Source organism: Podarcis vaucheri, assembly GCF_965113315.1.
Source record: "Podarcis vaucheri genome assembly, chromosome: 4".
NCBI lineage: Eukaryota > Metazoa > Chordata > Lepidosauria > Squamata > Lacertidae > Podarcis > Podarcis vaucheri.
Window position 1 is genome coordinate 31,161,491 of NC_138762.1, and position 54,745 is coordinate 31,216,235.

Consider the following 54,745-nt stretch of genomic DNA (forward strand, 5'->3'; position numbering starts at 1 on the left):
TGTCAAATCTGTGTCCAGGGCAGCTGTTTACCAGCTCCATCTGGTACGTAGGCTGAGACCCTATCTGCCTGCGGACTGTCTCGCCAGAGTAGTGCATGCTCTGGTTATCTCCCGCTTGGACTACTGCAATGCGCTCTACGTGGGGCTACCTTTGAAGGTGACTCGGAAACTACAACTAATCCAGAATGTGGCAGCTAGACTGGTGACTGGGGGCGGCTGCCGAGACCTACATTGGCTCCCAGTATGTTTCTGAGCACAATTCAAAGTGTTGGTGCTGACCTTTAAAGCCCTAAACGGCCTCGGTCCAGTATACCTGAAGGAGCGTCTCCACCCCCATCGTTCTGCCCGGACGCTGAGGTCCAGCGCCAAGGGCCTTCTGGCGGTTCCCTCATTGCGAGAAGCAAAGCTACAGGGAACCGGGCAGAGGGCCTTCTCGGTAGTGGCGCCCGCCCTGTGGAACGCCCTTCCAGCAGATGTCAAAGCGATAAACAACTACCTGACATTCAGAAGACATCTGAAGGCAGCCCTGTTCAGGGAAGTTTTTAACGTGTGATATTTTACTGTATTTCTGTTTTCTATGGATGCCGCCCAGAGTGGCTGGGGAGGCCCAGCCAGATGGGCGGGGTATAAATAAATTATTATTATTATTATTATTATTATTATTATTATTATTATTATTATTCCAGCTAAGCGTTAACCACAAGCAGGGTGCTACAGTTTCACTCTTTCAGGATCAGACAATGTGTTGCATGATTCAAGTTTTTAAAGAAGCCTGTTTAAACTGGCTGCTTTTTATTGTGGGTGCGGGGTTGTAGCGGTGGAGCCTTAGTCCAGCTTGTGGTCCAAATCCAGACCAGGAGCCCTGTCCCAGTTTCCTGTTTGAAAGCCACCCCTTCCTTAGCAGCTCTTTGGCCCTGAGAGAGAAGCAATCTTCTCCAGGAAACTGCTACTGGGCCCCAATCCAGTTCAGGCAGAGCATAATGCCAGACTGAGGATCTGCAGTGGCTTTTCCTTCAAAATAAAGTGGCAAGTTGGAGCACACATTTAAAATGAAACACAAGAGAATGAATAATGCAGGAGTCTGGCCTTCGGTTACCCACTTTAATCGAGACTGTGTTGGAATTTGATTGAAGGTTACTCTTCTGTTAATGCTTTGGTGCATCTGCCTGATTCCTGACTTTTGAGGGCAGACGTTTAGATCTCAGTTGCATGAATATGTATGCCCCTTGGTAAGAAGCTTCTTTCAGTTGTTTTTTTAGCTGAATTGTGTGTGCTGCTCTGAAACTGATATCAAAATGGAGAATGCAATGGGTATCTGCAACACATTGTTGCATTGTGGGAGACTGTTCAAGATTCCAGGCTGCCAGCCTTGCCCTTCACAAAATGCTCCATTTCTTTCCTTCTCCCTCCAGTTTTCCACCTCACAACAGGCAGGCGGTATTCTGACTCTGTCCTGAGTGGGCTGTTCTGTTTTGGTTTCACCCTCTAGATTTCTTTCTTTCTTTTTTGGAGTTGTGTACTTTCTTTGACTTATGGAAACCATGGGGCTCCAGTAAGCCTGCTGATGCACTCATGTGCATTGATGGTGACATTTTGGCTTAACGTAAGTAAATGTACGAGTTTACCATTAGTATATAGGATATATGATGATGTGGTACAGCCCTCTAGACAACACATTGACCCAGTTGGTCATCTTATAACTTTTTTTTTAATAATAATTTTTATTGCATTTTTTTCAAATTACAGAAAGAACAAAAGAATGAACAGAATAGAAAAAAAAAAGAAAGGAAAAAAAGAACAGAAAATCACAACCATTTCAGGAACTTATTTCAAATTTCCATTGGACTTCCCCACATCTCCCGCATAATGCATTCTTGATAATAAAGTTATCAGCAACTTATACCCTTATTTCGTGTGTTTCTTTATATTTTCAGTTGCAATTTAAGTTTAAATCTCTTATTCTCCATTTACTCTAAAAATATAACATAATGTCGTTTTTACCCATTTAAACTTTGATTCTTTCATAAATGTTGTCCAATTTCATAGATAATTAAATTTCGTTGCTGGGGCTAACGTTCCAAATCATACGGCATCTTATGATTCATACAACTTATAATACTTTTGCAGATAGTCTTTAAATTTTTTCCAGTCCTCCTCCATTGCCTCTTCTCCCAGGTCTCGGATCCTTGCAGTCATCTCGGCTAGTTCCATGTAGTTCATCAATTGCGTCTGCCAATCCTCCAGTGTGGGCAAATCTTGGGTCTTCCAATGCTTGGCGATAAAAATTCTTGCTGCTGTTGTAGCATACATAAAAAAAGTTCTATCCTTTTTTAACACCTTCTGGCCGACAATGCCCAGAAGGAAGGCCTCTGGTTTCTTGGGAAAGGTGTACTTGAACACCTTTTTTAACTCGTTATAGATCATTTCCCAGAAGGCCTTCAATCTTGGACAAGTCCACCAGAGGTGAAAGAATGTCCCCTCAGCTTCCTTACATTTCCAACATTTATTATCGGACAAATGGTATATCTTAGCCAGTTTGACCGGGGTCATGTACCACCTGTATACCATTTTCATAATATTTTCTTTCAGAGCATTACATGCAGTAAATTTCATACCGGTGGTCCATAACCTCTCCCAATCTTCAGACATGATATTATAACCAATGTCCTGAGCCCATTTTATCATTGCTGATTTAACTATCTCATCCTGGGTGTTCCATTTAAGCAGCAAGTTGTACATTCTCGATAATAACTTGGTCTTTGGTTCTAGCAACTCTGTCTCAAGTTTCGATTTTTCCACCTGGAATCCTGTTTTTTTATCTAGCTTAAAAACCTCATTAATTTGGGCATAGTGTAGCCAATTTTGCACCTTATCCTTTAATTTTTCAAAGCTCTGCAACCTCCAATTACCTCCAATGTTTTCTATTATTTCCCAATATTTCGGCCAGTATGCCTCCATATTGGGTGTTTTCCGAGCTTTGGCCTCTATTGGTGAAATCCACCTCGGAGTTTTGCTTTCCAATAAGTCTTTATATTTTTTCCAGACCATATATATTGCTTTTCTGACAATATGGTTTTTAAACATTCCATGTGTTTTCCCCTTGTCATACCACAAATACGCATGCCAACCTAACGAATTATTGAAGCCTTCCAGATCTAGGACATCAGTGTTTTCCAATAAAATCCAATCTTTCATCCAGCAGAAGGCCGCAGCTTCATAATATAACCTTAAGTCTGGCAGGGCAAACCCCCCTCTCTCCTTTGCATCAGTTAGTATTTTAAACTTTATTCGGGGCTTTTTGCCCTGCCAGACAAACCTAGAAATATCCTTCTGCCACTTTCCAAAACATTCCACTCTGTCCACAACCTGCAAGGCTTGAAACAAAAACAACATCTTTGGCAAAACGTTCATTTTTATAGCTGCAATTCGGCCTAACAAGGATAGTTTCAATCTTGACCAAATTTCTAAATCTTTTTTAACTTCTGACCAACATTTCTCATAATTATCTTTAAATAGATTCAAATTCTTAGAAGACAGATTGACCCCCAGGTATTTCACTTTTTTAACAATGTTTAGTTCTGTTTCCTTCTGAAACCCCTCTGTTTCAGTAACTGTCAAGTTTTTCCCTAACACCTTAGTTTTTTGTTTGTTCAACTTAAAACCCGCCACCCGACCAAATTTCTGAATCAATTCCAAAACTCTTTTTGTACTAGGTTCTGGCTCCTGTAATGTTAAAACCAAGTCATCTGCAAATGCTTTCAGTTTATATTGTTTCGCTCCGACCCGTATTCCTTGTACCTGCCGATCCTCCCTTATCATATTCAGCAAAACCTCCAGGACTGAAATAAACAATAAAGGGGATAGGGGGCACCCCTGGCGTGTTCCTTTTTCAATATGAAGTTCTTCTGTCACCACATTGTTCACTATCAACTTAGCTTTTTGTTCTGAATAGATTGCTTCTATTCCATTCTCAAACCCCCTTCCCACTCCCATCCCTTCCAAGTTTTTCTTCATAAATTTCCAAGAAATGTTGTCAAAGGCCTTCTCCGCGTCAATAAAAATTAACACTGCTTTGGTGTTAATATTTGTTTGTAAAAGTTCCAGAATATCGATAATGTTCCTGGTGTTATCAAACAAATGTCTACCTGGGAGAAAGCCTGCTTGGTCCTTATGGATTACTTCATTTAATACTTTTTTAAATCTATTAGCCAAAATATCCGCAAATATTTTGTAATCCACATTTAGGAGTGAGATGGGACGGTAGTTCTTAAATTGAGTCTTTTCAGTTTCCACTTTAGGTATCAGTGTGATGAATGCTTCTTTCCACGTATCTGGTGCCCTCCCTCCCCCCATAATCTGGTTGCAAACCTCCATTAATGGTTGTATCAAATAGTCTTTTAACATCCTGTAGTACTTGGAGGTGAGTCCATCAGGGCCTGGAGATTTGCCTAGTTGCATATTCTGAATGGCATCCTCGATTTCCTGTTGTGTTATTTTGCAGTTCAAGATTGATCTTTTCTCTTGAGATAATTTTGGTAGGCCGTTGTCTTTCAAAAATTGTTCTATCTCAGTTGCTTCCTCGGACCCTTGTGTATACAGTTTTTTAAAATATTTCTGGAAACACTTTCTAATTTCTCCCGGTTTCTGAATGTTTTTCCCTTCAACTTCTAAGTTGGTAACATAATTTAATTTTTGTCTCTTTTTCAACTGCCAAGCTAGCAGTTTCCCACATTTATTCGCAGATTCAAAAGATCTTTGTTTCATTTGTTTGATTTTCCATTCCACTTCTTGGTTAATCAATTTCGCATATTGTGACTGGTGAAATTTGATTTCTCTTAAAGTCTCTTTTGATTTTGGATTCAATCTTAATTTTTTCTCTCCATCTCTTATCTTCTCCAATATCTTGTCTTTTTTACCATTCCAAAGTTTTTTCTTGATCGTATTCTGTTGTATCAGGAACCCTCTCATGACAGCTTTGCTTGCGTCCCAGATTATTCTTTTTTCCACCGAGGTATTCAAGTTAATTTCAAAGTAGTCCTTTAAGGCTTTTTGGGCCTTCTTTACAATCTCTTGATCTCTTAACAGGTTGTCATTCATTTTCCATCTGAAGGAGTCGGCAGTAGTAAATCTCATTTCCATTTTCAAAGCGTTATGGTCGGAGCAAGTCTTTGGGCAGATTTCTATTTTTGTAGTCTTAGGTGCCAGCCCTCTAGTTGCCCAGATTTGGTCGATTCTTGTCCATGACAGGTGGGCCTCAGAAAAGAAAGTTCCTTCTTTACCTAGGGGGTTTCTCGTCCTCCATAAATCAATTAAGTCCATATTGTCAGTTAGTTCAAAGAAAGTTTTTGGTAGTCTTCCATCTTTGGTCAGATTCTGATTCTGTGACTTATCCTTAAAAGTAGAGACGACCCCATTCATATCTCCCATCATAATGATGTTGGAATAGTCCAGATAGTCCAGTAATGTCTCATGCAGCTTCTTGTAAAATTCTGATTTCCCCTCATTTGGTGCATAAATTCCTAATATCAAAACTTTCTCTCCTTGAATCGATATTTCAATAGCCAGGATTCTTCCTTGTTCGTCTTTGAACAAAAATTTTGGTGATAAATTCTCCTTGGCGTAGATCACCACGCCTCTCTTCTTAACTCTATCTGATGAGATGAATTCTTGGCCTAATCTTTTATTTATTAACACCTTCCTGTGTAACCTGGTCACATGGGTTTCTTGCAAACAAATTATGTCCAAATTTTCTTTCTTTAGAATATGGAAGATCCTTTTGCGTTTTTCCGGGGAATTCGCGCCATTAATGTTCCAACTATACAGCTGCAGAGACATCCTGTATCAATCTGTTGTTACTCTTATTGGGCGTCTTCTTTTTTGTCCAAATCCGAGGGTGGTAACTCTTTTCCAGACTCTGGTGGTGGCCAAATAGCTGCCACTCCTTTCTGCAAGTCTTCTCCGTGGTCGTGTAAGAACTTCTGGCTGTCCTCTTTCGTTTTGATTTTTATCTTCTTTCCTTTGTATTTGAATGAGAGGCCTTGTGGAAACTCCCACCTGTATGGTATTCCGTTACCTCTCAAAAGTCCAACTAGGTCAGTGTAGTTAGATCTGAGATCCAGTAATTGTTTAGGAATATCCTTGTAGATTTGTGCTCTTCTGTCCTGGATCTCAAGTGCTTTGTTAAAATGTAGGTCAAGTAGCTTGTCTCTCTCCTGCTTAGTCCTTAAGATAATCAAACAGTCTCTAGGCCTGTCCCTCCCAGCAGCCCTTCCCAATCTAAATGCAGTTGTTATTTTAAAGTCTGTATCTTCGTTTATACCCCAGAATTTAGAAAATTCTGCTGTTAAGAAGCCAATCAAGTCCTCTTTCTCAATCTCTGGGATAGAGCGTAATCTCAAATTATTTTCCCTGTTTCGCAATTCCACCAAAGACAGGTAGGCCTGCTGGTCAGTAATATGTTTATGGAGCGGCCTTACCTCTCCTTTCAGTTCCTCCACTTCTTTAGTTGCTGCTTCTGCTTTTTCATTCGCAGCCTCGGCCAATTTTCGATTTTCAGATGCAGCGTCCTTTAGATTTCCAATATCTTGTGAATGCTTAGCCACCTGTTCAGAGAGTTTGGTAATTGAAGATGTGGCTAAGTCAATTTTTGCAGTTTGGTCGTCCACTTTTTTATTCAAAATTGCAAATTGTTGTAACATTTCCTCTAAGAGAATATTAGATCCCCCAGCTGCCATATCTTCACTTGTTAACTGTTCAGCTTCTTCAGCTGGGGTTGTTGGTGATGGTACAGCCTGTAGAACAGCAGGGACTGAAGATCTGCGAGCCTGGGAAACCAAAGTTGTTTGTACCAATTTGCCTTTCCCTGCTTTCGACGCAGCTCTTGTTTTTACTCGGTCGCTCATTCCACACCTGTCTTTGGATTCAAGGTCAAACTGTCAAAAGTTCCATGGGAAAGGCAGGCCTCAGAGTGAATAACCAGACCACAGAGAGACAAAACAAAGTTGGTTCTCAGGAAATTGTAAATCCCAAACTCCACTAGAGGGAGTATTGTTCAGTTCATGAAAGAAGAAACAAAGTTTCAGTCGCCATTAAAGTTCCTGCAGTTAAATAAATTAACCATAGTCTTTAGAGAAAACCTTTTCCCTCTGGCAGAGCCCTCTCAATTTTGCCACAATAGTTTCTTAAAAGGTGCAAAATACAGTTGCTTAATTGTATCCACCAGTGATGCCTCTAAGTATCCGTTTCAGCTTTGTAAGTGTATCCGCAAAACAACCTTTTGCCCGCTGCAAGTCCGGGACTAGGGGTTTTCAAGTCTTTAAAGTTTTTAAAGGTCCAGCAGAGGAGAAAAACCCCAAACAGAGTAAACACAATAGCAAGAAAATAAAGGTGACTTGCCTTTCCCTTCAGTTTCCGACTTCTCCAGACGTATGCTGTCTCTCATTTGAAAACCCTTTTGTACTGCTTCCAGCTTGTCAGTTCCTTTGCCTTTGATCACTAAGCACCACCGGGAGACGGACTTCCTTTTTCTCGTCTCCCGCTTTCAGCCAAATTCATAAATTTGTAATCCAATCTCAAATGAATCTTACTCACGAGTAGTTGATTTGTAATCCAATGTAAAGGAAGAAAGGTCGGCGCTCATCCGTAACAGCCGCGCGGCTTCACTCCCGCAGAAAGAGCGATGAATCCACAGCACCGCTTCCCCTCCACGCTTCCGGAGCCCCTTACGGGGTCCCTTCTTCGTTTTGGGGGTCGCTCTGGGTGCCCGCCGGATCCCACAGCCACGAGCTCACTCTGCTCGTGGTTTAACTTAATGGGTCGTCGCTTTGCCGTAGCGAACGACCCTTTTCTGCGGAGCCCCTCTTCGCTGCGCAAAGAGGACCGCCATTACTCGTTTCGCGCCGCCTCCGGAAGTGCCGGTCATCTTATAACTTTTTAACCCAAAGCAAATGGATCAAGCAATCTGAAAATGTTTAGCCAGGGAAAATGGGCCACTGCAATGCAAATCAAGCATCTTTTGGTTTCTTATATCTTATGAAGGTCTTCCTCAAGGTGACCTGCAGTGTCAGACATAAGCCATGTTCTCTCACTATGAAGTCATAGTTCAGTTTGATGGGGTTATATTCAAAAAAGGATTTCTATCTGTAAATCTTTGTTGGATTTCAAGAAGCAGCCATAAAAATGAAGATATTGTGGCACCCCTCTCTTGCTCTTTCAAACACACAAACACACACACACACAGAGAGAGAGAGAGAGAGAGAGAGAGAGAGAGAGAGAGAATAGTAATAACTGCAGCACTTGTGCCAATAAAGCTAAAGGCCCACTAAATGTTTCTGCTGACCCAGAGAAATGTGTCATAGCTAGCCTGCAATCATTTTTGCTGGGTCAAAGTATCATGTCCAGGAAAAATAAGGTTATAATTCTGTCATGAATAGATCTATCTAATTAAATCTTCAGCTTCCCGCTGTGAGTGAATGACTGATCCTATAAATGATCTGGCAATGCTGTCATGGACTGTCCGTTCTCATTTTTGTTTTGCTTGAATGATATTTTGTCAGTGGTGTGTAGGGCCTATGAAAAGGATTCAGAGAAGCCCCATTAGCCCACATAAAAGGGACTGGACTACATCCTTTTCACCACACTTGAGGGCAGCAGACTAGCTGCAGGGATCCAGGGCAGGCTGGGCTGCACACACTGTTTTGTACTCCAACAAAGGGGCTCAGGAAGAATGCCTGAGACAGCTGCCTCAATTTGTCTAATGGTAGGGCTGGCCCAGTTTGGCCTTATCATTGCATGTGTGTTTGTTTGTTTGTATATCGGAAGGATTTGGAGAGTGGTGAGGTATTTGTTCAGGCCAATGTACAACAGGGAGATTAGTTGTCATCCTTTTGTCTTAGCTCTGGTCCTTTGATTGCAGGATCTTCACCCCTTGTGGAGCTCCTGATGGCCTCCTCCATCTCACTTGCCTGCATATGCCAAGCACTCACTCACTTTATCACTGCATGTGCACACAGCAGTCGGTGATAATCATAAATCTGATCGTTAACTCTCTGAAGTGTCAAGGAATGACTGCTTTATTGGATGCCTTCTCTGTGGAATAGTGAAAGCTGGGGTCTTAAGTGTGCTGTTCAGACGCAGCTATTACTTCTTAATGAATGGGTAGGAGAAGGTCACACTGATGAAATCATTTATTTGCTTTACTTTGAGGAGGTTGGAGAGGTTTGGGTGCAATAACGATCTCGGTCCATTTATCTCATATTTCATCATTGACTGACTGACTGACCTCTCAGTGCTTCAGAATGAACATAGCTTCATAACCTGCTCTCAGAAGTCTTTCCTTGTTTTCTTTTCAGCTTCTAAATATACAGGAAATGGTCTCTGTGGGGAGGAGGTTTTAAGCAGCAAGAAAATCCTTATTTTTCCTCTGTAGTGCTAATAGCAGCTTCAGGGAAGTGACTGCTGCGTACACACACACAATACCCTTCAAGTACATTTGAAGCACACTCTTTTCCCTAAAGAATTCTGTATTTTACCCCTCACAGAGTTACAGTTCCCAGCAACCCTCAGCAAACTACAGTGACAAAATTGCTTCACATAGGCTGGACAAGTGGTAGAAAAATACTTTGTATATTGTCTCCAGGGCCAGCCTGCCCATGAAGTAAGGTGAGGCAGTGTTAGAAGCCAGAGTCAGGAGTAAGTCGGCCATAAAAAATACTGTTGTCAGTCCAGTTAACTCTTTATGCAAGCAAACTAAAACAGTGCAGGCCATGTGAGCACAGAAACTCTTCCCAGTAGGTCTTGTGCCAATGAGGTAGTTGTGAGAAGCCTGCACCTTCCCCCGGCATGACGGAGAATAGCAACAACCGGAAAAAGATAGACATAATATTTTACAAGGACAGGAAGAAACATCACGGACAGAATAATTGCCACACACAAGAAGAAGAAGGATATAGTTTGAGTGCCTCACCTGTAGTTTTATAGATCATTTAATGTGTCAATATGAATGGAGGTTGTTAATATTGCAGTTGTTGTATGAGGGATTGTTATTTTGATTGGAGTGTAATTGAAATTAATAAGATTTTGGAATGCAGAAATAAAGTAAATCATCAAACCATCATAATTCTAGCACACCGGGGAGGGGGGCACCTAAATTATATAATTCGGTATCTGAATTATAGGTGTTAGTAATTGTGTTATAATTTGGCATTGTTAGAATGAGGCTATTATTGGATTATTGTAATTGAAAACTAATAAAAATTATTATAAAAAATAAATAAATTCTCGACAGGCTTTGCTGCATCACAAGATTTTGTAGCCATGGGGGGTGGGCTTATCTTTTAGTGTGTGTTTTTTTACTTGTATGAACACTTACTCAATGGATTTCCTTGTTCCAGCTTCTGCATAAAAGTTATATGATTTTTTAAAAAATATGAATGTGTTTTAAAGGTATAGTGTGTCTCTAGCATTAGTGGACTACAGTTGGCAGGTACATGAGAGAAGACTTTTTGGGTAGTAGTGCCCCAGTTTTGGAACTCCCTCTTAAGAGCAGATAGACTGGCTTTGAAAGGGTAGACTGTGATGTATTTTTAGGAAGATAGTTTAATCTTGCCTGTTTAATCTTCCCTTTAAAAAAAATATATCATTTTTATTCTGCCTTTTTAATGCTCCCCAGTTGTGTTGAGATTTGAATTGTTGCAAACTACCCTGGAGGCCCTTTTGGGGCCGAAAAGCAGGATGGAAGCATTTGAATAAATGTTATCTATGCAAACATTCATATTCTGCCCTTCTGGAGCAAAAGCACCACCCAGGGATGCAGCTTTCAAACCATTTCAAAATTACAATTTCACAAAAACATCAATATCCACAGAGAAAGAATCATGTTGCATCCGCTTGGATCTGTTTAGAAAGGAGCACAAGAATCCTATGCTGATGAAAGAACCCTAAACTGTTTAATTAATGACTGTTTATTCTGTCAGTATCCCACAGTTTCCAAACAACCTGCTGTCTTCAAGCGATGTTGGTCTCTCCAACAGCTGCAATGCAAATTCACAGTGGGGTTCAGTGGGCTGAGTAAGGATTACAATAGGCACAAGGTGTCATGATTCATTACACAGACTGATTGTTGAGATAGATGGGGGGTCCCAGCTTGCCATTGTCTCCGCAGACTGAGAATTTTAATGAGTCCTTCATTGCTCATTGCAAAGTGTGATTGAGTAGGGGGCATTCTGCAGTCATCAAAGAGCGAAATTCAGATTCTTTCCAAAGGAAGAAGAACTGGGTTATACCATCACAATTTGACCAAGATCACAAATAATAGAAATGAAATTAAATGGTGTGAACTCTGTGGACACTTGCGTTTTTATCTTGTGAACCACTCTGAGATCTTTTGATGAAGGGTGGTATATAAAGCTAATGAATAAAAATTGCCGTATTTTTTGCACCATAACACTCACTTTTTTCCTCCTAGAAAGTAAGGGGAAATGTCTGTGCATGTTATGGAGCGAATGCCTGTGGGTGGCGGGGGGGATCTGCCGCAGTCGTGAGCAGAGGATCCATGGTTCCCCTTCCTTCCCTCCTCTGTGGTTACAAAGCATGGATCCACAGGATTTTTGCATTGGGCTACTCCAAACTCACTATCAGATCACATGTCTGTGACCACAGCATGAACCACAAAAATCATATATCCACTATTTCGTTTAGAATATTTTTTTCTTGTTTTCCTCCTCTAAAAACTACGTGCGTGTTATGGTCTGGTGCGTGTTATAGAGCGAAAAATACGGTAAATAAAATAATAGTCTTGAGTTGACTGTGGAACTCACTCTCACCAGAGGCATAGATGGCCACAAACTTGGATGCTGTTTATTTTTTAAAAAAAGGATTGGACAAATTCATGGAACGGCTACTAGCTGCAGTGGCTAAGCTTGGCCTCCATGGCTTAGTGTGAAGTGATCTACGGTAGGTGTCTGAATGTCAAGAGAAATGGAGGCAGAAAGAGTTCTGTGTTTTGGGCTCTCTAAGCACCTTAGGGTGCAGGCTATCTCCTAGAAATCAGATATGGGAACAATGGACCTTGACTGCCTGTTGGAGTGCTTAAATTGTGCCTCGGCTCAACCTATATATTTGCAAATAACATATATGCAAATATTATAAAACGTCAAAATTGCCTTTGGAAATTCTTACTGCTTGGAGAAGTTCTATGTGTGCAACAATGTGGTGAAAACTCACATTATAAATACCGGTATTCAACAGGTTAGGCATGTAGATTTTGAGACATGGACTTTATATATATTTTTTTATCCAATGGTTATCAGAATGTTCTGCAGAGAAAGCTATTACTTAAAAGGTGAATCTATTCTGTCTGGTGACTTGAGGTTTTATTCACGTATTGTCACCTCAGGATCTGAGCATGACTCAAAAGCTCGGTGCTTGAGGAAATTGTCCTTTCCTTGGGCCAGCTTCTGTCTTACATACACACTCTCTCTGTTGTTTACCTTTAAAGCACAGAATCGTTCTGGGATCAAATCAGAAAACAGGATGGCTTCTGTAATTCTGGGACTGTCTCTGGAAAATAGGGACACTTGGCAGGGGTAAAATGAGGCTTTATTTCACCTGGGTCAAAGACCCAGTTTGGCACACACCCAGGCAGAGGGCCTTCTCGGTAGTGGCACCCGTCCTGTGGAATGCCCTCCCATCAGATGTCAAGGAAATAAACAACTACCTGACATTTAGAAGACATCTGAAGGCAACCCTGTTTAGGGAAGTTTTTGATGTTTGATATTTTATTGCATTTTTAATATTATGTTGGGAGCAGCCAGATGGGCAGGGTATATTATATTATTATTATTATTATTATTATTTATTTCCACATTTGCATACACACACACAGAGGTTGGGAGCCTCAAGGCGCCCCTGTGGAGGCTTCACCTGGGGCAAAAAAACTTGGCTAGCCCTCCCCCCCCCATTATGGCTCTGTGCCCAAGTGAATGAATTGAGCCTGTGTACAGGACGAGTAACCCAGTGACACAAAGGGAAGGTAGGAAGTGACTTGGCAAACAGTGGAGGGACCAAGCAGGAGGGACACGGCACGTATAAAGTTTGAGGCTGGCATGTTAAGTAAAAGAATTTGGTTTACAGAAACACTGCCTGATTCTTTAGTGGCTGCCAGCAACACCACTTGGAAGCACCTGGGCTCAGCATGCTTTTGCGCATGGCTCCTGTTGATGGATCTTAGGATTTTATATATACACATATAAAAACAAAGTTGAACCTGGAAGCCTGGAGCCTGGACTATAATCATTAGGCAGGCTGGTGTCTGGTGTCTGCCCTGGGTCCCCAGGGCCTCCCAGCCGCTATTTAACTTTCCCTCAGGGTCCCCAGTGTAACATTGTTCCAGAGTATTGTGAGGAATTAAAATAGCAGCTCCCACTCTGTGCTCTGATGAGGCCTCCCGCCACCAGGTAAGCTCAAGGGTGTCAACCAAAGATAAGAACATAAAGCAAGCCTCTGACAAGGCCATCCCATTCTCCCAGTGGCCAACCAGTCGCCTGTGGGAAACCAGCAAGCAGGACACAAGCCAGCGCCAGATTTACGTATAAGCTAAACAAGCTACAGCTTAGGGCCCCACTCCCTTGGGACACCCCCCCAAAAAAAAAATTAACGGGGGGAAAACTGGATGTACATTTCCAAAAGATAAGATTAAAAAACAAATAAAAAACCTATATACAGCAACAGTGTTTTGTGTTGTGTAGGCTCCTACAGTGGTACCTCGGGTTCCAGACGCTTCAGGTTACAGACTCCGCTAACCCAGAAATAGTAACTTGGGTTAAGAACTTTCAGGAGGAGAACAGAAATCGCACAGCGGCGGCAGTGGGAGGCCCCATTAGCTAAAGTGGTGCCTCAGGTTAAGAACAGTTTCAGGTTAAGAACGGACCTCCAGAACGAATTAAGTTCTTAACCTGAGGTACCACTGTATTTGTTATGTGCAAATGGCTTTAGAAACCTATTAGGACCATAAATTACCATATAGCATATATTCATACCTCATGTTGTGAATGCTGCGGGTTACGTCTTTTCAGGTTGTGTCCTGCGGCGACCCGGAAGTACCGGAAAGGGTTACTTCTGGGTTTTGCCGCTCGCACATGCAGAGAGGCGCAAAATGATGTCACGTGCATGCACAGAAGCAACAAATCATGACGCAGGTTGCGTTCCATTCAGGTTGCGAACGGGGCTTCGGAACGTAACCCTTTCACAACTAGATGTACCACTGTATATTCAACACAAAAAGCAGCGACAATTTGTTGTTGACAAAGGACAGCTGGACATATAAAGGGCCCCATTACCTTCAGTAGCTTAGGGCCTCCTCAAACCTAAATCCGGTCCTGACTTGAGCACAACGGCACTCTCCCCTGCTGTGGGTTCAAGCAACTGGCATTCAGGAACATTACTACCTCTGATCAGGAAAGGTCTTGCTCAAACCTGGAAACGACCCAGAACAGTGGCCTGGAGATGGTAGATGGGTGCCTGGAGCCCTAGGAGCAAGGGAGCTGTAAGGTCTCCAGGAACACAAGTATGTTTCATCAGCACCTTCTTTCTTTCTACTGTCTGTGGTTGCAGGATTTGTGCAAAGTGCTTCCTTTGTTCAAAGTGCTCCATCATCAAAATCCTCCTGAGCCCCTTTGTTTTAAAAAAAAACAAACAAACTCCTGGCATGCCTCCAGGCTTTCCATTTTACTGTCAAGATATAGAGCCATCATTGTCTGCTGATTGGACCCGAACCTCTCATCGTGGTGTGAGAACTAATATTAAAAATACATAAGCCAAGTCTGGGAGGGAGAGGACTTTGAGAGACACTTAATACCACCCCCAGTTTCCTTTCTCTGTGCTGCAGAACTATTATGATGTGCCATCTAATTGAGCTGGCTATGCAAGGTGTTGGCATACTTCCAAGTTACCGTAAATGTCATATATATTTGCATAACCCAGCTGGCAGCATTATAATTGGGAGAAAAATAGCCATTTTGTTTGAGCAAGATTGCTGCAAACAAAATATGGGAAATAGGTTTCTCCACCACCACTTTTATGAAGATATCCTCTATGTTTGCTCCACAGAATAACTATTATACTCTCCTGTCTCTTTGCAGGGCTCCACACATCATCCTAAAGTTGTTATTTCTGCTGATTCATGGATCACCAGTGACTATAATGTACGGAAATGAGTTTAAGAGAGGTATAAATTCCAACTATGGTGGGGAGCTGGTAAAGTTACATCCATTAGATCTTCTGAGTACAAAACTGAAAGGTCCTAGGCCCTTTTGTACCATAGCCTTTTTGTGCAGACTAAGGGAAATCACGTTATCTTAGCAACCAAGGTTGTAAACCTATGCGCTAGGAATATGCCTCATATTTGGATTAATCCCAAATCCAAATTGGGGAGCTTTGGAGGGATTAAGGACTTGTCAGAAGAGAAAGGTGATCTGCACAAGGCAGTGTGAGTTGAAGTGACTACCTCTAAATCTCTTTGTGATACCTTGACAATTAAGATGCTTAAAAAATGCAAAATGGGAATAACTCCAGGGTTGGGGGGAGGGGGGAACAATACCAGCAAGAAAAGAGAGTAGATAGATAGCTCAGTTGTGCCTGACAAGTCAACCTTGTAATTAGAGGGAATTATTTCACCTGAAAAGCAAATCTTTTTTTTAAAAAAAAAACTCCTCCCAGTCAACTTTGAAGGTGTGTTGCACAAGAGCCCTGATGTCGCCTTTCTATTAATTACAAACCCCTATTATTACTTAGAGGCCAATTTCCTACCAAAGGTTAAGTGGGGAAAGCATTGCAGCTAACCTTTTGTAATTTGATAGGATTAGCATCCTTAGAAGGAGTGACTTTGTAATTTCTATAATTTCCTGCCCCCAAATCAAAAAGTTATAGATGTTTCCTTTAAATTAAGGGGGGGCATTTAATTGCCCAGCACAAAAAACCATTAGAGGTATTTTCTTGTAATAGCCCAAGAATAGGTTTTATCTACTCTAGAGGGGAAGCCATGCCTGCAAATTTCAGTCACTTTTGTCAAAAGGAAGAAAATGCTACAACCATTTTTTAATTTCCTGGTTGTGAATTGGGGGTGGGCGTGGATAATGTGGACTCAGGCGGACCCAGATCTGAACTGGACAGCCTTCAAAGTGCTCAGCTTTTCCAAAGCACTGAATTGGAGTCTGAACTGAATCGTATAGTTGGTGTCACACCCACATTTGCGTGGGAGTAAGCTTCATAGAAGTAGGGCCTGCTTAGTTCGGATTCAACCCACAAAGACAGTGCACTGTTGAGTCCCAACTTAGCATGTTCTCAGAGTGGCTTTGCACATGTGGCGATTTTGCCTTTGCCGTGTTCCTCTACATCAACCCTTCTCAACCTGTGGGTCCCCAGATGTTGTACTACAACTCCCATCACCCCTAGCTAGCAAGGCCAGAGCTTAGGAATGATGGGAGTTGTAGTCCAACAACATCTGGGGACCCACAGGTTGAGAACCGCTGTTCTACATGTACACACAAAGAGGTACGCATGCAAAGGACAGTAACACATCTATTTTTAGCAGCTCCAATAAAAAGTGTCCATAGGCCTGTTTTCATTGGCATGGTACCTGACGATGTGTTGCGTGGTGTTCCATGCAGGGTACAAGTTGGGAAAAAAACCCAAAGTCCTTTGCCAAGCTGCCTAGTGGTGTCCTGTTTGCTGTTCCTTCCAAGGTGATGGCGGTCCTGGTTCCATAAGGTTTCCTGACAGAAACTTCCTGCAATCTCAGCTCACGTAATTGTTGGCAATGTGGGAAGGAGCAGGCACTTTGAGAAGTAGGCATCTGATTTATTTTATGGACTCGGAGAAAAGCTGCAAATCTGCTGACTGCGGGTCTACACTGTGATCACAACCCCCTGCAGTGTGGACAGAAGAGAAATGGACCGAGTGTGCAAAGTGGTTGCAGGTGCTCTGTGAACTGTAGGAGACACAGATGTACTACTCCTTTCAGAGCCCCCGTGGGCAAGAACACGACAAATTGGGGAATTTTCATTTCAGGACTTAACTTCCAGGCAGTTTCTTGCTTCTTAACCTTTATGTTCTAATTTATCTTAAAGACTCAAACTGCAAGATGGGTGCTATTACCTTTCTGTGCTTCTGCTAAGGGCTACATGTACGAGGCAAAGTGACAGAATCAGGGCAAAGCTCGCAGAAGCACTTGATGATGAAGCTTCCTCTAGGAAAGAGCTGAAAAAGCAATATATATATATATATTCCAACTTGCTACCTGGGAAGCTTTTAGCAAGGCTTCCAGAGAAATGTGCTCCCCCCCCCCCGCTTGCAGTGGTAATGCTGAGATAGAAGCCCTACTTCTTTTGAATCCTGTGGGTCTCTGTGGCAAGTCTATTCCTGTTATCTTGGGTCAGCCTGAAGGGAGAAAAGGTAACAGAACATTGAGGGCAAAGAGAAGAGGAGGAGCAATGTGGCCATCAGCACAAAGTCACCAAAGTTCTTAAAATGATAGAATTGTATAGTTGGAAGGTGCCACGAGGGTCATCTATTCCAACCCCTTGCAATTCAGGAATCTTTGGCCCAACATAGGGCTCAAACCCACAACCCTGAGATGAAGAGTTTCATGCTCTGCCGACTAAACTATCCCCATAGCTGTCAACTTACAGATTTGAAAATAAGGGACCAGCAGCCTCGAAAATAAGAGATCAGCAGCCAAAATAAGGGATCAACAATTACTTTAATAAAATACATATTTTGTTGCGTGCAAATGGCTTTAGATACCTATTAGGTCCACAAATTACTATATAGCATATATTCAACACAAAAAACAGCAACAATTTGTTGTTGACAAAGGACAGCTGGACATAGAAAGGGCCCCATTACCTTCAGTAGCTTATTTAAGGGACATCATCAATAAGGGACAGCAGCGGGACATGGCGCTGGGATAAGGGACTGTCCCGCCAAATAAGGGACACTTGACAGCTATGACTATCCCACAGGTGAGAGCCACGCTGAGAACCATTTCCCACAATAAGCAGAGGACCAGGTTGAATTCCAGTTGATTCCCAAGGCCAGGGCTCAACATAAAGTTAAAATTTTGAGAGGGAGAGAAAATGTTTGTTTGAAGTGCATTTTAAAAGTTGGGTTAAATAACTTGCAAGTTTGAATGTCGCATGTTGAGTTGATAAGAACAGGTTAATGAAAAACCTACATATTCATCCCCTTAAAAAAAAAAAACACCTCCCTCCTTTAATTGTTGAACTATCACTGCGTTTCACACAGTTTCACTTCTGGTGCTTCACAGGCTTTATAATTAATCAAGTTACAGGCTAGCATATTTGCAGTGCATAAAGCTATTTTTTAATGTATTAGCCCAGTTGAGATATCCGGAGGTTTCTCACATTCAAAAAACATTCCTGTCTTGCACGTCATTCTAAAGATAGTGAGAAATAATAATTTCCTTCTAGGGTAAAAGAACACACACACACACACACACACACACCAGTATAATTTAATTCAAAATATGGTTCTAGTAAAATACCCCTGAATGGAGTAGTTTTGCTGGTGGTGTTTTCCTCTGTGTGCTCACATTCATTCTTGATCTTTTGCTGCTATGCCCCTTGAGCAAAGCAGTCCCCTTCTACCAACTTATATTACATCATCATCATCATATATATATATATATATATATATATATATATACACACACACACACACACACACACACTGCTATGTACTTTACATGGGGCTACCTTTGGAGGTGACTCGGAAACTACAGTTAATCCAGAATGCAGCAGTTAGACGTGTGCCTGGGAGTGGCTGCTGGGACTATATAACACCAGTCCTTAAGAATCTACACTCATACCCTCCAAAATTTATCCGATGAGAATAGGGACATCTTCTTCTTCTTCTTCTTCTTCTTCTTCTTATTATTATTATTATTATTATTATTATCATTATCATCATCATCATTAATTATGTATACCCTGCCCATTTGACTAGGTTGCCCCAGCCACTATGGGCAGCTTCCAACATATATAAAAGCACTAAACATTAAATACTTTTTTAAAAAAACTATACAGGGCTGCCTTCAGATGTCTGTTTAGGATTGCTGTTCTGAAAAAATGGAAGGCCACAGCCACATTGCTTTTGATTGCTTTCCATATTACAATAGATGTGATTCCTTCGGAGACAGCAGCCTTTCACTCTTCCTGTTTCCACAAACCGTAAGTTCAAAAAATCATCAAATAGCACCAGCCATACCACTGAATGCAACACTGCATAATACGTACATAAACTAAAAATGAAGAATAACACTGATTTGCACATAAGGAAACTCTTCAAAATATTTCTTTCTTAATAGTCTAATAACCCTTCCACCACTCATTACAATATAGGCTAGGAAAGTCTCCTTTTTATTCAGTGTTTTAATCGATTTTGGGATCGAAAGGGAGGACTGAATTTCAACTGTGGAAACTCAACAAGGCTGTGCGTGAAGAATGTTCCCTCTGGATTATTTGCTTTTAGTGGCCAAATATTATTCCTTGTACACAGAAAATCATTTCAGCTCCCCTAAGGCTGCAGGTTAAAGGGCTTGGGTTATGAAATTTACTGGTACAGACTGAGCTAGATGCTATAATTGGTGCTCAGGCTGTGAAACTTCACTGATGGATGATCCAGAGAGAGAGTTTAAGGAACCCTCAAAACAACTTTCTCCCTCAATATATTAGAACCACTTACATAGTAGGTGGTCCTGTTCATGCCACATCCTCCAGATAGTAAAGACAAGACAACCTATGTTTCTGACCTCACCATCCAAGCTCAGCTTTTCTCTGTGTACCCAGTACGTTTCCAAGCACAATTCAAAGTGTTGGTGCTGACCTTTAAAGTCCTAAACGGCCTCGGTCCAGTATACCTGAAGGAGCGTCTCCACCTCCATCGTTCTACCCGGACACTGAGGTCCAGCTCCGAGGGCCTTCTGGCGGTTCCCTCACTGCGAGAAGCCAAGTTACAGGGAACCAGGCAGAGGGCCTTCTCGGTAGTGGCACCCGCCCTGTGGAACGCCCTCCCACCAGATGTCAAAGAGAACAACAACTACCAGACTTTTAGAAGACATCTGAAGGCAGCCCTGTTTAGGGAAGCTTTTAATGTTTGATGTATCACAGTATTTTAATATTCTTTTGGAAGCTGCCCAGAGTGGCTGGGGAAACCCAGCAAGATGGGCGGGGTATAAATAATAAACTATTATTATTATTCTGTGGGTTGAACCACACCCATTGCTTCCCATGTTGCTTGTGTTTGCCCTCTGGAACTCATTCAGCCATCTGTGGCAGTAGCTTGAATTTGAAGTCCAGAGGAGTATAGAAGGGAAGGTGCCAGGGCTTCACCTGAGATAGAAGTAATTAAGAATGACAGGAGAAGCTTGGAAGCAAGTCATTAAGTCATCAGTGGAAGCCATCAACCAGGCTGGTGAGGGGATGAGGTTGCCAGGGTGAGAGGGGCATGATGTCACACAGGAAAAAAATGTTGTCTTTAAAAAAAACAAAAAACAGAGGTCTGGATAAGGGGGCAAGCAGACAGCAGACAGATGGGGAAGAGTTGCTCAAGGCAGGGGTTCTTGAGAAGAAGAAAGGAAATGGACAGAACTTCATGAGTGGCTAAGAAGGCCAGAACATCTTGCCAGGCTGGGACAAAAGCCCAGAGATGGCGTGCAGGATGATGATGATGATGATTTATTGAATTTATATACTGCCCTATACCCAGGGGTCTCAGGGCAGTTCACAGAATAAAATCAATATATAAAGCCACAAAATGCCTAATAAAGACAACAACCCAATAGCCCCCCCCCCAAAAAAACCCCACATTTTAAAAGGGCATAGGATGTAAATCAGATCAACCAAAGGCCTGGTTAAAAAGGAATGTTTTTGCCTGGTGCCTAAAGGTGTATAATGAAGGCGCCAGGTGAACTTCCCTGGGGAGAGAATTCACAGATGGGGAGCCACTGCAGAGAAGGCAGTGTTGCCACCCTCTGGACCTCTCGAGGAGGAGGCACACGAAGAAGGGCCTCAGAAGATGATCTCAGGGTCTGGGTAGGTTCATATGGAAAGAGGCAGATGCCTTGGACTCCAATGCTGCACAGCGGTGGGGAACAATCCCCCATTGAAATGTAATGCTCTGAACTCTCACCAAAGCAGACCCAGGTGTAAATATGCATACAACAAGCCATATTTCTTAAAGGCCCTAGTTGCCACAGTGCTTTGATTTCCCAACAGAAACACAACCCTGGGCGAGTGTCTGCAACCCCCTGGAATCTAATTACCACTCGGCAGAGATTGGGGGTGGCACACAACCTTTGAAACAATGCCATCACCCAACTCCTCCAGACTTTCTTTGACAAACAGGGAGGGCTAATCTGTTGCCCTCCAGATATTGCTGGACTACAACTCCCAACACCCCTGACTATTGGCCATGGGGCTGATAGGAGTCCAACAACATCTGGATGGCCATAGGTTATAGCCATCCCATAGTATTTTATAGGCCCCCTCTCCATATTTGTCACCCTTCTCTGGGCATGGCCCAGTTTGTTTATATCAGGGTTTCCCAAACTCGGGTCTCCAGCTGGTTTTGGACTACAATCTCCATCATCTCTGACCACTGTCCTGCTATTTAGGGATGTTGGGAGTTGTTGCCCAAAATAAGCTGCAGACCCAAGTTTGGGAAACCCTGGTCTATATCTTTAAACTATGGAGCATCTTACCTGCCCACTGCCCTGCTCACCCCTTTCATGCCCTGGCCCTGTCCTTGCCCAACTTTGTTGCTGCTAATAAACATGGATGCTGGAAAAAGCCAGGAGAACTATTTCTAACATTGAGACATATGGCAGTACATCCCATGGCCATATATTTTTTTTAAGAAAGGTACAAGGTTGCTATCTTATTAGCATGCTTTAGAGCCTGCTAGCACCCCTGATATCAGCAGAGCCTGCCAGGATGACAGAGCAAAGCCCCCCCAACAATGCTTGCAAATATCTGAGATGTTAGTGCTCTCATTCCTCCCCCCCCCCCCCATTAATATTCTGCTGATGGAAGTAAGTCAGCAGGAGATAAGAGGCATGATGGCATGTTGCGGCTTATGAAAAGAATATCTGAAACTGAACAGCCTGCCGCACATGAATCCTCATGGAGATGGGTGGTTTTCTTGATACATCAATTCAGGGTTTTAGCTCAAATTGCCAGCAGTGAGCATCGCAGCCCATTAGTTCAGCCAGCCAGCTCTGCTACAGATTTCCTAGGTAAGAGCAGAGGCGTTCCAACTGTAAATAAGTGCGACAGATGGCATAAAAGCAGCAGTATACAATGGCAAAAGCATACAGATATTAGGCTGCGGAAAACTCTTCCGAGCATGAGCTCAAGGCTCCAGCTTTTGCACCTGGGTAGACGTCTCGGAATTGATGGACCTATTTGTATTCTAAAAGAACTTCTGTCAGACTTGGAGCAAAAGCAGCCTGCTTTTCTATAGAGAACTTCTCCATCGCACTCAGTTTTACAGGGAGTCCATAATGACCAGCGCTTTGCGGCTAGGTCAAACCCTTGGCAGACCAGACATGTCACAAGTCCAAAATGTATCATGCTGATGCATAAACAGTTGAGTCTGGATAGACTTAGAATCAGAGAATTGCAGAGTTGGAAGGGACCACGAGGGTCATCTAGCTCAAACCCATCTAGTCTAATCTCGAACCCACAACCTTAAGATTAAGAGTCTCATTCTCTACTGACTGAGCTAGCTATCCCAGTTAGACTTATTGAAACACACACACACACACACACACACACACACACTGCTTAACAACCATAATCAGCATAAATTATGATTGCAGATTAAAAAATTATAATTGACAGCCCCTCTTGGTTTTTGAATATGAGAGCTTTGCCACAAGCAACATATCACGAATGGCTAATGCAGGGATGGACCGTCTAGTTTGAGGCTTGATATGGGTTAGAATCCATGTGATGGGGTGAGCGCCAGTTCCTGCCAACCTAACAGTTCGAAAGCACATCAGTGCAAGTAGATAAATAGGTACCACTATGGCAGGAAGGTAAATGGCGTTTCCGTGCACTCTGGCACTCATTGCTGTGTTCTGTTGCACCAGAAACAATTTAGTCATGCTGGCCACATGACCCGGAAAGCTCTCTGTGGACAAACGCCAGCTCCCTTGACTTGAAGCGAGATGAGCACCCCACCCCATAGTTGCCTTTGACTGAATTTAACCAACCAGGGGTCCTTTAACTTTTTTTTTTTTTTACCTTTACCAAGGGTCGTTGTGAATATCCCTGTCCTCCACAACTCAGAGCTGGGGTCACAGGGTGGATTGTTCCACAACCATGTGAGGTCCATCTGTCTAGCTTGAGGTGAATACTGAATGGTCCAGGAGCCCTGTGCTCTTACTTGAAAGAAGTCACTGCGGAGGGGAAACTAGTGACACCATGCACAGCCTACATCCCTCCAACAGAAGCCCTTGAAAGAAACCTGCTCGAGTCTGCATTCTTGAAATTAGTTCTCACTTTCCCCCTTGACGCCGTCTGTCTTTGTCTAGGCTGATCCATAAACACATGAGCTACTTGCTCTGCCATCCTGTATTTCTATGCTTTGTATCATCCACAGAACTAATTACTTGTGATGCCCACTGCCTTGTTAAGCATCACCTCCTCATATACTTCATGTTGAGGTAAGGAGCTACCTTCATGAATCTATAGGAGAAATCCAGATTGCTATTATTTTGTGTGATGTAGCTGCAGTATGGCAGTCTACATATGTCTCAAGACCTGACTGCCGCTAAGGATGGGGTAGGAATACGTTCACTCTGCATTTTAACTTGTGCAATTCACACATCCTAAACCAAAATGTGAATCAGAACACATGTCTTTGAAATTCATAAATCTTCAGAATTCATAAACCTATGAATTTCCCAGTACATTTCTTCAACCCAAGATCTGTGTAGAAAAGCATCTGCTAGGAAACAATGCATGTGTACATTAGTGAAAATAATGTACAAGAACACATTCTGTTTAAGGGGTAATTGCTTGCAAAAATGCATATTGTTATAGACTCGGGGGCAGGGCTGACTTGGATGGTAGCCTATGGATCCCTTCCAGACCTGTGATTCCAGATCTGTGACATTAGAATCTGCAAGAGTGAACATCATGAATTGGTCAAACCAGTTCCCTTCTTAAGGGTGAATGGCTTTGGCAGCCCTCAGCAGCATTGTTAAAGCTAAGATGATATCTCTCTAGTACAGCTATGATAAGCAAAGGCATAAATATCATTGCCAAGTCCTATAAAGGAAACATTTACACTTGCCTCTAATAAAAAGTCTGCCTCCCAGTCATTCTGTTGAATCCTCCCCTGTCATTGTGAAATGACTGCTGATCAGTGTTGCAGACTCAAGGTCACTCTAACTGGGGATGCGACAAAGATAATGGAAGTGAGATGATGGTTCATCAATAAACGCAAAGAAAAGCAATGAAACTAAACCTTGGCTTCAGATAAAGTGGAGGATCAATTCACAAACCAAAGAAAAGGTACAATGCTTTTGAAGTATGGTGCTATTGAATGTTGTCATAGAAACATTGAGTGTAGTTGCTGCACCACACACACACACACACACACACACACACAGCATTTTGCTATCACTTTGTATCTGCTTTTCATCATTAGCAAAGTGTTCCTTGGGTAGAATTTGTAAATGTGAGTGCCTAATTGCCTGGATGACACTGATCATGTTGGAAAGTTGGAGAGAGCAGAACAAAAGCTTTGAGACAAGAACTCCTAATTGTGACCACCAAGGAGAAAAGGCAAACTTGCTCCACGGGCTACAAAGGAGTTGGATGGGAGGCGACTTTACATCTTTGCCTTGGATCCTCAACAAGGAAAGCCCCAGGGTGGAACGGAGGAGCGCTTATTTAATATATTACAGAGAACATGAAGCTCAAAGAATGATTCAGTGAAGATGGTTTTTATTCACAAAATGTCTCTAGGAAATTTAGAAGATGTGATAGTGGTGCAGGTGTCTGCAATGTACCACCTTGGATACAGATGAACAGGCAGGAGCATCAATGCAAGTTACATTGATGGTCCAGTCCCTTATTTAACTGTGTGGTGTTCCTTGTTTCAGAAAAAGTCAGGGTCATATAAGAAACACTCTGTGTACAGTAGTTTATAGTGTTCAGCATCCTCCTCAGATTTCCATAACAGAAGGCATGGTGATGAAGAACTGGGGCACAAAACTGTTGTGTGATATGAACAAGATTCCCCCTCTCCACAATGAAACTGAATTAACATGAACTTTGAAAATTAGTTGCATCTTGGTGTTGATGGAATCAACAGGACTTCAGGTAGTTGCAACTAACTTGTCCCACAGAAGGTCCCAGGGCAATATCTGAAGGTGCATGGTAAAGTAAGCTTGTTGAAGCCCAGCAAATATGGGTCTGGTCAGCACTCAGAGGGGCTGCCATCTTGTTTCAGATACTTTTATCTGACAGATGGAGTGAACCTGGTGAGTCCTATATATTTATATCCCTTGCCCCCATGAGCCAATTTTGACAGGTGGAAGAGATCACCCAACTGTCAATCATTTGATGTCTAAACCAACCAGGAATGACATCCCCTCTCATCAGTTGATGGGCAGTGAGTTCAATCCTGCTTTCTAAGGGGAACTCACTCATGCAGCCCAACCAAGAAGGATTGAACTTCGGTGGGGAGATCAAACCTGGCTTTTGCAGGGATCAGCTGCACCAGATGATGGGTGATAAGTTTAGCCCTGCTTTGGAAGTGATTAGAAGTCTTGGTTCCTTCTCCTTTTGCTCCTATTTTAGCTCATAGTGGTGGATGAAGGAAGCAATGGGCTGACAGAATTTCATCCAGCATTTAGAGATCCCACTACAATTTGTCAAACGAGATTTCTGAGAAAATTTCTGGGAATTTTATCCCCCTCCTCCCAAACCTAAACTGTTGGAGATCCATCTATGAGATCCATGTATGTATAGGGATTTGTTATTTTTGGGAATACTGGGAAATAACAAAGTAAAGAGTAATAAGCAAGAGTTGTACAAGATTATGATTCTAGCTGGAATGGCAGTTATTGCTTTGGGATGGAAAGAAAAGGCCAAATGGAATATGGAAAAATGGAATAATTATGTTTTTGAATACGCACAATTAGAAATATTCGCACAGATAGTGGCAGAGGATAGATGGGAAGATAAATGCCAAAGAATCACAAATAAATGGGCATTTTACAGGAACTGGATAGAAAGAGGGGAAGCTAACCCTAACATACAAGCTTGAATGAACAGACTGTGTACATGGATAAAGATATGAAGAAGGAAGGCCTGACCGGGGGTGGGGGCTGGAGGGGGAGGGGGGAAGTAAACCGGATGGTATTTTGAATTGATTTTTTTATGTAAGCCTTTTTTTCAGAAACCATATATATTAATGTTATGTAGTTAGGCATTGTAGTATGAATGAATTTTGTTCTGTATTCTTTGTTTTATAGACTATATATAATAATGTTATGTTACTAAGCAAATTTAATAATAATAAAAAGATCCATGTATGTGTGTATTTTTTTTACAATCATACCACCTATTCCCTCACTCTCAAGGTGGCTCACAATATCAATATTCAAAATAGCCAATTTGCTCAGTGAAGAGGCAAGCAGCAGTATCCTTCACTAGCTTCATCTCTCATACCATCATCAAATGATTGCATCTCAATTTGTTAAACCCATTCAGCCCATAATCATACCCAGACAGTCATTTAAGGATGTTCCCTGTGATCTTCCTGATTTTGAAGGAAAATTAAAGTAGAAATGGGTGCTATCATCCTACTGATGATATGGCATTCCTGGTCACTGTGTGGTCTCCCCCAACAGCTGTACATAAGCATGACTAAAGCTCCCATAACACATCAGCACAGTGGTACATGAATCATTTCCCACAATGTCATTAGGGTGAGTTAACCATGGAGGCAAGGCCAATTCTGCAGCTCATTCCAGCCTTATCAACGCTCTTCTTCTCCTGAGGAACAAGCTCTCCTGTCATATTGTGCTGGTGCAGATGTGCTAATGGAGATCTTTCTCTGGATCAGAGGTTTAACACAGATGTGGAGAGAGATTTTATTTTAGTTTTTGCTTTACTACCTTTTCAAGCTCTTTCATAAGCTGTTTCTTGAGCTGCTTAGATTTTAAGAACCAGGTGTTTCGAATGCTAAGGATTTTCAGGCTCCTGAATGAGGGTGGGCTGGTTTTTTTACCCCAAAAGGAGTTGAGCTACAATACAGTGCTGTACACCACTGAGCACCAGAGCTTCTTCCGCTTTTTGTCTTGTTCATTTGAGGTGCTCCCCCTTTCCCTCGGCTGTCTTTTCTTGTGATCTCTCCTGCATTAAACATTAACTTCTATGTTTCCTATATGAGTTATGAACAGCCCCCTTAGCACTCATTCAAACAGTAAAAACATCGAGGAAAGTAAGAGTAAGTCCCTTTTTGTGGGGCTTGTTGTGGCATTAATCAAAAACAAAGGTGAGCTTTCAACACAGCTTTTAAAACACCCCCCCCCCTTTACTATTGTTATACGTTCGTGGGGTCCCTGTACTCCCCTTGTAATTCTGGACCCCTCCCCTGTTCTAATTCCAGGGTGCCAGACATTGAATTTAGCATGTTAAAAATATAAGCCATGTCAAAATACAAGCCAGGCTAATAAATGGTCCACCTGGAGAGATGGACCATTCAAAGAGCTCAAAGAAATGGGTGTTGTCCCATTAAGAAGGCCATGAACAGAGACTCTGTGGGCCGGACAGCAAATGGGGAAAGTCACTCCCTGAGGTGAGAGATAGCAGGGAAATGCCAGGAGTCTGTGTTGTCAACATGCCTGGTTTTTGTGAATGACCATTGTTAATAATGCACTTATGCCCATCTGTACTTTTCTGCATTTCATTTTCTTCTTATCTCACACCCAAACCATACAATGGATTACAATCCATAATGCAGGATAAAACTTCATGCATCTGACAAAGTGGACCATAGCCTACAAAAAACTTTTCCTTAATAATTTTGTTACTCTTTAACAAGACTACAAGAGACTGGCAATGGTGTTGTTGTTTAGTCGTTTAGTCGTGTCTGACTCTTCGTAACCCCATGGACCAGAGCACAGCAGGCACTCCTGTCTTCCACTGCGTCCCGCAGTTTGGTCAAACTCATGCTGGTAGCTTCAAGAACACTATGCTCAATGGTAGCCCTCTGGAAATAATCAAAGATGGCAGTGTGCTTAAATTCAAATGTTCTTATGGAATTCAGGGTGCTTTGCTGCGTTAGATTGTAACCTTAGAGAGCCTATGTGTAAGAGGGAGAATCTTTAGATAACTTCGCTCTAGCAGCGTTTCTCATTATTCCAGTCCTGCCTAAGCTCTCAATCACAATGGCTATAATGACAATCAGAAAGAACTTTCTTCTCCGATACTATTTCCAAGGGCAGCTCTCAAAATCTTTTCCCTCCCCAAAATAAATTACTACTTTTAAGCTCTCTAATCATTAGACCAGCTTAACTCTCCCTTCGGAATATGGAGATCAGTCTAACTTAAAGAGTGCTTCCATTGATTGAAGCATGTCCTTTGTTTCTTGATAATTAATTTCTAACCTGGACCATAGTAAGGATGTAATCAGACTCTTGGTACCAGTTCAGACTACATTTCAACAGACTTATCACCCATACCACTTCTCCTCAGTTTTAACTATTCCCAGTCCTTTCCTTTAGCTTTTTCAAAAACATTATTGTTTACATGTTTTTATGATGATGAGCTGGTGAAAACTCAATGAGTCGGTAATTGCCCACTGAAGTATGCATCTTCCTTTAGGGTTATTGTCTGTTCAAGTGAGGCTGAGGGGTGAAGGACACACACACACACACACACACACACACACACACACAGAGTTACAGATCCCTCCCACCAACCAGTCCACACACTCTGCCCAGAAAAAAGATCAAAAAATGCCCTTTGTACTTTTGCATGGATCAATAATGAAAAGTAATAAGCATCAACAGGATGATAGGAAACTAACTGTTTATTATAATGTACAGTGGTACCTCAGGTTAAGTACTTAATTCATTCCAGAGATCCGTTCTTAACCTGAAACTGTTCTTAACCTGAAGTACCACTTTAGCTAATGGGGCCTCCCACTGCTGCCGCGCTGCCGGAGCACAATTTCTGTTCTCATCCTGAAGCAAAGTTCTTAACCAGAGGTACTATTTCTGGGTTAGCGGAGTCTGTAACCTGAAGCGTATGTAACCTGAAGCATATGTAACCCGAGGTACCACTGTAATAATAAATAATGCAATTATGTTATTACAAAAATATGTATCAGACTCACATTTTAACACTAACAAAATATAAGCAGAGCCTATGTTTGGTTACATTAATACAGGGGTCAGCAAACTTTTTCAGCAGGGAGCTGGTCCACTGTCCCTCAGACCTTGTGGGGGACCGGACTATATTTTTTGGGAGGGGGGAATGAATGAATTCCTATGCCCCACAAATAACCCAGAGATGTATTTTAAATAAAAGCATACATTCTACTCATGTAAAAACACCAGGCAGGCCCCAGATGTAACCCCAGATGCATTTTAAATAAAAGGACACATTCTAATCATGTAAAAACACTCTGATTCCCGGACCGTCCAAGGGCCGGATTTAAAAGGTGATTGGGCCAGATCCGGCCCCCAGGCCTTAGTTTGCCTACCCATGAATTCATATATATTGATTCACATTAAGATGCCAGACAGCAACTGTGATTTCTGTGTGAGGGTTGGCTAAGACACAAGGGACAAAAAAAGTGAGAAGGTTAACAATAAAACAATGAATGTTAATGTCAGTTAATAGCTAATATAATCCACTCAACAGGGAATCAATGAGACAGAAGTTAAAGTGAATACACATTTTAGCAGTACCAAGTTAGCAGACAGTTATTGAAATAATTATTTAAAAATTCCACCAGGAGATCTGCAAAGAGTTGTTGCTACACAAAAATAGAGGCCAAGCAGACTAGGGGACAGCTCAATACTTGATCTGTTTGTTGTGAATTCTGCCACTGTCCCTACTTCAAAGTGGAAGCCACATTTTCAGAATTCCAGTTGGTCTGAGGCAGGGGTATTAATGGCCAGGCCAAGTCCTGTATGAGGACAGGAATGGCTGGTAGGCAGGCGAGTGAGAAAGCAGCATAGGAGGCAAGAGGACCCAGGTGAGCTGTTTAGCAGAGAAGGGAGCTGTATCAGAGAGTGGGGAGGAGAAGAGGCAAGGAGGTGTGGGTGAACTGTGAGGGGGTATGCAAGGGGGATTGAGGTATAAAGGGAAGAGATCTGGTCAGGTGTAAAGAAAGGAAGGAAGGGTTGGTCAGGTGCAAGGGACAGGAGTTTGGCAAGAGCTTGGTGGGTAGGTAAGATTGATGAGTAGAGCAAGCAGGGATGACAGCCCCTAGCTTCTAAAATTTATATCAAACTGATCCCAGGGCAGTTGCCAAACACATGATAAAAGATACAACAGATCCATGAAAAATGCAATCATCTAAAATAGTCATTGAAACTGGCTGCAATGGCGGTTTAGCTCTGGCACCCAGGGAGTTTTGGGGTAGGCAGTTTTCATTGGGACAGTGGAGAAGGAGGAAGGAGATTCATCTCCTTCCCCATCCTGGAATCCTGATCTCCCCATGGCTGCTGTTTAACAAGCACATCCAGACATGATATAAAGATCTGTTGAAATAGTCACGCAGGGGACTTACAGGAGCGTCTGCCTGATGACTTGTCGGTGTAGCCCCATTTCCTTGAACCAAATACCTCAATATTTAGTGCTGTGTGTGTAATCAGGGAGTAAAAATAGCAGACAGTCTGCACAAAAGGAACTGTCTCAGGCAAACGTGTGGCATAAACAGTAAAGCCTCGCAATGTGTTTACAGCCAGCCAGCAGAAGCTTATGCAAATAATCCAGCTGGCAAATTGAAAACCTGCCGTGAGTGTCTAATGAAGAAAGGAGGGGGAAAGAGAGAGAAAAAGAGGAAGAATTAATTTCTTAGGAATCATTTAATCAAGCAGAACATTCCAATGGGTTTATAAAGGGTAATCATGACTGTCCCTTGGTCCTGGGAAGAAAAAAAGTTTGGGACAAGAGAGGACAGCCTTTCAAACATCCTAAATGAAGGCATGGATAAACAGACAAATTATTCATAGAAAGCTGGAAAGTGAAGCAAGCAAGTCTAGTCAGATATTGTGCAGTGAAGCACTAATTTTTATATACAAATTCAAATTCTTACAAGTGGGGCCTGCAATGTCATACTGCAGTGTGGAGTCCTCTTACCAAGGTTCCTGCCAACTTGCTGGCTCTACCTTCCTAAGATACTCCATTCCATTCCTCCTCACCCTACCATCCTCCCAGTATTCTGTTTTGTCCCTCAACAGTCAAGTCTGCATTCTTCGCCTATCTAAGTAGGTTCAATCTTCATTGGGTTGTTTTGGGGTTCATCCCCCACTGTAGGGTCCCCCCCTCCTGCAGTTCTGCAAAATTTGAGGCTTTCAACAGCTTCTTGAGTGGTGCCATTTTGGCTACATAAGGATCAGTGCCTAGAAAACTGAATTTACTATGCCATATGGGATATTCTTATTTTTAAAGGATTGGATGGGTTCACAAAAGTTGGGTCTATCACAAGCATGGGGAAGCTGTGGCCTTCCTATAGTTTTTGGACTGTCAGCTCCAGCCAACGGAGGCAGAGCGCAGCCATCAAGGCTAGTATCCATCAATAGCCTTTTCCTCTATGACTTTGTCTAATTCTCTTTAAAAGCCAACTAGGGTTGTGGCCATCACTGCCTCCTGCGGGAGTGAGTTCCATAGATTAACTCTGTACTACGTGGAATATGGATTCCATGTTCCAGTATGTTTCAGCATGCACTGCTGTTTCAGGGTTCATTCCTCCTTGCTCATGTGGACACCTTATTTCCTTGCCCATGTCACACACAGACCAATACAAGCATAGCCTTCGAAGGAGGCAAAACATGATAGCAATTCTGGTTTTAGACTTGGCACCCTACGAATGTGATTCAAATCAAATGAAGGGTGTTGATGCTACTGAGCCAGCTTTGTCATTAGTCAGATGACACTTCATTGCTCGAAGGCACTTCGCAAATATTAAATAATTGATGGATTCTCATAGTTTTCCAACAGGGAAGAAAACAGTGTGAACTGAAGGGGACCCGTCAAATATTTGATAAACATTTGACAAGGTGCTATGGTGTTCTTGCTTTATTTCTTGCACACATCACTAAAAAGAACACAGCAGCATAATTTTCTGTGCTTAAAAATATATATTTCCTTTAATATTTATTTATAGGTTGCCCCTCAACACATATTTTCAAGACACTTAACAAAGTCAACACATTGCATGATTTAAGACAGAATAGGGTTGTCACTTTGCAATGTGTATGCTAGACACAGTTTGGTCAAAGACGTCTTACTGTCTGAGGCAGAGCAGTGCATGCACACCTAAGCCAAGCTGTGCAGTACCCAAGGCCAGCCAACTTGTTTTTGACACCTGAGGAAGGAAGTTCTCACAAACACTTGGCAGCAAAAATACAACAATAACAAATTAAATAACCAACAAGTTGTTGCCTGTTCACAACATCTTAAATCAGCTACCTGAGATGGTCACCTCAGTCTGCCTAACACTGAGGCTGGCCCTGTCACAGATATTTAAATCTGCCAACACAGGAGGTGACAGAGCCATCAAGGTTTTCCCCATCTGTTCTCTTGTTGGTCCTGTATTCAGCTTCTTCCCTCTCCTGTTGTGCTGCTCAGCTACAGTCCTGCTCAGCACAGCAAGCAAAGGAGGGAGCAGACAACAGGATTATGGAGAGATCAGGCAGAGCTATCTCAAGACGAAATGGTACCTTTGGCAAGTGGCCTATTTGGCCCCATTCTCTCTTTGTTTGACTAATTGCTTGTCATGAATACCACATTTTAAAAATTGCATTTGTAGCCCATTTCACAACTTCAGTGTACAATGTGCACAGAAGATTGTCACATAGAATAAACCTACATCCCCAGCTCTGTTCAGAGTCGCTCACAAGTGCACCATTGGTTGAATAAGCAGTAAAGTCAACATTTTCCCCATGAATTGGAAATAACAATGACACAACTGTGGCCATTCAGGTCAGTGTTACAAGCTTTACAGGAGGAGATTGACTGCTTGTGGAATGCTTGTTTCAGCCATCACAGACTCCCCTGAGCCAGCACCCCAGCAGGTCATCTGCTCCTAAATCCACAATGTTGTGTCAGGAAGAAGGTTGGTCTTTGCTCCATGGTGGACTCTTAATGGCCCCATAGCTATCCCTGTGGTTTCTTCAATACCTTTTCTCTCTCAAATGTTTTGCTCTCCCTCTCTGAAACTTCTCACCAATCCTTTCCCTCAGAAACTCCTCAGAGAATCTCCTCTTGAGACTGCAATCCTATACACACACCTATCAACTTTCTAGACAGACATGTATAGGGTTGCACTGTAAATCCTCTACAGTAGCTCCTCAGACTAAAAAAAAAAAAAAAATGCATTCCAGGCATCATACATTACTTGTATATATGTAGGTGTTTAGATAGATGATAGATAGATGATAGATAGATAGGAGATAGATGATGATAGATAGATAGATGATAGATAGATAGATATAGAGCATGTGTCATCCTCAAGATATGCTGGATGGGTAGGGTATAAATAATAATCATTATTATTACTATTATTATGCTTAGGACCCCGACTGAGCACCAATTAAAAGCTTGCCCACTTCAGCTTAGGGAATCTGAGTTCACTTCATCCCTCCCTACCTACAGTCACTACTGGGATAATAATTATAACTATAGCTATATATTTCTTACTCTTGACAGAAGTGGATGAAATCTGTAGGCACAGTAGGCCCTTCAGAGTGGATAAAGTCTGACAAATTACAAGCCTCAATGACCCCAAACACAACAAGGCTGCTTTGTCATCTTTTGAAGTAATTGAAATAAGCCACATTGCCATCTAAAGCAGGCATAGGCAAAGTCGGCCCTCCAGATTTCCCAACCCTCCAGGGACAGGAAAGTGCAAATGCAGGAGAGGAGAGAGGGGAAAGTCCCATTGCACAAACAGTAGCCCTTGCAATGTAATCCTTGTGATGGGAAGTAGCAGTAGAATACTGTCCATTATGTCCAGAGTCTAGAACAGTGGTTGGGAACCTGTGATCCTCCAGATGTGGCTGGACTACAACTCCCATCATTCCTGAGCACTGGCCATGTTGGCTGCTGCTGCTAGCTTCCCCATCTCTGATCTATAACTACTTATCTGCACCCCTGCCTCTGGTCCAGAAGATTTCCCTTCTTTTCAGGTACTTCAGAGAGAAGAACACAATATTTTTTTAAAATGACAGATAGATTGATAGTTTATTCATGTATGCAAATCACCAGCTGCCACTGGCTGAAAGATATTAATAACTCTAATTAAACTGGAGTGGAACTGAAGATGAAACACTTGATATGGGTACATGCTTGACAACTACATCCTTATTGTAACCTCTGGTTATTTCATGAATTATGCTTCTAATAGGAAATATTGGTGGGGAAGCAAATGACCATAATGTGGTCAGCACGGAGGAGGAGGGGCAAATGTGTGCAGTATTTGCACATGGTGCACATAATATTTCTTTTTGCTTTGTCCACATTGTCCAATTACTTTTTTTGTTGAGACCTATAAATTAGGGGTAGGGAACTGCTGGTAAAAAAAGGTAAAGGTAATGGACCCCTGGATGGTTAAGTCCAATCAAAGGTGACTATGGGGTTGTGGTGCTCATCTCACTTTCAGGCCGAGGGAGCCGGCATTTGTCCACAGTTTTCTGGGCCATGTGGCCAGCATGACTAAACCACGTCTGGCTCACGGAGGACTGTGACGAGTGCCAGAGCACATGGAAACGCCGTTTACCTTCCCACCACAGCGGTACCTATTTATCTACTTGCACTGGTGTGCTTTTGAACTGCTAGTTTGGGAGGAGCTTGGACAGAGCAACGGGAGCTCAGCCCGTTGCAGGGATTTGAACCGCCGACCTTCCGATCAGCAAGTCCAAGAGGCTCAGTGGTTTAGACCACTTGTCCACATTGTCCAATTACTTTTTTTGTTGAGACCTCTAAATCAGGGGTAAGGAACTGCTGGACCCTTAAGCAGATGTAGCCCCATGGGCTTCCCCACCTGGTCTGCAGTATCCCCTCCTATTGACCTATTTGGACAAAACACAAAGAATGGAAATACATTATTTCCCACAATTACCTACCATTTTCTTGTTGATTCCATCACTTATTTGTGTATAAAGTAACACCACAGGATGAGGTTTGATGAACCAAAGAAAATATATGAAAATATTATGGTATTCATGTTATGCATAAAGCATGTCTGGTATATAAAGCACGTCATCCCAAAGCAATTTTTACTGAAATAAACTAACACTTTAACGACCCAATATACTAGACAATATATATCTAGAAAATATGCAAATGCCCTCATTTGCTTAATGTGCAGAGAATTAACTTCAAAATACCATGTACGCTGATTGTCAGGCATCCTTTTTCTGTAACAAATGAATGGTGGATTAGTAGAGATTGGGCGCCGGTGGGAATTTGAAGACACAAAGAAGGAACTGTTCATTCAGCACCACAAAGAGCACATTAAAGAATGTCGTAACTAAAAATCAGGGGGAACTATTATCCAAAACAATTAGTCCCACTCTCACAGCTTGCAGGAGCTGTGGGGAATCTGCAGAGACATCCTCCATGCTTGTTTTATAGAAGCTGTGTCCCACAGCAGAGAAAACACAATATCAAATCTCTCAGTCTCTCCATTATTATTAAACTCCTGGCATTTTCAGACTCTGTGTCTGAATGGTAATTCAGAACCCCCTTGAGCCGTGAATGTTGCGCCAAAGCAAGAGGAGATACAAACTTTTATTATTCCTACATTCTCAGCTGGTGACACAGACTGCATTATTGGATGGGCTAGACTAGAGAGCAGTAGTTAATCTCATGAGAGACAGCGTCCCACATAATCTTAGACTAGGCTGCTGCTAGTGCACTCTCTGGAGGCCTTAACTTGATTGTATCTTTTAAAAAAAATATATGGCAACATTGGTGCCACTATATTTTATACCACTGTGCTGTGCTATGCAATGCTATAGTGATGGTGTGATAGAGATATTTGTCCTTTATTTATGTACAGCCAGGATATTCATAGATAAGAAAAGGTTAGCTATCAGAAGAATCAGGGCCACAAAGCATGAGCTAGCCTTTCAGATGTTAAAAGTTGTATATAAATATCTGCATGTGGTGCCCAGATAAACAGATGCTTAAAAACTAAAATTACTTTCCTATCTCTCTCTCTTTTTCCTAGTGTTAGTGGTGAGCGTCTAGCTGCAAATCTGTGCAATGCTTTCAGATGTTTGGATGCAATGTTTTGAGAGGCACATGATGCCTTTGACACAGCTACGCTTCGCTGCAGGGATGTTGCAATAGTTGCTCTGATTGCTGCATAGTTCAGAGGCCTTTATGTTTGTTTCTCTTTCCCCTCTGCCATTTTGCAAGCTTCCATGTGCAGATAAAGGAAAGCAAACGCATGTCCACTCAAAGTTGTAAAGAAAAAAAAGCCATTTCACTCTTTCCATCGCCATTGTGTTTGCCACAATGGCAGCACTGCTGCAGCCGAGCTCTTTGTAGCAAACCAAGAAGGTGTGAAGGGGCACAAAGTCTGTACCAAAAGTCAACGATTATTCAGGGTTCTAAAATACACCCCCCTGAGCGTTAAGGAGCATTACTGGTCTCTAAAAAGAGACTAATAATTTCACAGAGAATTGCATCATTAGTTTTCTTTCTTATTATTCTGGGCAGCTAGGTATGAAAGTCCACTGTGTGCCTCACTATGTCACTGCCAGAAACTTAATAGCAGGGACTGGATCGCAGCATCGCTGCCCTTCGACTTCCACTGAATCATCTGCAAGAAGCCCTCAGCCTCTGGCAAAAGCAGAATACTGACACAGCAGTTTTTTTTCTCCTCCTCCAATTGCAAACTAATAATTAAGTACAAAGGCTCCAATCCATAACCATGAATAAATCTCATGGGAAGCAATAAGCAATGGGTTGGTCTCAACTACCTGTAACTGGACCAGTGCTGAAGAATAAGGATCTGATCTTACGATGGCAGGTTGGCTTTCGTCTCCCTATAGTCCTCCATGTGGCTCTTACAACACAGTTCTATTTATGCTTATTCATATATACTGTATTGGCCCGAATAGAAGATGCACCTGAATATAAGCAGCACCTTTAAAATTCAAGGGGGGGGGGAGACAATACCTGAACATAAGCCGCTCCCTTAAAATTCCGCAGGCACTCACACCCGTTTCAGTTTACTGTATGTCTGTTTCAGCAGCAATATAGTAAAAGCCAATTTTGTAAGGTCGCGAATTTAAGCTGCACTTTAACTTTTCAAGGTCGGAATTTGGTGGGGAAAAGTGTGGCTTATATTCGGGCCAATACAGTAAAACTTGAAAGGTCACACACCATTTTGTAACATTTTGGTTGGTATGAAAAGGTATTACTTTGATATGAATATCGATTTTATATTTTCCCCAATTGTTTGTCTAGCTGCCATGAGTTCTTTATCTCTGGCATTCTCTTGCTCATCTGTAAAAATGTTCAATAAAGCTATAATTGATTATGAAACTACCTTTTCTTTCATAATTCTACTCATGTCTTTGAACACATTATTATTCCAAATGATAGTATCTTTAAAACAGCTAAATGTTAAACGTTTTGATGTTTAGGTAAATGTTAAATTATAATTGACTGATCCAGTATATATTACAGCATTTAATATTTGATACAGATATATATGTGATGAGTGACGAGTCTTGCATTTTCTATTGACTCTATGAATTTGTGAGTACAATACAAATGACATTTAGGATGATGAATTGTCTGTTATTCTGGAGGGCCCTTGTTAAAAATGTTGTATCTCCAGAGGTTACTCTAGCAGAGAAATATCTTCAGTGAATTAATAGGAAGTATGGATGGACTGAATGAACTCTGAAATGTCTAGTCCCAAGAATTACTACAGCTTAACACAACATAATTGGAAGGTTGGATATAGTTTTTATTAAGAAACCTGTGAGTTCCGAGTAAATGTCATTTAGAACAGCTTAACAGGTCTGGTTTCTGGGCAAAATTAGGAAGACTGAAAGTCAGCAACTGATCTTCCCTTTACCTACTACAGTAGTACCTCAGGTTACATACGCTTCAGGTTACAGACTCCGCTAACCCATAAGTAGTACCTGGGGTTAATAACTTTGCTTCAGGATGAGAACAGAAATCGTGCAGCGGCGGTGCAGTGGCAGCGGGAGGCCACATTAGCTAAAGTGGTGTTACAGGTTAAGAACAGTTTCAGGTTAAGAACAGACCTCCAGAATGAATTAAGTTCTTAACCCAAGGTACCACTGTATAGTAAATGAGTTAATAAATACCATTTACTATTTTTTGTTTAAGATGTCGCAGTATGCATGCATGCAACATTCTCATTGTTTAAAACTGTGTTTATGGAAGACAATCTTACTTGGCTACGCCAAAGAAGAAGAAAGAAGAAGCATGCAACATTGTCAGGGGAAATCCTATTGAATTTCAGTTTACAAAATGACAAGCTTCCTCCACTATATCCACAAAGCCAACAAAGCAATGTTGAAATGTCTAGCTATCCTTTTTTTGTGAAACTCTCAGGGGTCAGAATCTGTATTGTACAGTATGGGTGGAGAATGAAGTGGTGCCCAGATGTTGTTGGACTACCACTTCCACCATCTCTGGCCATTGGCCAGCAAGGCTAGGGCTGAAGGGAGCTGGAGTCAAGGCTAACCAAAGGCAACCAAAACGATCCAAGGGATGGAACAACTCCCCTATGAGGAACGGTTGAAACATTGGAAGCAGGGGATTAGATTAGAGAAAAGGCAAGTAAGAGGAGACATGTTAGAGGTGCATAACATTTATACATCCTATGGAGAAAGTGGATAGAGAGAGGTTTTTCTTCACTTCTCGTAACGCTAGAACTCAGGAACATCCAATGAAGTTGTTTATTCAGGACAAACAAATGGAAGTAATTCTTCACACTGTGCAGATTTAAACTATGGAACTCACTTCCACAGGAGACTGTGATGGCCATTAACTTGGATGGCTTTAAGAGATGACTTCCACTGTCAGCGGCACTGTGCTTCTGAATACCAGTGGCAGAGTGCTGTTGTGTTCAGGTGCTGCCTGTATGCTTCCCACAGGTATCTGTTTGGCCACTAGAACAGGATGTTCAACTAGGCCTCATCCAGTAGGATATTCCAATGTTCTTGTGAGTCGAACAACATCTGGAGGGCTACAGGTTTCCCACCACTGCATTTGCTAAAATCAAGTCAGGTTTATACCTGTCTAATACCTCAAGCAAGTGGCAGGAAGTTCTAGGAGCTACTGAATCCTGGGTCTGCTTCCTTGTGAAGAGAGAACACTGGAGGCATGGTGCTTTTGTAATATCTGTTTATCTACAAATGTACAAGCTGAGCATGGAGGAAAAGCAAACATCCAGACAGACAATTCCCATTCCTCCAAAAGCAAACAGCATACCACTCCCAGGCAGAGAGAAAAACTCTGTCTCTTTCATAGGTCACATTCCAGTTGCAAATTCTTTTTCTCCAGCCGCCAGCTAAGCAAATGGAGTGTGCTAAAGATAGGAGCCACCATATGTGAAAAGCTATTAGGCTAGCACCTTCAGCTAGTTCGAAAGACATGAAGTAGTTATCACTGTCCTTTATCAACCATTCAAGCAATGTTCTTCTCTTCACTTAACATGACACACACAAAAATCTGCCATAACATCCTTTGACTTTCTGATCGGCAAGTCCTAGGCTCTGTGGTTTAACCCACAGCACCAGCCGGGAACCCCTAGCACTGCCCTAAATCCTGCGTTGCTGCCACAGCTTCTCCCTTCAGTAGGGGCACTCATAGCAGCTGCCCTTGGATTCTGGCTGCCTGAGGCAGCTGCTCTTGTCTGCCTCATGGCCGGGACGGTCCTGCCTGTTTTCAGCAGGCCAGGTGAATTTGTTGTTGTTTAGTCGTTTAGTCGTGTCCGACTCTTCGTGACCCCATGGACCAGAGCACGCCAGGCACTTCTGTCCTCCACTGTCTCCCGCAGTTTGATCAAACTCATGCTGGTAGCTTCAAGAACACCATCCAACCATCTCATTCTCTGTCGTCCCCTTCTCCTTGTGCCCTCCATATTTCCCAACATCAGGGTCTTTTCCAGGGAGTCTTCTCTTCTCATGAGGTGGCCAAAGTATTGGAGCCTCAGCTTCACGATCTGTCCTTCCAGTGAGCGCTCAGGGCTGATTTCCTTCAGAATGGAGAGGTTTGATCTTCTTGCAGTCCATGGGACTCTCAAGAGTCTCCTCCAGCACCATAACTCAAAAGTGAATTATGTATCTGCTAAACGGGAAAGTGGGGAGGGGTCTTTAAAAAAACAAACACGTGTCTGGAAGGAAATGGAAAGCAGAGCCTTCGCATCTCACATATCTATGCGCAGGGAGCCTCCACCCCACCCGCTCTAGAATATGCGAAGGGAAGCGACTGCGGCCAAAGGTGAAGGAATTCGATGGGGAGTCTTTATTCTAAATAGGGCGAGAGCCGGCTGCTGATTGGGCGGCGGGGGCCTCTCCCCTCCCAGGGGCGGGCCAGCAGCAGCCACGCCCCTCGGGCTCTTGCCAGCCGCTTCTTCGGCGGAGCGCAGTGCTTGGCCGGGTGGCTTGTAGAGCGAGGCGGGCGGTGATTCGGTGTCGCTCCGGCTGCCCGGCGCTTCGCAGCCTCGTTCCTCCGGAGAAAGCCAGACGGGATCCCGCCCGCGCAGGTCAGTGAACCGGCGTCCCCTCCGCGGTCTCCCTTTCTGGATTGCACGCGCGCCCTCCCTAACCCTCCTCGGCTCCAGATTTTCCCCACCTTGTTCTGCTCAGAGAGGCTTTTGAATGGTGTCGTTTAAAGTCCTGCCATCGGAGCAGCCTTCCCGTCCCGGAGATCTCCCGGGACAGCCTGGCATTTCCGCAGCGTCCCTCCGCCGAACGCAAAAGGACGAGGCGATCCCCCCCCCCCCGGATCCGAAGCAATTTGCCTCGGAAAGAAGCCTCGCTAGAACTTGCCTGTTTCCAAGGAAGTAGTAGTCCAGGATTGCAGCCGAGCAACCCGGTTCTGGGTCGGTTTGCTAGGAAAGCCTTCCACGTGGCTTACTCCCGAGTAAACATACAAAAGAACGCAGCCTTTAGGTACAGAAACCGGTCTTTTAGTTTGCTTCAAAAAAAGGGGACCTGTGGGAGGGGGAGCGAAGGAATTAGATTAGTTTCTTTCTCGCTTTTTTTTTTTAGGGGACGGTTTTCTTGCCTGGTGGAACGGTTTGGATCTCTTTAAGTTTTACAGGGCAACCCTAGGCATGCCTACTCAGAAGTAAGTGCCACTGAGTTCGGCAAGACTTGCTCTCAAGAAAGCGTGTCTAGGATTGCAGCCTCTGTGACTCTCTTAACTGCCTGCCCCCCAAAACACCCGCCATCCCCATTCATTTATTAACCCAGGTTGCAGGAACATCACCTGTCGGTGGAAAACCAACCTGTGCTACAGAGGAGCAAAGCTCTTCAGTGTTACATACAATTTGCCCTCTGGCTGGTGTTTAGAGGGCAAAGAGTTTCCGGCAGGTATTTTTGTGCCCATTCTGCATCATCTCCAGATTAGAGAGTTTTGCAAAAATGCTCTTCTCTCCCCCTCACACCTGCACACTGTTGCAGACACACACAAAGCGGGTGATAGGAAGAGGGAAATATCTGATTTGCACAGCATGAATAGCCTCCTGCAAAACGAATTATCTACCACACTGGAGAAAAAGATTGGGCAGTGCATCTAAATATATCTATTTCAAAATGCAATCTGGAGATTTATAGGAGGTTCTCATCCATTCAGATTAACCCAGGGATGGTTTTCCAAAGGTATTTCCATTGAGGGAGTGGGAGAAGAAGCAATGTTGTCTTTAAATAGTAAAGGGATCTGTTGCTGATCAATTTACAGCAGAATTTTACAGATGTTTCTTTGGAAGTAAGGCCCACTGTGATCTGTGTGACCTTATTCTCCAGTAAATGTTTCTAGAATTATGGACCCTTAAGGGCTGCAGAACAGATGGGTGTGCATAATCTAGTGACTTGCAGCCAGATGTGCGAATTGCCTCCATATTTGAAGTGTGACCTGTGAAGGTTGTCTCGCTGACATGCATGTCACATGCGCTACAACTTGACACTGCAGTCATCAAGTCTTGGACATGGATGTGTGAACTCCTTCTCAGGCTGGCTTCATTGCTAATATTTTATGAGGTGACAGAGAAGGTTTCATATGGATGGAAGCAGAATAGAATATGGGGTTGGGGGAGATAATAACCATTGGCTTTTATTTGCAGTTGTCCTCTAATCACAATAAATGGCTGGATAAGACTTCTGAAGCAGAATATTTGACAGACTTTAAAATAAGGTTTTTTTTAAGTTGTTTGTTTTGCTTCTCACTTGGTCATCCTAAATAAATATTTCTGGTCAGCGTTTGTGTAACTAAGGAAAGTGAGATGTGAAAACATCTTTGGCTACCTGAAGTGGTTGTTTTTGTTTTATTTAAATTTTCCCAATTGCTCTTTTGAAAGCCAATGTCATGCTTTGCTTAATATGAAAGGTTTTTTGTGTTCTACTGGCCATTACACTCAGTTTTGCTTTTTCTGAATAATTTTAAAAAAGTCAATTTACAGATCAGCATCTATCCCTTATTTAAATAACTGTCAAGCAATATTTACAACTAAATACAGTTTACTCAAAATTATTTATTAGGTTTTCCACACTCTGCCATTAAAAATATTTCTCATTTATGCTCAAATTGCTATTGAGATATATTAGTGTGTACATAGGGCCATGGTAAGTGGGGGGCACTAATTAAATTCTGCAAGTTGTAATGAACTTTGAGAAAGTTTGACTTCAGCCCTAGAGAATGAAATTGTCTCTGCTATTCGCACTGCACTGAAAAAAACCCTATTTTTTCTGTTGTAGTAAAAATAACTCTGCTTCTCCAGTGTAGATTTACTGGGTTTATATTTTGGGTCCAAACTGGCCATTTCCTTAAAACCTGCTCAGTTAAAATCCTCCATTCTGGCAAACCTAAGCCAATAATTAATGCGCAGCCTTTGGATTTTACATCTGAAACAAGTTATTCTTGTTTCCAGCCTCAAAATGTAGGCTTGAGAAAGAGCTGGAACTGACAAAAGCAAACTTTTAAAAGTTGATCAAAATACTCTTTCCATTTCAGAAATAAAGCCAGTACCGGCTTAGTCCACTACTGAAGTTGCAAAATTGTTTTCACTATTTAAAAAAAATATTGTCCTGCTGCAATTTCAAAACAGCCTTTGGTCTTCTTGACCACTGAGCACTGGAAATTGCAACTTCCCCTGAAAGAAAGAAAGAGTGATCTGCAGGTATTTTTTAAAAGTCTAGCATGTTTGAATGGAATTCCACCCAGAGGCCATGTTTTAGACAGCAGTATGCAGAGAGCACTGATTTAATTTTCTGATGTTCAGTTTTTAGCTAATCCCAAGAACAAAGAGAAGAGAATTTGTGAAGCAGATGTCACAGTGCTATTTGCATTTGTGATCATAAGGATTGTGTCCTAGTGATAAAGCAATAAAACTGCCAGCACATTTGCAAAGCTAAGCAGGCCCCGGTATGGTTTCAAATTTGGATGGGGGACCGCATGTTGAGATTCCAGCATTGCAGGGGGTAGGACCTTGATCCAATAGAAATGCCTGCAAAAAAAGATTAATTAAAAGAAGCACCAGGTGTCCCACACTCTGGCACATAGATGTGTGTGTCCATGGGCAATAGCCCTTCTCCCATTAGAGCTGCAGACCCCCCCTACCCAAGAGATTTGGATAAACTGTACACCGTCGCCCTGGGGGCTCCACATTCTCAGTGAGAAGTACCACCACCGGTCCCCACAAACAGTAGCAATGTAAAACAACAAAGGTGATGGTATCCTTGAATAGATCTGTGGGCAGGTGCCTAGCAAATTTGCAGCAAGACACACCCAATCACTCTTCTGAGTTGTAGCGGAACCCAACAGTTCTGCTACAACTCAGCAATAATAGCCAGCCTAGTAGACCTGCCAGAGAACTGGGGAGAGAGATGGAATCGGTGGCCTCTGCCCTTTCTTTGTTCTCATAGTGCCTGGTTTGACCATCAGTCAACATCCTCTCCATCTCATGCTCCAGCTGCTCACTCTCTGCCATTATGCTCTCATCCTTCAGCTTGTACTAAAGGCTCGATTGGTTACGTTTCCACCTCTGCAAGCTCTTGCTGGAATGTGGTTGTTGCATGTCACAGATGATGGGAGCTGCAGACCAACAACATCTGGAGGACCACAGGATCCCCATTTCTGTTGTACCGTATGCCAAATACAGTTTTTGTATACACCTAAAAAAAAAAGTAGGGTTGCATCCAGTGAAGCCCATTCTGTTCACTCAGGGACTTCTGCTTGTCCAATGGGACTTCCTTTCTTGAAACTGTTCCTATAGTTCCCCTTACCCTTTGGAGCAGATTTCGGGCGGTGCAGGAATGTGTAGAGAAAATGAGAGGAAGTCCCATTGTACAGGTGAAATTCTTTGTGCTAATGGGACAGCCTTGTCACATTTGCACTGAATGGGTTGTATTCAGCATACAGAACATCTTCAAACAATTTAGGTTATTAGGGCGGGGGGCGGGCTGTGATTAGCTGCAGTTCTCTGCTGAGGGTATAAGGAGAGAAACATGGGCTGCCTCTCTATATATAATGCCCTGATCTAGTAGCTGCTCGTAGTGAAATTCTGAAAGCATGCTATATCCGACGCTCTTCAACTGGAATATATTAACAGTTTTATGCCGAGTGATGCTGTTACTTTTTCCTTTTGCTCCCTCGCTTCCTCCCCGACTTTTATTTGCATTCCAGGGCCAGTGTGCTTTTTTCGCTGGAGGATTCTGTAGGCATTGTTGTCTCAGCTGTGATTGAGGACCGCTGCACTGCATGCAATTTTGGGAAGGAATAATCAAATGCTGTGCAGCATGTGAGAAGTGTCTGTTAAAGGAGCTCCTAGGGCAATGGGAGAGGATTGGAACAGAAGTGGAATCATTTATATTTGTCTCATTTGAAGACAATGCCACACATTCAGCCTCTCCAGAGATTTTGTTTTCACAGACAGAAGTAGGATCGATGGAGAGGAGGGGATGCTTGTCCTCTGGCATCTGGGACGAAGATTGTGTGCGAGCTTCAAACCTCACATGCATGTGTACAACTTTCCATTGTAGGACATCTTGTTTCCGTGATTAAATTTTAATGTGTCAACAACTTGGAATGATAAAAGACAGGGTGTGGCTGGCTTCCGTTATCTTGTTTTGGCACCGAATACCAGTGTGATAAATATAATTATCAATACATTTTGGTATTAATGGTGTACTGTATTCTGCAGTAGTTTTGTTGCATTCGATAGCTTCCTTTATTACATTCTGGCTGATTTCAAGGTTGAGTGGTTCAGAGTTAGAATAAGAAAAAAGCAACATAATAAGAGATTCAAATGCAGCCCTGGAGAATTGGTTATCTACTCAATCAAAGTATGCTTAAAGAATGGGAAATAGAAACATCCAGAGATTCTGCCAGATTCTTGTCTTTCTCACGGAAAGAATCTTTCTGAAAGCAGATCTACTTCTTGCTTTATGTATCCAGAACGGGCCTTGTCTGTGGTGGCTCCCCATTTGTGGAATGCTCTCCCCAAGAAGGTGTGCCCAGTGAAAACGTTCCTCTTCAACCAGGCCTTTGGCTGATTAACATTCAAAACCCTTTTAAACGTGTTTGTGAGAGCAGGGGATTGCTGGTTTGTTCTTATTTTTTATTATGTACCTTGTGGTTTTTATGTTGTGAACCGCCACTGGATCTGCGGATGAAGGGCAGTATACATATTTAATAAATAATAATAAATAAATCAACAAATAAATTGTTTTGTGTGTGTGTGTCTAGAAGACCATATTACTATTACAGTTAATGTTATTAATCACATTCTAAACCAATGTTTAGACACAAATACATTTAAAGCAAGATTTGAAGTGGATACTTGTGGGATACTTTTGTTCAAAACAAAATCATCTTCAACTGTTTCTGAAAAATGCAGATAGTGAGTGCCTGCTGTATGTATCTCGACAGGAATGTTATTCCACAGAACAAGGGCAGAAACACTAAAAGCCCTGCTCTGAGTTGCTGCAGGCTTCTGAGATCTTTGGAACTTGCAAGAGTAGCTCTCCTACAGAGCTCAGGCATCTACTGGGCATATTTGGGATAAGGTGACCTCTAAAGTAACCTGGTCCCGAGCTGTACAGGACTTAAATGTTAGTAGCAACACCTTGAACTTTGTCCAGTAGCAAATTGGATGCCGGTTCAAATCATGCAAGCAAAGTGTTATGTGCTGGCAATAGTTTTCCCCACAAGCAACCAATCTGCCTTGTTCGGTACAGGCCACAGCCTCCAGATCAATTCCGAGAGTAGCCCCACAGATAGCGCATTGCAGTGACACAGCTGTGAGGTTACCGATACATGAACAACAGTGGTCTAGCTGTCCCAATCCAAGAATGGCTGTAGGTGACATACCTGGCGAAAGGCCAGGAGTGCCTTTGAGGACACCTGTTCCACCAATGATAGAGGAAAGTGCTATGAGTCAAAGGTCTGCCTTGCTCTGCAGGTCATTCCATATAATGTCACGGCAAAATAAAACGGTTTGGTCATCTGCCAATCATATCACCAAAACAGGGAGAGACCCAAAGTTGGGCCCCCAAGGAGCTTGCACTTTTGCCGCAATTAGCCAAGGGACAAGCAGAACCTTCCACTTCCGCTCTAGAATAAATCTAGCACAACTGGTTAATTTGTCAGATGTCTACTGAATCTCTTGATTTTCAGTCCAGGGTCTCTTCCAAATTCCCAAACTCAGTCACTGAAGATATCATGTCTAGTTTTAATTAGCTGGCACTTGATGTAAACATTTTAGTCATGCCTGAGAAAGTTGTTCCGACGTTGTGGTTAGATTTGCGCCATTAGTTGCACCAAACCTCAAAAGTGAATTGTTTGGCAAGAGTATGGCTGCTGTGGCTGTAGTTCAGACAGCTTCCTGTTCAGCCAGGGCCATCTGGCACTCTTTGTGCACATAGAGAGTGCACAGATTTCCAGCAACATTAGACTGCCTGCTCTCGGTTATAGTACCCCAGCAATTTAAGAAAGAAACTATAAGCTAGTGTGTAAAGCCGGCATACCCAGATTGTGAGCCACCAAGCCAAGCAGCCTTGCATCCATGAATTGTGATTTTGCTGTGTATTGATAGGCTTTTTGGTTGCTCCAGTTTGCTGCTCTTTTATTGGGTCTGTTCTGTGGCTATTGTATGGCTTTTTCTGCAAAGCATTCTTCTGATTTTATGTTCTGCATGTTCTGCTCTTCAAACTTTGTAAGTTTATCGGAGAATACTTAGGCAGCGAGTGCCTAATAAATGGAATTAATATAATTAATTGCCTTCCGCCACCACTGTGTGGCTGAGAGCCAAACAAGATAAGACACCATTCGTGCAATTAGCATGAATGATTGTATTGTGTGGCTGGCTGTTAAAAAAACATCAAAGTCTAGATCAGAAACGGGAGGGAGCAGTAGTCTTAAATCTTTTGCCTTCCGTAGGGGTCCTAATCTCTCTCTGCCCCTTATGCCTCTTTGCACTGGAAGACAAGTTCCACTAGCATAAATAGGATACTTTCTCCCAATGCAAATACAGTCGTACCTCGGAAGTCGAACGAAATCCGTTCCGGAAGTCCGTTCGACTTCCAAAATGTTCGGAAACCAAGGTGCGGCTTCCAACTGGCTGCAGGAGCCATGGAAGTCTGGTCGGACATTCGGGTTCCAAAGAACGTTCGCAAACCAGAACACTCATTTCCAGGTTTGCAGCGTTCGGGAGCTAAAATGTTTTGACTCACAAGGCATTCATGATCCAAGGTACAACTGTAGCAGGTGTGGGGAGTGGTCTGGATCAGAGCAGAGCAAAAGAGTTAAAAGTGCACACCACCAGTGTCCTGATGCATACTAGACTCCCCATGCCTGCTCTTAATTTTTTTGTAAGCCATTAGCACAATTACTAATTGCAATGGTCTTGCCTTATTTTGCCTCAGATTCTCAACTCAAACCAAGTCTGGCAGGTTAGTGAGCACGGTTTCAAAAAGCAGCTAAAGAGTTGTCCTGCTAAAAACTCACATTGGATTTGGTTCTTGGAACTAAGCCATCTGAGTTGTTGTATTAGCAGCTAGCAAGCACCAACTGAGCAGCTTTATAACCATCCTTATTGCCCTAGTCCTTCCTCAAGGGAGAGAAACTTTGAGCTGCCAGATGTCCACTGACCCTTCTGGTCTGGGCCTTGACCTGAAACCAATGCCACCTCTGTAACTGAGGACGATGTGGGAAGCCTTTAAAGCTGATTGATGGGGCCACTTGGGATGAACTGGGGTCCCCAAATCTGTAGGGGTGATAATGGGGTTCTCCTCATCTGAGGTCTCAATTCTGGTGCACTGTAGCACATCCGTTGCATGAAAAACTTGTCTGGAATGGTCCCAAATTGTTGTTGTTTTGTCAGCAACAAGAATTATGCCTTTATCTGAGTTGGAACATTGGTCCATTCAGCTCAGTGCTGTCTACCCAACCTGGGTGATATTGAGCTAAGGTTTACTCAAACTAGACGCACTGAAATTAATGAAACATAACTTAGGTCCAGTAATTTCCATAGGTCAACTAAGTTTTGCTCAGAATAGAATACCATCTACTGGGTATTGAACCTAGGGCATTCTTCACAGAAAGCTCATGCTCCATCACTGAGCTACAGCCCTTCCACTAACAGATATTGTTTTAAAAATATCTGTCCCATCATTTATCATTGCTGATCTTAGGACTGTTTACATCATAAAGAAAGACTAGAGCAATTAAAAGTAATTAAAAATTCAAAGAGTAAAGATTGTGTAGACTTGTCTCACATAAAAGCCTGGGGGAACATATACATTTTAAGTTGGCACCACAATGAATAAACTCTTGATGCTGACTTTTATCTCCAAAGAGAAGGTATTCCACAAATGGAGGGACCCCACTAAGTAGTCCCATATGTGCATTCCTGCTAACCATACCATTTCTGGTAGCAGAACATTTAGAAGAACCCCTTCTGAAGATCTTAATACCCAACAAGTTGATGTCAGGATGGCGCTCCCTCAAGTCTGTGGGTCCCAAGTTCTTTGCTTCTCTGCCTTTGGTCTAATCTGTCAAGCCCAAGAACTGCAAATGAAGCCTCTGCAGCTGCATTTTCATAGAGGTTGGCAGATAAAATAGAGTAATAGAATCAAGATTTACACAGAGAAGAACCACAGGCAATAAAAATGTAAGGGAATTTATAACACTATGCAATCAAGGTTATCTGAAAGAACACTCAATTTACTGCAGTATGTAGAGCTGAAATTGATGTGATCCTATCAGTAGCTTACATCTGAACTCTTCTGAGACTGACTCTTAAATGCCGTTCGCCCTCTCCAGTTCTGCTAAGAATGGACTCATCTGCATTGTTTTGAAGCCATTTGCTCCACTCTTTTTAAATAAATAGACAGGTGTTCAGGGAATGATTTTAACGATTTACTATAAAGTGGATATATAATGAGCTGTGAAGATTTTTACTCAAAAGACAAAAGAGGAGACAAATTAAAAAAAGAGAAGGAAAGTAGGAATTGGATACCGTAGCAGGGCCATTCCCATGCCAAATGGCTCCCCAAGTGAGGAGCATCTTTCGTGAACATGCATGCACACACATCTTCCATCTGTTCAACTCTCAGATCCCTTGTTTTTGTTATATCGCCATGCATGATTTATCCCGTTAATACAGTACACAATTAATTTGCTTCCAAGGATCTGATCGCAGTCATCTTGCCATTTGTTGATTGGACACTGGTGTTGTACATATTTTTTTTAATCAATGCAAGCCGCACAGATCATTGTACCAATTGTATGACCATTTATACTATTTGTTTCAGCAGTTGAGTGGATAATTACAAAGCCAGTAACAGGCCTGGGGTCTAGCTTGCTTGGAGGCAAGATAACAATCACATGAGCCAAAGGTAGGAGGCACTCTAATGACCTGGCTGGAGTCAACAGCGCCAACCAGAGGCCTGTGGGAAACCAGCAAGCGGGCCCCAAGCAAAGAGAACTCCTCTGCCTTGTGGTTTTCACCAACTGGTATTCAAAAACATTATTGTCTCTGGTTGTGGAGACAGAACATAGCCATAATAAAGGTAAAGGTACCACTGACAGTTAGGTCCAGTCTCAGACGACTCTGGGATTGCGCTATAGGCCGAGGGAGCTGGCGTTAGTCCACAGACAGCTTCTGGGTCATGTGGCCAGCATGACTAAGCCACTTCTGGCAAACCAGAGCAGTGGATGGAAACGCCGTTTACCTTCCCGCCGGAGTGGTACCTATTTATCTACTTGCACTTGATGTGCTTTCGAACTGCTAGATTCTGCAGGAGAAGGGACCAAACAATGGGAGCTCACCCCATCGCGGAGATTTGAACTGCCGACCTTCCGATTGGCAAGCCCTAGGCTCTGTGGTTTAGACCACAGCGCCACCCACGTCCCTATAACCATCATAGCTAGTAGCTTTTAGTAGACTTCTCCATGAATTTGTCCAATTCTATTTTAAAGCCATCCAAGTTGGTGGCCACCACTGCTTCTTGTGGAGCAAGTTCCATAGTTTAACTATGCTCTGTGTGGGAAAAATGACTTTCTTTTATCCGTCCTGAATCTTTTCACATACAGGTTTATTGGAGGTCAATGACTTCTAGAGTTACGGCTCGTCACATGGGGCAGTGGCCAGCAGTTTCTGACAGCACATAAGCTGGCTTTCACATCCAAACCAACTCACACTCCCTTGCTTTAATGAGATGCACATTCAAATATATAGCCCGACACACAGTCTAAGGCAATTCATATTGTGCAATGTGCAGCTAGACCTGGATTTGGGCATTTACATTCATTAAAACCATACTATTAAGCTTAGGATAATATGTCTACAATACAAATGAGAAATTTGATGCCATTGCTTCCTTTTCTGCTAAACTAGGCATTTATAAGGCGCATAGACAAGGCAACAGAGAAATGAAATCAAATTGGGTATAAATTATTTACCGTAGCTCAAGTTTTAAAGATATCAAAACCCTTACCTTTAGATTACTATTGCAATATAGCGGTTATTTTATGCACGCTTTTGCAGAGATCTAGTGGCAAATTATTTCGCTCTCTTAGAAATTGTGTGCTGAGGCATCTTTTAATCCGTCAGAAGAGAAATGGTGCTTGGAGAGACTTGTTTGCATGTCTTGAAGATCATTCATCTCTTCTGGGTTTTCTCACAGACAGAAGAGCTGCTGGCATCTTGAGGAAGAAGCTTCTTAATTAGGTCAGAGCAGTGGCAGCTAACCTGTGGCCCTCTGGCTCCTTCTGAGCTCCAGCTCCCATGAGTCACAGCCAGAATGACCCATAGTCTGGAATGGCAGGAGTTCTAGTCCAAGAACTGCTGGAGGGCCAAAGGTTAGCCACCCCAGTGTTAGAGGAACCAACAAGAAATAAAGAGTGATAAATGAAAATATCAAAGTAGAGTATTATCGGTAGTAATGTTGGCACATATTTATGGAATCACCAGATTCTTTTAACCTCGTTTCATTTTATCCCACCCTCCATGTTTTTCAGGGTCAGTTTCTGAGGCTCCAGAATTGGAGTGGATTCCAAACAGACTTCTGCTAGTGCAATGGGGCTTCATCTCCTCCTCCACCCCCTTGCAGTTCCCCATATGTCCCCAAAATATGCTTCAGAAAGACCCCAGTAAAAATCCCACTGTGCAATCAGAAGTCCGTTCCACTCACACATGGACAGTGTTGGATACAATGATATAGTTATGGAAGACCTAACCACACAAAAAACCTAAACTGGTACAAAACAGTTCTGAGTTCAGCAAAAGACTAGTTGATGGGTTGGTTTCAAGAGATACCAAAGTCTGCAATGCCCAGATTTCTGTATTTAGGAGATTACTAGCAGCACTTAAGTAGAAAGTATACATTTAAAATCTTACATGCCAAGCTTTCTGTTACCACTTGCCTCTAAGAAGAACCAAAACATGAATTTGAAGTTAATCGCTTGCTCAACATTCTAGCATTGCATCAAATAAGAAATGAACTTTTAAGTACTATAGTCTAATTTTTCCTCTCCCCCTTTTCTTTCTTACAGCAACAAAGGATAACACCATCCAGATTTATTCTGACCTAAGAAGTGAAGGATAACAGCCATCACTGGGTAGCTCAAGATGCCAGCTTTCTTCTGGAAGGTTGCCTTTGAATGTTAGGTCTCCTCCATTTATTTTACAACACGCACAAATAAAATGTCGGAACTCCACCCTACCTCTGGATTAATATCAAATATGGAAAATGGGACTTTTCTGGAGCTGTATCCCACCTCTCTCTCGACATCCATGGATTCATCTTCCGGACACATGTCTAACGTCTATGTCTATGTCTCAATATTCCTCAGCCTCTTGGCATTTCTTCTTTTGCTATTAATCATTGCACTTCAGAGGCTGAAGAACATAATCTCTTCCAGTTCTTCCTACCCAGAATACACCAGCGATGCTGGGAGTTCCTTCACTAACCTAGAAGTCTGTAGTATTTCTTCCCAGCGGTCTGCTTTTTCAAATCTTTCCTCCTGAGAAGGAATGAAAGAGAATACATTGGGGGATGGAACAACTTTGTCTAACTCTTGGGGGGAAGTTGTGCATGCAGTATTTTCTTTGGAGGACTAGTAGTCATAAAAGAGGTGACTTTTAATTTTCACTTTGGTTTTTCTTTCCCTTTTTAGTCTGCATTTCCCCTCTTTATTAATGACATTTTTCATCTCTGAGCAGTGAAATTGATGAAGGTCTCCTGCCTGAAATAGTGTTGTAGCATTTCCCCAACCCATTTAAACTGGGTCTTCAAACTTAACAATGGGAAGATTCTGCTTCCTGGGCTTTGTCACCTATGGTTTTATCGACTCAAAGCTTCAGGACTTTAACTTCCTCAGAAACACCATGATATCATACAGGATATCACTAGATCTCTGAAAGTTATTTATCTCACCACTGAAAGAATCTGTTGTGCCGTAGTTCTAGAACTTAGAGCAACTTTAAGACAACAAAGCTTAATTTAATTCAAAAATTTGTCGCTGAGGTCTCTTGTATGTTTTCCTGTATACAGTCACCGTGTTGTCTGGTGTGCTTGTTTTATTTTAGCCAAATGATTATAATAAATATGTGGGCTCATTCCATTTCACACTAAAACCGCATTTGGTAGACTTGCAGATTTTCATGAGGACTTTGAATTGGAAGAATTGGGCTGTGTCCAAAGTAGATCTAAGAAAGAACTGTGCGAGCGGGAACCAGGCAGTGGCGATTTCCCGCTCTCAGGTTGCTTAAATGGAGTACACCATGCCCCCTGGCCGACCAGATTGGTCAGCCTAGGGTGTGACGTGCCAGGGACTCCCTATGATGCGGGGGCTAGCCATATCCTCGCAAAAGGGGCGGGTTTGCGTCCCGCTCGCAACTCCATTTCCCTGGCGAAGGGAAATTGCTTTATCAGCACAAGGATTTCGCCTACTTCACCTCACCCAAGCACCCCCTAAATCTGTTCTGGGGGATCTCCCAAGCCTCCAGCGCGGATTGGGGTAGGGTGCAGGGCACAGACATGGGGACCAACCTGTGCTTTGAAGGCCTCGGTGAGCTCAACACCTTTGAGGTCATTGGTTCCATTGTTCAACTGCTGTTATCATTAAAAAGTGTCTTCAAATGCCCAGTCCAAATCTACCCTCTTTTAAATTAAGCCTGTTAGCTCTAACCTTGCTATGTGGCAGCCCTTCAGAGAAATAAAAAGTGTTATCATGTCTCCGTTCCTTTAAATGTTCCTCATTGGACTTGTTTTCCATATCTCTGATCATCTTCATTACCTTTCTCTGAACTTCTTTCCAGTTTGTCTGTGTGCTTCTCAAAGTGTGGTGCCCAAAAGTGAACACAGTGTTCCAGTTGAAGATGGCCTAGCACAGAATAAAGTGGAAATATTACTTACTGTGACAAACTATTCTAAGAGTTCCCTGGGGAGAGGAGTTGATTCTTAAGGCACTTTGAAAACTGTGAGAAGAACAGGGGTCGCCTAACAATTATCAGAACCCTTAACAAACTACAGCTTTCAGAATCCTTTGGGGGAAGCCACAACTGTTTAAAGCACTATGGTGTGACACTGGATTCTAGTAACCTAAGATGTAATTCATCTGATACTGAAGACTTGGACTCATTTAAAATAGCTAGATATTTCCTTATCTACTGCCTCCAAGCAGCCTTCCCCTTTCCCACAAAACCCCACTGCTGCTAAAATCATTTGAACTAAGATACCAGGTTGGTC

At 42.6% G+C, this 54,745-nt stretch overlaps 1 protein-coding gene across 2 annotated transcripts; it reads left to right on the forward strand.

The window, feature by feature from the left end:
* The first annotated feature begins 40,913 nt into the window (after nucleotides 1–40,913).
* SERTM1 (serine rich and transmembrane domain containing 1) lies at nucleotides 40,914–54,244 on the forward strand. 2 transcript variants are annotated; one of them, XM_082220474.1, is made up of 2 exons: nucleotides 40,914–41,037; nucleotides 52,548–54,244. In XM_082220474.1, exon 2 carries the CDS (start codon nucleotides 52,699–52,701, stop codon nucleotides 53,020–53,022), a length of 324 nt encoding a protein of 107 aa, XP_082076600.1. In that variant the 5' UTR covers nucleotides 40,914–41,037; nucleotides 52,548–52,698; the 3' UTR covers nucleotides 53,023–54,244. The 2 variants fall into 2 exon arrangements, with proteins under 2 accessions (XP_082076600.1, XP_082076601.1); XM_082220475.1 differs by lacking the exon at nucleotides 40,914–41,037 and adding an exon at nucleotides 51,517–52,145.
* Nucleotides 54,245–54,745: the final 501 nt, after the last annotated feature.

Coding starts and splice junctions, on each gene's coding strand:
- SERTM1 (XM_082220474.1), top strand. CDS start 52,699: ATGTCGGAACTCCACCCTACCTCTGGATTAATATCAAATATGGAAAAT.